The sequence below is a fragment of the Lontra canadensis genome, unplaced genomic scaffold, assembly GCF_010015895.1.
Source record: "Lontra canadensis isolate GAN:19392208 unplaced genomic scaffold, GSC_riverotter_1.0 scaffold18, whole genome shotgun sequence".
NCBI classification, from domain to species: domain Eukaryota; kingdom Metazoa; phylum Chordata; class Mammalia; order Carnivora; family Mustelidae; genus Lontra; species Lontra canadensis.
This window is the reverse complement of record NW_022631012.1, coordinates 17091261-17150298: the sequence shown is the minus strand read 5'-3', so window position 1 is coordinate 17150298 and position 59038 is coordinate 17091261. Positions and strand designations below refer to the sequence as shown.

At 39.4% G+C, this 59038-nt stretch overlaps 2 protein-coding genes across 2 annotated transcripts; both read right to left on the bottom strand.

The window, feature by feature from the left end:
• Positions 1-12900: 12900 nt before the first annotated feature.
• GTF3C3 (general transcription factor IIIC subunit 3) lies at positions 12901-48777 on the bottom strand. Its single transcript, XM_032860178.1, has 18 exons — positions 48578-48777; positions 47421-47532; positions 44704-44894; positions 43436-43559; positions 37307-37498; positions 36642-36807; positions 32823-32970; positions 32199-32268; positions 30034-30137; positions 28731-28902; positions 26562-26764; positions 25506-25607; positions 23911-24046; positions 21867-22104; positions 21100-21290; positions 18994-19118; positions 15514-15666; positions 12901-13930 (listed from the first exon to the last, which is right to left on the bottom strand). The coding sequence occupies exons 1-18, from the start codon at positions 48677-48679 to the stop codon at positions 13808-13810; spliced, it is 2652 nt and encodes an 883-aa protein (XP_032716069.1). The 5' UTR covers positions 48680-48777; the 3' UTR covers positions 12901-13807.
• A 4585-nt stretch (positions 48778-53362) lies between these two features.
• CUNH2orf66 (chromosome unknown C2orf66 homolog) lies at positions 53363-58261 on the bottom strand. The gene is made up of 3 exons (XM_032860282.1): positions 58121-58261; positions 55886-56084; positions 53363-53616 (listed from the first exon to the last, which is right to left on the bottom strand). Exons 1-2 carry the CDS (start codon positions 58238-58240, stop codon positions 55905-55907), a joined length of 300 nt encoding a protein of 99 aa, XP_032716173.1. The 5' UTR covers positions 58241-58261; the 3' UTR covers positions 53363-53616; positions 55886-55904.
• Between the last annotated feature and the right edge of the window lie 777 nt (positions 58262-59038).

Genomic DNA, 59038 nt, shown 5'->3' with positions numbered 1-59038 from the left:
TTAAAACAAAGACTGTAATAAGAGACAAAAGCATTACAAAATACAGGGTCAAGCTACCCCTGCAAAAAAGATATAACGTGGAAATATTTATGCACCTCATCTAGGAGCACTAACTATACAAAGCAAATATCAAGAGCCAGCACCTGGGTGGCTCACTTGGTTAAGCATCTGCCTTTGGCTCAGGTCAGGACCCCAGAGTCCTGGGATGGAGCCCCACACTGGGCCCCCTGCTCAGCAGGGAGCCTGCTTCTCCCTCTCTCTCTACTGTTCCCCATCCTTGTGCCCTCTCGCTCTGTCAAGTAAATACATAAAAATCTTTAAAAAACAAAACTAGTTTTTAAAAACTGCCAAGGAGGACACCTGGGTGTCTCAGTTGGTTAAGAAGCTGCCTTCAGCTCAGGTCATGATCCCCAGGGTCCTAGGATTGAGCCCCGTGTCAGACTCCCTGTTCATCAAGGAGCCTGCTTCTCCTGCTCCCTCTGCTATTTCCCCTGCTTGTGCACTCTCTCTCTGTCAAATAAATAAAATCTTTAAAAATATATTAAGAGACCAAAAGGAATTGACTACAGTAATAGTAGGGGACTTTACTATGCCACTTAAATCAACAGATGTCAGGAACTATCAGGAAATCAGGAAATACTGGCCTCAAATGACATATTAAACCAAATGAACTTGATATTTATAGAACATTCCAAGCAAAAGCTACAAAATATACATTTTTCTAAAGTGCACATGGAACATTCTCCAGAATAGACCACAGAAACAGGTCTTAATTTATTTAAGAGGATTGATACCATATCAAGCAGGTTTTGACCAAACAGTATACTAGAAGTCATTACAAGAAGGAAACTGGAAAACTCACAAATACATAGAGATTAGTCAACATACTATAGAACAATGAGTCAACATAGAAATCAATAGAAATAAAATACCTTGAGAAAAATGAAAATAAAAATATAACACACCAGAATTTATGGGATGCAGCAAAAGCAGTTCTAAAAAGGAAGTTCACAACAAATGCTTACCTGATGAAACAATCTCAAAAGAATATTATACTTCAAAAAGCTTTTTCTAGCTCATTGCATTGACATGGATGGCACTGGAGTGGATTAGGCTAACTGAAATAAGTCAAGCAGAGAAAGACAATTATCATATGGTTTCACTCATATGTGGAACATAAGGAACAGCACAGAGGACCATAGGGGAAAAGAGGGAAAACAGAGTAGGAAGAAATCAGAGAGGGAGACAGACCATGAGAGACTCTGGACTCTGGGAAACAAAATGAGGGTTACAGAAGGGAGGGGGATTAGGGGAATAGGGTTACCAGGTGAAGGGTATTAAATGAGTTCTGGGTGTTATATGCAACAAAGGAATTGTTGAACACTACATCAAAAACTAATTTTAATGTTAACTCATTGAACATAATAAAAAATATTTAAATAAATTTAAAAAAAGAATTAGTAAAAGGAGAACAAACCAAACCCAAAGTTCATAGAAGGAAGAAAATATATAAAAAATCAGAGCAAAAATAAATGAAACAGATTTTTAAAAGGACCAATGAAAAAGATCAATGAAACTAAGAGCTGGTTTTTTGAAAAGATAGAGAAGACTTAAAAAAATAATTTCAGAAATGAAAGCGGAGCTGATACCACAAATACAAAAGATCCCAAGCAACTACTATGAATAATTAAATGCCAACAAATTAGAAAATCTAAAAGAAATTAATAAATTCCAGGAACATACAACCTACCAAACCTAAATCATAAATAAAAAAATCTGAGTAGGTCAATACTAGTAAGGAGATTGAATCCGTAATTGAGTCCCTTTCAACAAAGAGAAGTCCAGGGTCAGATGGCTTCACTGGTGAATTCTACCAAACATTCAAAATATTAGTACTAATTCTTCTTAAACTCCTAAAAAAAAAAAAAAAAAAAAAAAAAAAAAAAAAAAGAAGAGGAAGGAACTCTCCCAAACTCATTTTGCAGGGCCAGCATTACTCTGATACCAAACCAGACAAGGATGCCACCAGAAAATTACAGGCCAGTATCCCCACTGATCAAAGGTACAAAAATCCTCAACAAAATATTAGCAAATTGAATTCAACAATACACTAAAGGGATCATATGCCAGGATCAAGTGGGATCCATTCCAGGGATGCAAGGATGGTTCAATATCTGCAAATAAGTCAGTGTGATACATCACATTGAGAAATTAAGGATAAAAATCTTATGATCATCTAAAAACATGCAGAAAAAAATTTTGACAAAATTCAACTTTCACTTATGATTAAAAAAACTCTCAACAAGAAGGTATAGAGGGAATGCATCTCAACACAGTAAAGGCCGCATATGACAAGTCCACAACTAACATACTCAACAGCAAAAAGTTGAAAGTTTTTCCTTAATATAAGATCAGGAACAGACAAGGATACCTATTTTTGCTACTTTTGATCAACATAATATTAGAAGTCCTAGCCAGAGCCATAGGCAAGAAAAAAGGTTTCCAAATTTGAAAGGAAGGGGTAATGCTCACTATTTGGAGATGACATGCTATTATATAGAGAGACCCTGAAGAGTCCACTAGAAATCATTAGAACTAACAAACACATTCTCTCAAGTTGGATTAAAAAATTAATTTATAAATATCAGGAAGAGAAATTAAGAAAATGATCCTGTTTACATGTGCATCAAAAATAATAAAATACCTAGGAATAAACTTAACCAAGGAAGTGAAAGCCCTGTATACTAAAAACCGTAAGATGCTGATGAAAGAAATTAAGAGAGCACAAACAAATGGAAAGATATTTCATGTCCACAGATTAGAAGAATCAATACTGTTAAATTGTCCCTACTACCCAAAGCAATCTACAGACCCAATGCAATCCCTCTCAAATTCCAATGGCATTTTTCACAGAAAGACATATAATACTAAAATTTGCATGGAACCACAAAAGACCTCTAATAGCCAAAGCAATCTTGAGAAAGAAAAGCAAAGCTGGGGGCATCATGGTCCCTGATTTCAAACTAGATTACAAAGCTAGACTAATTAAACAGTATGGTGTTGCCATAAAACCAGATCTAGAGATCAATGGAACGGAATGCAGAGTCCAGAAATAAACCCAGGCATATATGGTTATTTTACAGAGGTGACAAGAATGTACAATGTGGAAAACACAGTCTCTTCAATAATTAGTGCTGGGAAAATTAAACGGCCACATGCAAAAGAATGAAACTGGACTTTACACCATACACAAAAATTAACACTTGCATGTAAGACCTGAAACCATAAAATTTCTGGAAGAAAACAGAGGGAGTAAGCTCCTTGATATCAGTCTCTTGGTGATGATTTTTTTCAATCTGACACCAGAAGCAAAGGCAACAAAAGCAAAAATAAACAAGTGGGATTATGTCAAACTAAAGAGCCTGGGTGGCTCAGTTGGTTAAACATCAGACTCTTGATGTTCCATGCTCTGGTCATGATCTCAGGGTTCTGGCATTGAGCCCTGCATCAGATTCCACACTCAGCATGGAGTCTGCTTAAGATTCTCTCTCTCCCTCTGCCCCGCCACCGCTTACTCACTCTATCAAAAAGAAAAAAAAGTTTCTGTACAGCCAAGGAAACCATCAACAGAATGAAAAGGCGACCTACAGAATGTTTGCAAATCATATATCTGAGAAAGGATTAATATGCAAAATATAAAAAGAACTGAGAACTCAATAGTAAAAAAAAAAAAAAAAAAAAAAAAAAAAAAAACCTCATTAAAAAATGGGCAGAAGCTCTGAATAGACATTTTTCCAAAGAAGACAGATAGATGGCGAATAGGTAAATGAAGAAATGCTTAACAATCCACTAAGTGTCAGGAAAATGCAAATCAAAACCACCATGAGCTATCACACCTGTCAGATGACTAGAATCAAAAAGAAATAACAAATGTTGGTGAGGATGTAGGGAAAGGGAAACCCTTGTGCACTGTCGGTGGGAATGCAAAGTGGTGCAGCCACTACGGAAAACGGTATGGAGGTTCCTCAAAAAATTAAAAATAGAAATACCATATGATCCAGGAATTCCACTTCTGCATATTTACCTAAAGAAAACAAGAACACGAATTTGAAAACATATACACCCCTATATTTATTGAGGCATTATTTACAATAGCCAAGATATGGAAACAACCTCAGTGTCCATCAATACATGTTTAAAGAAAACATGATATATGTACACATACAAAAACATTATTCAGCCATCAAAAAGATTAAGAGCTTGCCTTTGGCGATGATAGACCTTGAAGGCATTATGCTAAGTGAAGTAAGACAGACAGAAAAAGATAAACACTATATGATTTCTCCCACCTGTGGAATCTAAAAAACAAAACAAAGAGCAGATTTTTGGTTTCCAGGGGCAGTATTAACAGATTTTTGGTTTCCAGAGGGTGGGCAAAATTAGTTAACTGTCTGGGGGGGGAGGGGGGTTTGAAAAAAACTGGTTGTTCTAATTAATTGAGTAAAAAACAAAAACACACAGGAGAACACCAGCATGATCTGGAGGTAAGCAAAGATTACAGAAACAGGACACAAGAACCACTAACAAAGCTCGGTGTTTGAAATAATACGTGTAATTTTTAAAGATTTTATTTTTAAGTAATCGACACACCCAATGAGGGGCTCGAACTCACAATGCCAAGATGGAGTTGCATGCTCTACCATTTGAGCCAGCGAGGCGCCCCTGAAATAATAATAATAATAATAATAATATTATTATTATTATTTCTTAATGAAAAATAGTTTCTTGGGCCTCCTGAGAGACCGAAGCTGGCCCACAGCTGCCAGTACTTACTCACCGCCCCCCCCACCCCCGCACTGCCTTCCGCAACACCGAGCTTCCCAACTGGCCCTACAGGCGGCTTCCGGCCTCGCGGTGAAACTAGGATCACGTGTGCCGCACGGCCAAGCCGGAAGTCTGCGTGAAGGCGCCAGGGAGTCGAGCACACGGAGCAGTGCCCTCTCTGTCCCCGCACCTGGTGTCAAAGGAGAGCCCCGTAAATCCTTCAGAATCCGCCTGAGCCTGCTGGTGTCCGAGAGGTCCAGCCACACCTTCACAGCCGCTTCTGCGCTCCCAGAACTCGTTAGCGTCCCACCCAGACCACCTGACGCGTCCTGCTCTCTGTTCCCGACTCTCTGTCAGTCCAGACGGAGACGGGGCCGGTCTGCCTTCCCCTGTGATCGTCCTAAGAACCCCTGGGTTTTCCAGATCTTTCTTACTTTCCTAAATACTTCCTTCTGAAGTTTCGCATCGGCCAAGAAAGAAAACCGAGTTTTACAAAAAGACACCATAAAAACGGTGAAAACACAAGTGACAAAGACGTACTTCCAGATTAAATGAGGGGTGCCTACAATTCAGTAAGAAAAACAGGGCCCAGTATTTTTTAATACGGGAAACAAAAGCAATTCGAAGAAGGAAAAGCTCGGAAAGGTCTGTAAGCACCGGCAGAGGCAGGTTTCAACCTCCCAAGTTGGCAAATGCAGCAACCACTTCCCACCTCGCAGCTGGGGAAGGAACAGGTCTGGATGGGGCACAGGGACACGGCGTCCCCGCGCGGCCGGTAAGCCACCTGCGGGAGCACCGGCGCTCCGACTCCAGGCCGACAGGCCGGCGCAGAGCTCGTTTTCCCCGCAGGGGTGACAGCAGACCCTACGCGTCCCTCGCACCTTCGGGCAAACCTGACGTCCTTCCACGTGAATCACCCACAAGACGAACGGACTAGTTGTCAGTAGTGACGGACCCGACGGGACTTCAACACGGCTCAGCCGAGCGGGTCTCCTGCGGTCCGAGGCTCGCCAGAAGCCCCCTAGGAAACGGGGGAGGGAAGAGAAGCGCGAGACGAGAAAACCCCATCCTGCTAACGCCGCTGCGGTGCTCAGGGTACTTTGAGGTTTTGAGCATCTCCGGAAAGAGTCGGTGTGAACCGTCCCTCACGCGCCCGAAGCCGGCTTGAATCTGCGCCCCGAGAGCGACTCCGCGGCGCGTGCCTGGGGCGTGCGTCGGGCGCGCCTCCGGCGTGGGCGCTCGGAGGAAACGGCCCTTACGTAGGGTTGGGGTTAGGGGGCGCCGGTGTGCTTGGACGCTCTGGCCAGCGTCTGCTCGCGGAGGCGGGTGTGGCCTCCTGGAAGCCGCGGCATCGGAACTGCCGCCCCGGCCCCTTGCAGGCAGCTGCGGTCGCCGAGCCGAGGAACCCGCGTCTGGGCGTCCTCTCTCCGCTGCACGTGTTTGAACTCCTGCAGAGCGCGACACCGGACTCTCCTGAAGTGGCAAGCGGTGCTGCTAGTCCCCTTCCTAAGCCTGTTCCCGTGAGCCCGCAAGCAGGGAGACGTCGGGCACGGCCTTTCGGTGGCGTTGGAGACTCTGCGCGTGACGGCGTTACCCCGACATCTGCCGGACGTGTTTTGGCTCGAGGCGCGAGAATGCGCGGTGAGCAGCACACGCTGGGGCTCCACTGTCCTCCCATGTGACCGAGGGCAGGCAGAGGGACAGAGTTTCGGCGGTGACTGCCAAAACTTAGAGGAGATTGACTTTCTCTCCAAGTAAAAGATAGAAGCTTTTTGGAGGAAAATGGTAGAAGCTGGCATAGCTGTAAAGACAATGAAGTGATGACGTCTGCTTCTACATTTATAGAAATGCACCGTCCTCGACAGCATGTTCCGAAGTCACTGCAGGGCCGCCGGCGGCCCCGGTGGATAGAGCGTCCAGCTTTGGATCTCGGGGTTCAGCTGGAGACCCACACTGGGCATAGAGCCTCCTGAAAAAAGTCAAAACTAAAACTGTGGAAAAAAAAAATGATTGCAAGTGTTTGTTCCTCTTGCTAGAATTACTTACAACCAAGCAAACACCTCGAAATATAAATGAATTTATAAGCTATGGTAAGTGCCACAAAGAACTTCTAAATGACTGTTTTGTAGCCTTTAATTTCTTCATCTGAAGTTTTTTCATGTCTTAAATTTTCCATTTTTTTCTTTTTAAAATTCAATTTTCCCAACCTTTCCATTGGATTAATTTCAGCAGTTACATGTTTGCTGTCATAAGGCTCTTAATTTTCAATATTTCTTGTTACACGTTCTGCTTTCCACTATACAATATTTTCTCACCTGGGGTATTAATTACATTTTCTTCTGTTCTCCGCTTCTGCGTAAGGATCTCTGTCCTTGGGCTTCTTCCGATGCCGGCTGCTCCGAGCGGTCGGCTCCGCTGAGCGCAGGGGCCCGGCCCGCTGCCGGGGGCTCGGAGCGGGTGGCTGGGTTTGCCCGTTGGCAGGCCCCCCTGCGCCGGGACAGGCTGCTCCCCGGGGACCTCCAGCTGTCGGTCTCTGGGGGGTGGGCTTCCGGGGGCCCCCCCCCCCCCCCCCCCCCCCGGGAGGAGCCCTCTCGCCCCCCGCTGGGAGGATGTCGCTTGGCCACTGGTGCCCGGGAATTGGATGGGAGGCTAAGACCCTCCGCTTCCAGAGTCCCACCGCCCTTGGCGCGCCGGGGGCTCCTGAGTCCGGAGCCCCCGATGAAGCCGCTCCCGACTGCTCGCAGGGCGGTCGGTCGGGAAGGTGGTGACGGGGTCACGTGCTCTAGAGGACGAGGGTAACTGCGAAGACCTCGCCCCTTTCTTAGCCGACTTTCCTCTGCCTGTGGAGGGACCCGCCGTGTCTCTCACGCGGAAGCTTCTCGGGCTGGAACCGGCTTCCCGCGGCCTCCACCGCCTGCGGGCTCTGAGCTTTCATTCTCTGGTTTACTAAGTTACTTGCTAATTGCCCACTTGCTTTTGAGCTTCTAGAATTATTTTGTCATCTGCCTCCCGTCTCTGCTTTATTTGGGGGTTTGGGCAGATTTTTGGTCTTGAAACCTCTGCAGTGTCTCTGTACACCGGGATGTGGCTAGTTCGCGGCCTTCAGCTGTTCGCAGCGGTAAGCTACGCCTCAGCTTCGAGCCAGGCCGGAGCCCAGTCTGGGCCGCCGGGGCCGCCAGCGGGGGACTCTGGCCGCCGCAGTCTTTGCGCCACCGCGGATGGACCAGCGTGTTTCTCCGTTTAATCCACAGGCGTACCCCAGAGGCTCCCTCAGGTCGTCCGCTGAAATGCAGACAACGCTGACCCCGGAGGAGTCCCCTGGCTGCCAGGTCCCCTTCCAAGGCAAGCAGTGGGTCTCCGAAGGAACAGCCCTTCACCGTGCACGAGTCAACCAGAACCGTGTCGGGAACATCACACTCAAGTGGTTCCCAGAAGCCACTTTTCCCCAAGTCAGATACTCAGTTCATGTGGTCATTCTCTTCTTTAGGATGCCTCAAAAATTGTCATTTGCACTTTCAGAACATCAATTGGATTTGAGACTCTGGACCCGGAGATGAAACATTTACAGTTCTCCCTTACCACAGCCTCAGGATTCAATTCCTCCTTTTCCAGGCTTTCTGCCTGGTTCTGTTCGAGTTCTGCTGCTTGTGCTGTTGACTGCCACATGCCTTGTAACTGGACAATGCTATGGTCTTAGTGTCGACTTTACCCCACCAGACAGTAGGCACATTCCTACTGTTCTTGCTCTGAAGTTTTTAAAAGCCCTTTTATCATGGATTGGACTTGACACTACTGAAAACTCTGGGACATTGTCCTTGTTTGCTCTCTGCCCCTTCCTTCTTGGGAAAATAACCAAAAGGCATGAAGGCTAAATGAAAACAAAAATGGAATGACCGTGTATCAGGACTGTTTTTGGTGCAAATAACAGAAAAACTCCAGCTAGTATGATTTTAAAGTGGAATTATAGAATTGGGCATATCTTTTTTTTTTATTTTTTATAAACATATATTTTTTTCCCCAGGGGTACAGGTCTGTGAATCGCCAGGTTTACACACTTCACAGCACTCACCATAGCACATACCCTCCCCAATGTCCATAATAACCCCACCCGCCCTCTCCCAACCCCCTCCCCCCAGCAACCCTCAGTTTGTTTTGTGAGATTAAGAGTCACTTATGGTTTATCTCCCTCCCAATCCCATCTTGCTTCATTTACTCTTCTCCTACCCCCTTAACCCCCATGTTGCATCTCCTCTCCCTCATATCAGGGAGATCATATGATAGTTGTCTTTCTCCGATTGACTTATTTCGCTAAGCATGATACCCTCTAGTTCTATCCACGTCATCGCAAATGGCAAAATTTCATTTCTTTTGATGGCTGCATAGTATTCCATTGTGTATATATACCACCTCTTCTTTATCCATTCGTCTGTTGATGGACATCTAGGTTCTTTCCATAGTTTGGCTATTGTAGACATTGCTGCTATAAACATTCGGGTGCACGTGCCCCTTCGGATCACTACGTTTGTATCTTTTGGGTAAATACCCAGCAGTGCAATTGCTGGGTCATAGGGTAGTTCTATTTTCAACATTTTGAGGAACCTCCATGCTGTTTTCCAGAGTGGTTGCACCAGCTTGCATTCCCACCAACAGTGTAGGAGGGTTCCCCTTTCTCCGCATCCTCGCCAGCATCTGTCATTTCCGGACTTGTTAATTTTAGCCATTCTGACTGGTGTGAGGTGGTATCTCATTGTGGTTTTGATTTGTATTTCCCTGATGCCGAGTGATATGGAGCACTTTTTCATGTGTCTGTTGGCCATCTGGATGTCTTCTTTGCAGAAATGTCTGTTCATGTCTTTTGCCCATTTCTTGATTGGATTATTTGTTCTTTGGGTGTTGAGTTTGCTAAGTCCTTTATAGATTCTGGACACTAGCCCTTTATCTGATATGTCGTTTGCAAATATCTTCTCCCATTCTGTCAGTTGTCTTTTGGTTTTGTTAACTGTTTCCTTTGCTGTGCAAAAGCTTTTGATCTTGATAAAATCCCAATAGTTCATTTTTGCCCTTGCTTCCCTTGCCTTTGGCGATGTTCCTAGGAAGATGTTGCTGCGGCTGAGGTCGAAGAGGTTGCTGCCTGTGTTCTCCTCAAGGATTTGGATGGATTCCTTTCTCACATTGAGGTCCTTCATCCATTTTGAGTCTATTTTCGTGTGTGGTGTAAGGAAATGATCCAATTTCATTTTTCTGCATGTGGCTATCCAATTTTCCCAACACCATTTATTGAAGAGGCTGTCTTTTTTCCATTGGACATTCTTTCCTGCTTAGTCGAAGATTAGTTGACCATAGAGTTGAGGGTCTATTTCTGGGCTCTCTATTCTGTTCCGTTATCACCACTGCTATTCAACATAGTACTAGAAGTCCTAGCCTCAGCAATCAGACAACAAAAAGAAATTAAAGGCATCCAAATCGGCAAAGAAGAAGTCAAACTATCACTCTTCGCAGATGATATGATACTATATGTGGAAAATCCCAAAGACTCCACTCCAAAACTGCTGGAACTGGTACAGAAATTCAGTAAAGTGTCAGGATATAAAATCAATGCACAGAAATCAGTTGCATTTCTCTACACCAACAACAAGACAGAAGAAAGAGCAATTAAGGAGTCAATCCCATTTACAATTGCACCCAAAACTATAAGATACCTAGGAATAAACCTAACCAAAGAGACTAAGAATCTATACACAGAAAACTATAAAGTACTCATGAAAGAAATTGAGGAAGACACAAAGAAATGGAAAAATATTCCATGCTCCTGGATTGGAAGAATAAATATTGTGAAAATGTCTATGCTACCTAAAGCAATCTACACATTTAATGCAATTCCTATCAAAGTATCATCCATTTTTTTCAAAGAAATGGAACAAATAATCCTAAAATTTATATGGAACCAGAAAAGACCTCGAATAGCCAAAGGAATATTGAAGAAGAAAGCCAAAGTTGGTGGCATCACAATTCCAGACTTCAAGCTCTACTACAAAGCTGTCATCATCAAGACAGCATGGTACTGGCACAAAAACAGACACATAGATCAATGGAATTGGGCATATCTTATACAAAGAATACAAAGGTAAGAAAACAGCTTTAGAAAGGATGGGAATGGAAACTGGAAAAATCTCTAGAACCACTGAGTGTCCTCTCCATCTCATTTCTGCTTTATGCATCGGTTCTATTTTTCTTGCTCAACAGAAGGGGTTAACTGCTAGTTGGCCCACAGGGAAAGCAGTAATTGTCCTTATGTTCCAAAGCTACAGAAAAACTCCATCTCAATTCTAAAATTCCCAGGGAAGGACCGAGAAAGCTCTTGATTGGTCCAGCTTGGTTTAGGAGACACTCAGCTGAATCAACAGAGACCAGTAGAAAAAGATCTTACTGTATAAAGTGGCTGTCAGGATCCCATGGCTGGAGTGAGGATGCCTGCTAACAAGTATCCGCTTTTTATTTGACCGAGAGAGATCACAAGTAGGCAGAGAGGCAGGCAGAGAGAGGAGGAAGCAGGCTCCCAGTCGGGCAGAAAGCCAGATGTAGGGCTCAATCCCAGGACCCTGGGATCATGACCTGAGCTGATTTAACTCACTGAGCCACCCCAGGCATCCCGAGTATCGGCTTTTTAAAAGACACCTCCAAAAATGTTTACTACAGGGGCTTTTTAAATAGGCTGATGGCCTAGAGAACAGAATAAATACAGCCATTCTTTTTTCTTTCTAAAATAAACTTACGCTTAACTTCTATGTTGTTGTTACTCTGAATTGGAATAAGTATGTTCCTGTGAACGAACTTGCCAGTGATCTTGAAAATGACATTTCTCATACATAAGATGGAGATGATCAGCAGTAACACCTACCTTGCAGGTGATTCTCTAAGAGGAGCAGAAATAAGGTATCTAGAGTATCCAGCACTGTACTTAGCATACAGTAGCATAGTAAACACTCAGGAAGTGGTAGCTTTGATTTTTAAATGCTAAACAAATTCATGCAATGTCAACATTTTTTCTTAAAAGACTGCTAGAGAGGGATGCCTGGGTGGCTCAGTCAGTTGGGCACCTGCCTTCGGCTCAGGTCAGGATCCCAGGGTCCTGGATTCAAGTCCTACATCGGGCTCCTTGCTCAGTGGGGAAGCCTACTTCTCTTGCTGTCTCTGCCCCTCCACCTGCTTGGAGTGTCTCACAAATCAATAAAGTCTTTAAAAAAAATGAAAGATCAAGTTTCAATCAACATTTATTTAAAAAAAAAAATACTGCTAGGGAGATTTATTGTTTCCTACAAGGCTGTTAAGCACTTCAACTGGAATCATAGCCCAGTGAGTTTATTTTTATTTTTTGAAGGTTTCATTTGAGAGACAGAGATAGCCAAGACAGAGGGAGAGCATAAGCAGGAGAGAGAGGGAGAAACAGGCTCCCTGCTGAACAGGGAGCCCCACATGGGGCTTGATCCCAGGACCCTGGGATCATGACCTGAGCTGAAGGCACACACCCAATCGACTGAGCCACCCAGGCGCCCCAATAGCCCACTAAGTTTAATTCAAAAGAAAAACTCAGAACATAGAATACCCAATTCCATAGGATTCAAAGATAATAACTCTAACTTACAAACTATCAGTTAGCTTTATTATTACCTGCAAATGGCAGGAAATAAAATATATAAGCATGTGAAAGAATTAATTTTTAATTATAAAAATAGAATTTATTTAAAGTATATATACATTTAAATACACACATGCAGAGTGCATGATACATTTACTTAATATATACAAATTTTGATTTTTAACTACAAAGTTGTATATACAGGATAAAGAGCAGTTAAGAATTCCTAAAAAGCCCTCACTGTATTTCTTTGATCCTAAGTCTACTGTTTCCATCCCACAATTAGACTAGGTCTTATAATCCATATACACATTTATTACATCTTTCCCCTAAAAAGAAAGGAGCGGTTAGTAATCCTGTAGTGTATCTTAAAAGTATTGTTATCTTAGATTCAAAAACATACCATATTTAATAAAAAAAAATTAATCTAGTTCTTGTAGTATCACAGCAATACTTTATTCCATACATATAATTCCCTAGTCTTCCTACATTCCTAGTGATCTTGAAATGCAAACTAGGTCACATTATTGAACTCTGTCCTCTCTTTCCTATTTTTTGGTCTGAAAACCACCAACACTGGTAATGCATATTTTTCATCTGCCTCGGAACAGGATGTTTTGAATTATGCCAATCTCCCAGGTCTCGATCTATACAACTAAGATACATGCAGGTGACAAGTAAAAGATTAACTCAATTATGTGTCTTCCTACTACATAACCATTTCAAATCATTTTCATAGGAGCCAAGTGAATCACACAACTGTGTTGATATGAGAAAGAGTCCCAATTGGTCTTTCCTTAATAAGCAACATCCTTTTCCATTGTATTTGAGAAACTGCCCGTGCAATAGCAGCAGAGCACAAATAAGAGGACGACTCAACAATGAGAATATCGGCGGAAAATGCAGCAAACATCTCTTTCAAATGAACGTATACTCAAGTTCTGTAGTTAAAGAACCGTACTGAGAGGTCACGTCTGCCCTACTATTGTATTCCAAGGACCCATCACAGGGCCTGGTACACAGGTGTTTAATATATAGTACTGAACACACAGATGAATAAATGGTATAAGTAAAAAATCAGCACAGTCAACCCCAAGCTGGCTTAAAGGCTAACATTCTCCATTTCACCTTTGGGGACAATTTTACTAAAAAGAAAATGACAGAAGAATGTACAAATTCTTAAAGGAATGATAATTTTTGCATATCAAAAGATCATTATCACATATTAAAAGTTAAATACACGGATAATTCTGAAATTGTCATTTCCAGTTGGGGGTTAATCCTAAGCCCTTAGAGAACAGTGGTCCACACACAGAGCACCGATGATTCCCTCTCAGTTGAGGTACTTTATACACAGCAATAGGTATACAAAAGCTTTTGAGCCATTCCAATATTCCCGCTGCTCTGATAAATGAGAGACAAATTGTAGGCAATATCTCTTCGTAAGTCTAACTGGTCAACTTCTATACCCTAGGAGGAAAAATACATGAATGAGTTATATTTCAAACTGACAGCCAGGACAATTTTATGGCAAATAACAGTATTTAAATACTAAAATTCATGTTACTATAAAAAACATATAAAACTAGGCATATACCTTGGATCTAAATTTTTATTAGGTAATGCTGATTCAGTTAATCGCTGTAATAACTATATTATTAAATAATTTAAAATGTATATCCAATAAGTTAAAGAAAAAAGTTTCACCCAGAAACAATAGCAGAATAAACTCCAGATGAATTAAGAATCTAAGATTAAGAAAATGAAACCATAAAAGAAAAAAATTATGGCTAAATAATATAATAATATAATCTTGGGCAGGAAAGGCCCTTCTAAGTATAATAGCAAAAGTAGAAACTATAAAGGAAAAGCTTAATAGATATGAATTCATTAAAAACATAAAACTTATTCATTTAAAAAAGAAAATATTATAACACAAATGACTAGATGGAGAAAAAATACCTGTACTATATAACAGAAAGGCAGTTAAAGGATAGGTATAAAAAGACATATACCAATTTAATAATAATAATTACCCTAGGGGTGTTATTACCTTTTTTTCTACTTAAATAGCAAAGCAATTAACTCAATGGAGTAGGTTAGATCTATGTTTCTAAATCTTCCCCAATACAAAATTTTGGGGTCAACTGTAAAAATACCTACAACAATGAAAAATGATACCTATAAAGCTTAAGGAGCGATACCTAAAGGTATTTATGAAATAAAGAACACAAAAGTGTATGTATCACATCAGCATAACTATAAAAGTATGTATTCATTTGCTTAATGACTAACATTGAACAAGGGTAATACAAAACAGTTGTGAAGGCATGTGAGGATGAAAACAGTATTTTTCTTCAGAAATTTAAATAGGAATGAGACTTTAAACACAGATTATCGTCGTACTAGCAACACTTTACCCTGTATTACCTTATCTTAAACAAAACTATATTTATACTGGTCTTCCTTCTCTATAAAGAAATACTTTAGTTATATTTGAACTTGAAAATGAACAATGGCTATATTACTCAATACTCGGGCTTTTTGTCTACCAGCTCATACCTGTAAACCACAGGGGCTACCTTAAAGGAACGGAGATGGTCATAACCACAAGCTGTGTATACCCACATGGTTGCTGATCAGGTCACAAGGCCAGAACGATGAAGAGCTACTTGTTGCTGAACACAATTACATAAATGCATTCAATAAAGAAAAAATGCATTCTAATACACAATTTATTTCACTGTCTGGACTATGACATGAGCTAACTGTACTCATTGATAGATGAAGTGAAGTGACTCATCAGTTTTTAAAATTAATCATACGGGGCCTCTGGGTGGCTCAACTGGTTAAGCACCAACTCTTGATTTTGGCTCAGGTCATGATCTCAGGGTCATGAGATCAGGCCCCACATCAGACTCTGTGCTTAGCAAGAAGTCTGCTTGAGATTCTCCCCCTTCTTTTCCCTCACTCCCCCTGCTCGTGAGCTCTCTCTAATAAATGAATAAAATCTTAAAAAAAAAAAAAAAAGGCAGAAGTAAATCATAAAATACCTCTACCACAAGTGGAGGGAGTTCCAGGGCCTTCTGGTAATAGTGGATTGCAAGATGAATCAGCCCCAGTTGGTGAAGACCACGGCCCAAATTGTAGAATGATTCCTGGCAAGGTCCACGTATACTGAGGTATCGATTAAGAAAAGAAAAGCCCTACCAAAAAGATAAATAATTCAGTATTGTAATCACTGGACAAATATGTATTTGAACCAATATATGTGCCAGGTATACTCTGTACAAAATACAATAAAAAAAGAGTCCCATCCTCCAAGAACATAGGTCTGTAGTGTAGTTCCATATCACACTATAGTCAAGAGCTCTTCTGAAGGTATAAAAGATTTTTTTTTTAAGCTAAGGATAAAATATTCACAGAAAACAAAGTCAAATGTCACAACTGTCAAAGATCCATAATCTCTAATAAGACGGGATTTTTTTTTTTTTTTTGAAGATTCCAAGTTGGCTTTTGTGACGTTAGAGGCCAATAAGCTTTTTGATTCAAGATGTCTAAAACCTTAAGCAAAATATAAAATCTGAGCCCTTAAAATAATTTTAGAAAGGTTTCTTCTCAGGGAGAAGCAGCTTTCTGGGTAAATAGTATCTTTTTGTAAATTGCCTCTCTTACTAACTTCTTAACCAAAAAAAAATGTCATTTTTTCCCCCTGAAAGCTTCTGACTCAGACTTTACGGAAAAACAGGTTATTTCAGAGTGCAGCTATAATAATGCAGACTCCATGTGTGTTACAGTGTCCAAAAGCAACTTGCTTCTTTACCTCTTCCTGTATTAATTTCCACCTTTCATGTAGCTTCCAGTTACCAGCCACAGAAAGTTACAAACTGCAAAAGTACAAGCGTCCTATGTTAAGTAATTAAACAAATATATTATCTGTGAATACAGAATATAAAATGCAACTATTCCCTGGGTGATCTGCTTTCAAATAAATGATCACAAATTTTTCTTCATAAAGAAATAATAAAAATTAATGAATTCTTTAAAATTAAAGCATTTTAGGGATAAAAATAATTACGTTCACTAAAAAAAATCACTTTCTGAATAACAAAAGAACCTACTTATGTATATGAATATGACCTCTATGATACTGAAAATTATGGTTCTTAGTTAAGTAAAGCAGACAAACTATTAGTCTCAAATATCAAATCTTATTTTAAAGTAATAAATTGCAAAAATCTGAGGAAGAATAGTAAATAATCCCAAAAGAACTGCTGCAATGTAAATAAACTTGCAAGGCTTTTGATACAATAATAGGATTTGAGTTACCTGCTACATTTTAAGAATTTTTTAACAAATTTAGGAGACCCCTGAAACACTCAATAAGTAAGTAGTGATTTAAAAATTAGGTAATGGGGATAGACACTTTATCTCTTAGGTACTATGAATCATCAAATACAAAAACTACAAAAATATGACAAAAAATTTTAATGAAATAGAAACAAAAGAGTTTTAACATTAAGTATGTTACATTTCAAACATTTTTATCACATTTTTCACTAAAGGGCCCAAGTATACACTGTCTATAAAATATACAGATAGAAGAAATCACAAAAGATTTTAGTAAAACATATGAAATTAGTTTTTTTTTAAGTACTCTAAAGGGAAACAAACTGGTCACACAGCATGAAGAAACAGATTCATGAGAAATTAAAACAATTTAAGAATCATGGTATTTACGATAAAACTTGTTTTTGGAAACTTTTTTAATGGAAATGTTTAAAACACACAAAAGTACAAAGATTAGGACAAAAAACTCCCATAAGCCCATCTCTTATTGCTTGATCTCTATCCCCAACAAATTAAAAACTGCTGTTTAACGATAAGAGTGCTTTGAAATTTAGCTTCTAAATTACTTTGAAGTATATAAAATTTTTTCCTTACCAGGCCAAAAAACTACATATTTTAACTATTTAATAATGAGTCAATCCATAAAAATTTCCTATCAGGATTTACCAGAACATAAGCTTCATAAGGGCAAGGAATTTCGGCCTGTACACTCACTGCCACCTGCCCATCTCCAGCACACTGCACCTTCATTACATATTTAATTTATACACAATCCTACATACTTCATACAGCAAAAGTATCCGTTAAGAGAGAAAAAAAGCACAGAGCAACAAGTGGACGAGTATCACAAATAAATACCCAAGAAAAGGAAAATTTCTGGGCTTTCGTTTTTACTTTTTATTATGAAAATTTTCGAATATACAAAAGTAAAGAGAACATTATAACAGACCCCAATACCCAGCTTCAACAGTTATCATCTTTCGAATTTAGGCTTTCTTTTAACCATTTTACTTTTGAAAAACAAAACAAAAAATCCTTACTCAATCCTCCTACTCCATTCAAGCCAACAAATTCTTTCCTTCCACACTACTTTAAAAAAAGTCTTTAAAATGCATCAAACATATATAACCCTCTCTGCAAATAAATACATCCAGTGGTGAAAAGAAAATAAGTAAATAAATAAAATGCATCAAACATACAAACATAAAAACAACACAAAAGTTTTAAAGATACAGTGGTGAACAAAACAGATGACTCCCTCATCTTTTGGAATTTATACTTTTTTTTTTTTTTTTTTTTGGGCGAAAGAACATGCACTTTGTGGAAGAGGGCAGAGGGAGAGAGAATCTTAAGCAGGCTCCACTCCACTTCTCCAAGATCATGACCTGAGCTGAAATCAAGAGTCGGATGCTTAACCAACTGAGCCACACAGGCATCCCTGGAATTTATATTCTTATTAGAGAACACGAGCTATATAAAAAAGTGAACAAGAATATGAAAAGACTAATTTCAAATTTCTGTTAAGAACCAGAAAGCCTGGGGCACCTGAGTGGCTCAGTGGGTTAAAGCCTCTGCCTTAGGATCCCAGGGTCCTGGGATCAAGCCCCGCATCGGGCTCTCTGCTCCGCAGGGAGCCTGCTTCCTCCTCTCTCTCTGCCTGCCTCTCTGCCTACTTGTCATCTCTGTCTGTCAGATAAATAAATAAAATAAAATCTTTTAAAAAATATTAAAAAAAAAGAGAGAATCAGAAAGCTTTAAAAGAGCTATCTGTTGGTGATGATGTAAGGAAACAGTACACTCACGTTATTGTATATATTTTTATACATGTATTTTAAATGGATTTACAATAAATCAGTCTTCAGGACCTAGAAGGCTGGAGGCCTCAGGGGCTCTAGAGTATAGGGAACCCTCCAGATTCTGCTGTTGTCTTTCTGTATGATCTGGCTGTAAATGCATTCTACATGGCTACTTAAGTCTTAGCCAGGAGCACCACCACATGTTAAGTCCATGAGTGCTGAACACAGGGACAGGTGTTGGGAACTTTCATCATGTACACTAAGCAGGTATTACTTTTTTTTTTTTTTTTAAGCAGGTATTACTTTTAAAGCAGGACAATAAAAGCATTAAGTATATTCATTTTTAAAGAATGTAAAACCAAGAAATGAGAAAGCCAAATGAATTACCTGCACAGTGAGAGCATGTCTCCTTAAGACATACTTCTGAGACGCCATGTGAATAAATGTCAGGCCTATACAGAGGCTGTAGAGAGGTTCATGGGGATGGGTGCGAAAGGCTTGCACATATTGTCCTGAAAAAAGAACAGTGATGTCAAATGGTGTGACACGAGGATGGTTCCTTGTTTCTTCACTTATTCAAATGTATTTTATGGCTAAACAGTACTGATTTTTAACATATGCAAGGTATGTTTTCTAAAATATCAACCAGATGCACATTAGTTTGGATTTTAAAACAATGCATAAAATATAATAACATTTGGAGGATTTACATCTATAAATGTATCTTGACTACAAAGATTAAATGTAAGCAACTAAAAGTAACTTTCTTCTAGGCACAGCTAGACACTTCCATGTAGAATAATATTTCCAAAATAAACAATTTATTACTTATGAACATAAACCTACTTTATGATCTTAAATCTATTTTAAAAGAAACAAGAGAAGGCGTCTTTTGGCAAATTCGTCTGTAAAATTAATTGATCTGTTTTTTATGAATTCAAATATAACGGATCATGGAGGTGAGAAAAAGAAAAATAGTTCTGTTTTGTTTTTTAGATTATGGGTGTTGTTTCCTGAAAAAAAGATGTTTTCCGTGTTTCCATGGATTCTATATATGCAATTATTTCATGTCAAAAGCTTAACCATATGAGATAGGGGAAGTGAAGAAAATTTTTAAGCAGACTTTTCTTCTAAAGGGATGATCTAGAATTTGTCATACATAAGTAAAAACCTCCATTCTCTCCAGCTTCTATGCCAGAAGGTTCTGCACCCCAGAACCTCTTTAGCAGCACAGATGGTGGACTGCCATTGCACTTTCTATTTTTACCCCAGTAAAAGGTCCTAAATATAAGACAACAATATAACTCTCTATTTTATATGTCTTAACATTAAACAAACAATTCCCCACACAATAGACGAATTTCAACATCTGATGTGCAAGGTTACTGGCTGAACGATTATAAAAATACCGGCTATACATGAAGAAACACTGAAAGTATTAAACGGTCAACATCCCAGTTTATCCAGAAGTGAACCTGGCAGGCAACATTAGCTTTTAGCCAGCAAGAGACACATGCCTCATTTTAAGTTTAAACATTTGGCCAAATATTTTTCTACTTACTTGCTTCTGATTCATTATTATAGAAGATTTCAAGTGATTAATTTTCCCTGAGTTTAATTAGAATTAGCAGGCACCATGTAAATAAATCTTGACAAAAAGACTCGTCTCTTCAAGGAACTATCAGCAAATCTTAAATCCTTTTTTGTACTACAGCAAATTAAAACTAGGTGGCAAGGAATCCATAATTAATGAAAATTATTTTAAAAACAACCTGGGGCACCTGGGCAGCTCGGTTGGTTAAGCTTCTGTTTCTTGACTTTGGCTCAGGTCATGAGACAGAGCCCTGTGTTGGGCTCCATGCTGGGTGTGGAGCCTTTGGAAGATTCTCCTGCCTTCTCCTCCCCTCCCTCACTTGTACATGCTCCCTCTCTTAAAAATAAAAGGAGGAGGGGCACCTGGGTGGCTTGGTCAGTTAAGTGTCTGCCTTTGGCTCAGATCATGATCCTTGGGTCCCGGGATTGACCCCCACATTGCGTTATCTGCTCTGCAGGGAGCCTGCCTCTCCCTCTCCCTGCCGCTCCCCTTGCTTGTGTGCACTCTCTCTCTAATAAATTTTTTTTTTAAATCTTCAAAATTAAAAAAAAAAAAAAATCAAGCCTCAGCAGGGGAACTGTTGACCTTTAAAATGAATTATGACTTACTTCAGCCTTTTGAAACCAAAGCTTCATAAGGAAAATAAGTATTAATATTATCATTGTTGCTAACAGCTACTTAGTATATGGGCCAGGCATTAAAAAAATATATTAACACATTTAATTTTCACAATAATTTATAAGGTAGAATATAATAATATAAATATAATATAAATATTACCTTCATTTCAGAGATAAAGAAACTGAGTGCAATTTAAACACAGGTAGTTCCACTCCAGAGGCCTACCTGTTAACCACCACTTCGTCCACACTTGACAAAGTCCTGTCGAGGACACTTACCAAGCGCATGCTTAAAACTACCAGATACAAATGCATTGTGTCCATTTAAAACACACAGGGCATGATTATCTGGGTTTTTCAGCATTAGACGAAGACAGAAGCGATGATGTCGTACTTCTTGGGAGTGCATGGTAACCTGATTGAAAATGTTCCAGAGCTGAGGTTTATTGACATTTTCCATTACCATTACCCTAAAATTGCAGAAAGACGGTGAGGGTAAAAAACTGTAAAAGAAAAACTTCTATTTCTAAGAATGAACTCCTTCAGTGCAGCAACATCTTCCAAGAAAAAGCACATTGTCTCAATGTATTTAAGCAGAAACATTTACACAAAGATTTTTTCCCAGAAAATGCTGCTTAAGTTAGTATTTCTACATCATTTGTTCTTTTCAACACAATAATAAAAAATCAAGTAGTTTAAGTTTCACCGTTTCTCCCCCTGCCCCTAGAGCTGCAGCACAATGAACAGGGAATAATAGTTAATAATAATGTGTGCCAGACATTGTTAAAAGGCCTTATATATAATAAACCACTTAACCCTCACAATAATCCTACCAGGTGGTAGTATTATGATATCATTTTATAAATGGGGAGATTAAGGCACAAGAGGCTATATGAGGGGATGACCCTGAGAATCACCAATGACCTGAACTAACCAGTGAGCAACGAGAGTTAAAACAACTTATTAATTCTTGAGCATAAGAGACTAAGCCAAAGTGAATACACATACTCTTTCAACTAATCTAAAATAAACTATTAGAAAATTACCTGATATAGTTGTATGCCTTTCTGAAATTTTTGTCCAGTATTGCAGCAGAAAGACCAAAGTATTCTAGTTCTTTGCGTTTCTGCTTGTCATCATAAAATGAGTAATATTCCAATGAAGAATCCACAAGTAGCTCAGCCTCCTGAAATCGGGATAGGTCACACAAGCAATATATGGCCTTCAATAGAAGGTTCCACCAGTCATCTTTTGTCAAGACACTCGTGAGTACAGCAAATATTGCTAAAATGATACCAGTGAAAATCAGTTAGGACACTGTACTTAAGGAAATAGCAGTATTAGAAAATTTCATATGATCAGTTTTAAGGTTAAATTTAATAACCACAATCCTATGGGCCTGAATTCTTGCCAACACTCTTGTGATAATATGATAAGTGGATAGTTGCTCATTTATACTACTTCAACACCACCCTTTCTGCTCTGCTTAACAATCGGCAATCCCAGATTATTCTTATTTTGGATTTGTCCTCTACAAAGTCCAGCTACCTCATTTATATCTCGGTGCTAGCTAGGATACATGGTCCTACAGGGCAGAACGAGCGTGTATTCCATGACTGAGGTGAGATACAGGATTCTACACATACAAAGCATTCAAATGTGTGTTTAACAAAGCACTTGAAATTCATAATTTGAGATTCAGATTGTTCTTGATCTTGTTATAATCTTAATTTTTTCTCTGCCTCAAAATTTCCTTCCTTAAAAACCTTGCCTTCTTTGTCTGTAAGAAGCCCCTTTTTATAAATTTGTAATTCTTGAGAAATACTGAAAGCCACAAAATTTTTTAGTCTTTAACCCAGAATTCTGAGACTCTATCCTATACAAGTAGTCAAAAATATGGATATGGGCATGACAATGTTCACTGCAGTACCATCTATAAAAGAAAATTATCAGAAGCAACCATATATCAAAAAATAAGGGAATAATTAAAATATGGAACTATCAATGGAATATTACACATTCCTTAATGGTAACAGCTATGAAGAAAAGAGCAACATGAGAAAACATCCGTGAGAAAATGCTGAGTGAAAAAATCAGGATACAAAGATGCATGTAATGTCAAGAGGCCTTGCATCCTATCCTGGTACACAGGAAATGTAGGAGGAAATGAACTAACAAAAAAACCCTTATGACCCTAAGAAAAACAAACAATAGATCTGAAAGGAGAAAATACTGAAAGAGAAAACCAGGAAGGATCACATATATAGAAAAATATACCTTAAGGAAATAGTCTTAAATACATGAAGCAGAGTCTACCTTTGGGTGGACTGCTGAGACAGCAGGGTTCTGAGGCATTTATGACTAGATTACGAGCAGCTGACCGCCATTCGTCTCCTGACTCTCCCCCCCATGCAAAACCTTGCTTAATGTTAGGTCCTTATAATGTGCTTATAGCGATTTAGCTCTTCTGGATTCTAAATCCTATCCCATGGCACACTGCCATGCCTGTAACAATTATTTAACAGGGTCTACTGACTTAATTAACAATGAAATAATTTTCTGACAGACCGATTAATTCCAATTTAAACTTTTTTCAAGTTTTCTGAGTAATAACCTCACCCAAACGTACTTGATGCATTACCAGCTAAAAACAGATGCCTTTTAAAGTCGTATTACTTGAGACTGGGTCAAAGCAATTTATTTTCAGAGTTTCTATGACTACATTTGTCAAAAATGAATTTAACAGAGAATGAAACATGTAACTGAAGTCACTGGACAAATACAGTAATTTATACTGCCATATCATCTTCACAGATTTCTTAAAATAAGGTATATTTTCTTCTTAAAAAGTCAAAAGTTCCATCTAGTTTTTTCACAGGAAGATCCAAGCAGATGTTTTCCTTTCAATTTTCAAAAGTTAAAGTATTTACATAACCTTCCTTTTCTTTCTCAACATCAAATGAGTTTATTATACTTAAGGAATCTGGATTAGAAATTTTTATTTTATTTGAAAAGGTATATTTTCAATTAGATTACTATCAGGTGATACTTCAGGAGTATTTTATGTAATAAAGCAAATGAAAGAATTACCTTTTGCATCACAATTTGCTGTCTCTTGGTCACTGTTGTCTGATATTTTGTCTCTTGACACTTTAATAAGGTAGAGATGCCTCTCTCCAGATTTGGAACTAGAGATCAAACAAACTTGGGCTCTATTCATTGCTACCTGAATTAAAGATAATAATTTGAGATTTTTTAGTCATATTATTTCTTTTTAATATTTTATTTCTAAGTAATCTCCATACCTAATGCAGGGCTCAAACTCACAACTCCAAGATCAAGAGTTCAAGCTCTAGCAACTGAGCCAGCCAGGAGCTCAGGTCATATAACTTTTTAAAGAAAATCTATTGTGGGGGTGGTGTGACTGGGTGGCTCAGCCAGTTAAGCGTCCTACTTTGGCTCTGGTCATGATCTCAGTCCTGGAACTGAGCCCCACACTGAGCGTGTCCTCAGTGCGGAGTCTCTCTTCCTCTGTTCACACAATCGCTTTTTCTCTCTTTGAAATAAATAAGATCTTAAAAGGAAATAAAGGAAAGAAAAAGAAAATCTGTTGGGACACAAGTATTGCAGGTGTGCCTGTAATCTTTAGTAGGGAAAAAAAAAGGCCAAATTATTGTGCATTTAAACACCTAAAAGAGAATGAATAGATTTATTTTTTTCTTCCTACCAGAGGAATGTAGATCACATCTTAGTAGGGAAAAAGAAGTTACATAAATTCTTACACACAAACACACACACAAACTACTTCCCAACAAAAACACTAGACTCAGAAATGTCACACGTGGAAAACATTTTTGCAAAGCAAATAATTCTGGCACATTGTGGTGTCTAGAAAGCCAATATCTGATTATTCTATGGTTCTCACTTTTCTAGATAGGTACTAGCAAAGATTTTATTTCACTTACTCCACAGTTAAGTTTACACTTTCATGTAGAAGTTTCAATTATAGTCGACCCTTGAACAACACAGGTTTGAACTGCACTGATTCATTTATACATGAATTTTTTATAGTATAGTACTATAAATGTATTTTCTCTTCCTCCTAATTTTCTTAACATTTTTTAACATTTTTTCTCCAGCTTCCTTTATTGTATGTATATATAATAAATACACTACAAAATATATGTTAATCAACTGTTCACGTTATCAGTAAGGCTTCCATTTAACTGTAGGCTATCAGTAGTTAAGTTTTTAAGAAGTCAAAAGTTATACATGGATTTCCAAGTGTGTTAGGCTTGGTCTCCCTAATTCCCATGTTGTTCAAAGGTTAACTGTACATACAATTAAGCTTTAAGTCTTCTGTCTATATCTGACTTTCATTTTCAAAAGTTTAACAGCTATATTGGGGCACCTGGGTGGCTCAGTGGGTTAAGCCTCTGCCTTTGGCTCGGGTCATGATCTCAGGGTCCTGGGATCGAGCCCCACGTCAGGCTCTCTGCTCAGCAGGGAGCCTGCTTCCTCCCTCTCTCTTTGCCTGCCTCTCTGCCTACTTGTGATCTCTGTCTGTCAAGTAAATAAAATCTTAAAAAAAAAAAAAAAGTTTAACAGCTATAACCTATGTTTAAATCAAATTTGAAACATTTAAAAAGTCAACAGTGCTAATGTACAGAAAGACCATTACCCACCTTTAAAAGCATGGCTAACATGGTAAGTAAGGTGTCCACATAACCACACATTTTGCCTTGAGAAAACAGGAGAGTAGAACGATGAAGCAGTAACTTCAGTTCCTAAATAAATGAGCACATGATAATGAATGTGACAAGATTCCTTTCTGCAAGTTGTTTTCTTTGCACAGAAAAATTTTAGAAATCAAACCTTAAGAACATTTGCTTTATGATCTTTCACAACTTAAAAATCCAGTATTTTAGGGGCACCTGGGTGGCTCAGTGGGTTAAGCCTCTGCCTTCGGCTCAAGTCATGATCTCAGGATCCTGGGATCGAGCCCCACATCCGGCTCTCTGCTCAGCAGCGAGCTTGCTTCCCATTCTCTCTCTCTCTCTGCCTGCCTCTGCCTACTTGTGATCTCTCTCTCTGTCAAATAAATAAATAAAATCTTAAAAAAAAAAATCCAGTATTTTAGATACTGTAATTTATAATGTCTAACAAGAGGCTGAAACTTGGGGCGCCTGGGTGGCTCAGTGGGTTAAAGCCTCTGCCTTCGGCTCAGGTCATGATCCCAGGGTCCTGGGATCGAGCCCCGCATCAGGCTCTCTGCTCAGCAGGGAGCCTGCTTCCTCCTCTCTCTCTGCCTGCCTCTCTGCCTGCTTGTAATCTCTATCTGTCAAATGAATAAATAAAATCTTTAAAAAAAAAAAAAAGAGGTTGAAACTTAAGATTCAAAATCACTTTTCAAAAATGCTAAGGGGTGCCTGGGTGGCTCAGCTGTTAGACATCTGCCTTCAGCTTTGGTCGTGATCCCAGGGTCCTAGGATCGAGCCCCGAATCAGGCTCCCAGCTCAGCTGGAGGCCTGCTTCTCCCTCTCTCACTTCCCCTGCTTGTGTTCCCTCTCTCCCTGTGTCTCTCTCTGTCAAATAAATAAATAAAATCTTAAAAAAAATGCTGAGTTTAATATACTAAGGTAAATTTTTTGGATATATGCTGTAGAGACATCTTTAATGGAGGAGAAAGTTCAAAAATATAATCTACCAAGAAAAACTTCCTTTTATGTGACAGAACCTACCTGCTGTGCAGCATTTGCATCTTGTGCTAAAGTATCTGGATCATACATGGGTTCCAGAGCTTCCAGAGCTTTCTCAGGACGACCCAGCTGCTGCTGAAGGGTGGAAAGTGAAATTCTTGCATCCAAATGAAGGGGGGCCAGATCAACGACTTTGCCATAGCTTTCTGCAGCACGTTCCATATAGCCTAAGGCCTTTAAACATTCTAAGATGATGTTAAAATAAAGCATAAATATGATCTACAGATCTGTAAGATTGCCAAGATTATTTTTCCATTAAAAAAACTTTACAGCAGTAAAAAAATAATTGTAACAAAAATGAAGTGCTTATTTCTAGTACTTTAAAACAACTAACCCGTCTAATCTCCATCTACTGACTGATCAATCTATCGATTTCTCCAACTAAATCCAAATAGCTACAAGAATACAAACAACATAGATACACACTTTGGAGTTCTGCTTTACTCACTTAGCATTATGCTTTCAACACTTCCCACGTCTTCCTTACCATTCTGAATGTTTATAACATTCAACTGATTATTTATTTTACCATATTATCCGATATTTGGGTTACTTCCAAATGTTTACTTTAATAAATAACACTGCAGTAAACATTTTCATGTATATAAGCCGTAGTTTAAAAACTGGCAAGCCAATCTAGCCCACAGATCTGTTTTTTAAGCCATAGCGCTGTTAAAAACAATACACCGTCTACGTTTTTTAGAACTGGGATTTTTATGAACTCCCAAGTTACGGGATTCTTTTGAAAATACGGATCTGAGAAACAGCAGCAGCATCCTTCAGAGAGGATCTCCAGTTCTCCCCACTACCTTGAGTCTCTTTACTTGCCTACTTCACTCACTCTGTTACTTGCCAGGTTCCTAGGTTCCATGACCCCCAATATAAACTACCTCCTGTCATACTCAATTATTTCCTCAGGGTAAGTTCTCAGAAGGGGATTATTGGGCTCTATTCCTCAAATTTTATGTCAATTAATCATTAAGTCCCATCAGTTGAACTCGCCACTGTAATAGTGATAACACTAATCTAGGACTTTTGTATCTCATTCCTTTTTCACTGCAATTACCTCCTAAAATGGTACTTTTGCCTCCAATTGCTTTCTTAAATCTCCAATTTCTCAACTCTTTGCTGAGTATCATCCTCAGGTTAAACTTTGATAACAGGCAATAAAAACTCCAACTCCTCATTCATGTCTTCAAAATTCAAATACCACAAATACTGTAGTTTTTATGATGGTATCACATCTGTATTCATGTTCAGTCATCCAAACGGTAAAGAGTTATCTTTAAGCGTTTTCTGCAATTTCCTGTCTGTGATATGTCTCAAAATAACCCAGAATGTCAATCAATGCTTCTCTAGCTATAGAGTACCTTCAACCATTATGTAATATTTTAAGAACTATTAGAACTTTCTGCCATCAGGTAGTATTCTAGACAAAGACTACTCAAATTTTAATGCATCTTTTATGTGGATTCAATATAAAATCCTATTAGAGTATTTTTTGGCTTTCGTACATTTAAGAAATTTAATTGTTTTTCTTAAGTAATTTTTTCTACTTTATTTTGGATTATTATAAATTTAGATGCAATAAAATTAAGATACATAAAACCCAATCTTGAGCATATCTGAAGCTCAAAGAACACTCAAAATACATTAACTTTTTCCTCAAAATAACATATTTAATATAAATTCATTAAAGCTCTTGAAAATTAGACTGCACCCCAAGTCTGACAACCTATTACTAGAAATTGGAGCCTATAGTTAAGATAGGTAAAAGACACGTACAAGGTATTTTTTAACACAGACATGTTAGTCCTACTTCATGCTGGTACCATTAAATGAATCACTCTTCCAAAGCATTAGTGTGGGGGAAATCAGGTAGTGGCATACCAAGACAACTGACAATACGGACATTCATAGGATTACTGAGTCACTACGCTGCACACCTGAATCTAACATAACACTGTATGTCAACTATACTCAAAAAATAAGCAAAACAAGAAAAACCTGACTTTCAGAAACTGCCCTGAAACCAGAAACTTTCACTTTCACCAAGACATTAATATTTTAAAATAATTATTACCATCTTGGGAAAGTAAGTTCTTGCCTGGTTATATGATTAAACTTCTCCCTCTCACAAAAAATTATTACCTGCATGCCGGAGCCAAACTACGGCAAGGTTGTATCTTTCGGAGCAAACCAGTGCACTAAGGAGGGGAAGTGCAGAACTATATTCACCGACATCCAAAAACGCTTCAGCAACATCTAGATAGAGGTCTCCCATATCTTCAGGATTCTGTTCCACTAGTGTTGTCAAGAGAGGCTACATCCCAAAATAAAAGGCTGAAGTCAAACTTTGTTTACAAATACCTGTATCTATGTATATTTCTCTTTTTACATACCTATCAGTTACCCAGGGTAAGCCTAAAAGGAGCAAGGCTTCATAAAAACAGCTTTAAATAATCATTTTCCTATTCATTTCTGTATCTCTATTAAAAAGACCTCATACTGCCATCATTCACTCATTTAACACATTACTTCTGAAGCCTGTTATAAGCAGGCACAGTAGGAGCTAAGCTAACACTGACCTACTGTGCTCTTCCTCTGCCAAGTTAAACACGCCCAAGCCTCAGGGCCTCTGTGTTTGCTGATACTCCTGTCATTAATCAAATGTTACCTTTCCAGAGAGGCCTTTCCTGACCACCCTATTGACAACTGCAACTCCTCCTACCCCAATATTCCCTCTCTTCTGTTTGATTTTCTTCCAGAGTATTTATCTCCAACTCACATCCCTTATTTTACATACTTATTTTATGATCTATTTCATCCCATTAGAACAAAAGCTCCATGACAGCAGGGATCTGTATACTGTTTTCAATACCTTATCCTAAGGTCTGCCAAGTAAATGCCCAATAGCTTTTTTTATTCAATGAAATACTTAGTCCAAAGTTGGCAGAAGAGAAGAGCTATCAGAACTTACCAACTGTCTAAAAGGCCCAATCTCAAATTCTGATCTCTGGATTGGTCTCCTTTTTAAAAAGAATAATTACTGCATGCCCCATTCAGCTTTGTTTTTTGTTTTTTTTTAAAGATTTTACTTACTTATTTGACACAGAGAGATCACAAGTAGGCAGAGAGGCAGGCAGAGAGAGAGGAGGAAGCAGGCTTCCTGCCAAGCAGGGAGCCCGATGTGGGGCTCGATCCCAGAACCATGGGATCATGACCCGAGCCAAAGGCAGAGGCTTTAATCCACTGAGCCACCCGGGTGCCCCCCCGTTCAGCTTTTATAAGATATTCACACACAAATGATTTACGCTTATGGTGACTTCCTGGTTATTGAAAAACATGAAATTTGGGGTAGACTTACAATTCCTTACAATTTCCTGTAAAAGAAAATAATGCAGATTTGATCTGAAGTACCTGAAGTGCAGATCTTAATGTTAATGTTACTTACATTAAGTGGTTCGAGGATGTTGAGATGTACGAGGCAGACCATCAACTTCACGGTGATGTCTATGGGCACACCGTCAGGAATGCTGCAGCTAACATTCTCACCAGCTTTGGATTAGACAGACAAAAAGTAGTTCCTATATGCAAGTTTAGGAAGTAGGACAAATGAAGCGACTACACCTTCTATGTAAGATCTCAATTACTTCATTCAAGACAAAGGATTCCATAGTCAATTCTAATTTGACCAATTCTATTTTTATAGAGGTTTTTGTTTTTGTTTTTAAAGATTTTATTTATTTATTTGACAGAGAGAGATCACAAGTAGGCAGAGAAGCAGGCAGAGAGAGAGGGGGAAGCAGGCTCCCTGTTGAGCAGAGAGCAGATGCAGGGCTCAATCCCAGGACCCTGAGATCATGACCTGAGCCTAAGGCAGAGGCTTAACCCACTGAGCCACCCAGGCGCCCCTATAAAGGTTTTTTATAGAGGTTTTTATACTTCTTTCAGTCTGTCAGTAAGGAAAGAAGGAAGGAGGGGTGGATCAATGAAACACAGCAAAATATATTAAACAACAAAATGACCAATATATCTGTAATTAAAACCTGAATGTAACTTTTTCCTTAACATTTTCAAAACAATGGACAGCAATAATTTTCAACAGGAATATAACTTTTGGGACGAAAGATCCTAAACAGAAAACACATCTGCAAAACAATTTGAGACTTGGCTCTAGGTTAGATCAGGTCCAAGAAAACTATCAAGACTGGCAATTTTTCAGATGCCCTAACTCCTGCTTTCATGGCATTTCAATTTCTACTCCGCTGCACTAGAGCTGTACTCCGATCTACTCATTCACAACCCCCGTAACACTCAAGATCCGCAGCCAAAGCACCCTATCTAATCCTATTTGTACCAAGTAGTGCTCTCACACCCGTAACCTCTCAGTCTGCAATGCACCTCCGCCCGGGGGGGTTTACTTAAATTATGCTTTTAGAAACCTTCTCCGATCTTTAGTATATTGCTCTTCTCTATTTTCCCATAATGTCAGGTTTATTACAGAAATTATCACACTACTCCTCCTATAATTAAACTGTATATACTTCACTTGAACCCCACTTGCCCTCCCTGTGGGGAGGAAGTATATTTTCACATGCATATTCCCCAAACACCTAGCATAGGACCTTATAAGAAACTCTTTTCAAAAACTGGGCTTTTTGTTCTCCAACAATCTTCCTCTTCAATATTTGTCTGTCCCATGTCTCATCTTGGGCTTTGCTCTCTATGAATTAGCACAGCAACTGATTTGTAAAAATGAATTACTACTTTCCATTAGGATGGATCATTTAAATAAAAGGCTTTTTGATTTTGCATACTTATGCCTTAACCGAAAGGATTATATGATGATGGAATTTGTAGGCACCATGACAGGCCAGGGAGGGAGCTATTCTGAAGTGGGCAGTACTCAAGTAACAAGCGCCTCCCCCCTTTCCCCAACCACCAAAAGCCTCATGGGGTAGAGGCAGAAGGAAGGTATTACACAGGAATTTTCATACAAGAACAGGGAAGTCTACTCTGCCCACAGAGTTCAATTTTGCTACAACCTTGGATCGGGTCTTGCATACTAGTATTTTCACAGGACAGTTAATGGGTGTGATACAAAGAAAAGAGCAGGGATGAGGAAGAGAACTGAAGACGACACTGCAAGCCACACCTCAGGTATGACTCCCCAACGAGACCCCTAACTGCGTATTTTAAGTTTTCAATGGACAGCAATCATATCAGTTTCTACTTTTTATATGAATATTTAAGTTTGAAGTAGAAATTTTTTAATGAGAGTATTTTGCCTCTTTTGAAAATTAAATTGCTTTAGATCTAAAGGTTTCTGATATGCTGTTCGGTAATCCATTCTTTTTTCATGTCACTAAAAAGGCCCCAGAAAATGAGAAATGCCATGTTCAAATGGATGTACTGAGAAATAAAAAGGGACTGAAAAGAATTTTTCAAGCAGGTTTCTTGTGAGTAAATATTCACAAGAAAAAGATACGAAATCTCTATGAGGAAAAAATGCTTCCGGGAAAACCTGCTATGAGAACATCAACTACCAGTTTCAAAATGCCACATTATAAACCAGAGAGGATTATGTGCACTACCCTATGCAGAGAAAACTACAACCTTTATTCTCCTCGGAAGGTCCTTCTTCTGTATTTTTTTCCAGCACAATTCCAGAAAAATCTGTAATTACCTAAAAGAATACAGGAAAAAAGGAAATGATGCAAGTTACACACAGAAAACCTTTTCACAATGCAAAGGTTCGTATAGTTAGTTCAAATAATCCTTATAACATATAAATGGACTACAAAAAGCAACAGTAGTCTCTTTAAAATAAGGAACCACTGTGATATATTAACATTTTTATATCATACAAACTAATGCTTAAATAAAGATACAGAATTCATCCATATCAAATCGAACTACTTTTCCCAACAGCTTGGGAACTGAATCATAGCAATTCGTCTGGCTGCTGAGTCCTGCTACCCTCAAGTACAGACATATCTGGCATCTGGGATAACGGTGAGAGATTTTATCTCTCATATATATATAAAATATATAACTATATGTTACATTTCATTTGGAATTACCACAGAATCTAGAAATCTGTTTCAATACAGACTTTAAATAATTTAGTATGTAAGTAGCTTAATGTATATAACTAAAGTGAGGAATTGTCAATTTGTAGAATTTCTAAAATGCAGAAATGTGTCCAAAATCCAAGAAAAACCTATTACATTTTCCTACCTCCAAAGCTTTGTCATAATGCTTGCTAGAAATGTATAGTTCGGCTGCTATGTTAATATCTTCCATGGAGACAAGACCCTGATGTTTTGAGAAAGCTTCTTCAATTATGTTAATAGCTGAAGTAACATCATTGGCTTCATAGTAACTCCTAAAAAAATAAATGACAAAATGGATGAATATTTATTTCATTCAGGTTATAAAACTCTTATCTTTGCTTAGACCATCTATTACCTATGATTTTCATTTTCTTAAAATTAGGGAAGAGAAAAACTTTTCTTTAAAATCATAATCACAGCCGATGCAGAAAAAAACGGCAAACACCAGTATGACGATGTCATCATGCCAAGCATCTCACTCTCCAAAAGCTACCTGGTGTCATTCCAGCTCATTCCCCCATCACCTTAGTCCAAGAGCTCTTCTTTTTTTTTTTTTTTAAAATATTTTATTTATTTATTTATTTGAGAGAGAGAGAGAGAGACAGTGAGAGAGAGCATGAGCAAGAAGAAGGTCAGAGGGAGAAGCAGACTCCCCGTGGAGCTGGGAGCCCGATGCGGGACTAGATCCCGGGACTCCAGGATCATGACCTGAGCTGAAGGCAGTCGCCCAGCCAACTGAGCCACCCAGGCACCCTCCAAGAGCTCTTCTACCTCAGTGGAATCTACAAAGCACTCGTCTAACTGTTCCACTGTCCTGCTGCTTCCTGCCCTCACTTTCCTCCTCCTCCACAGACCAACATTATAAATACTCCCTTCATTATAATCTCCTCACTTCTCCTGCCCCTCCCTCCCTTCTAATAAAATCATTTGATAAAACCCCAATCCCTGTTAACTCAAATATGCCTGCTCTGCACCACCGCCTCTCCAGCCGACCACGCCTACTACACTCACTCTGAATTAACAACCAGAAGCCTCAAGCAGGCCCACGGTGCTGGTCAGCAATGTTACCAGTTACCTTGCCCAGTACTCTGCAAATCTGAACATGCATGCAAAGTAAGTGGGGGTCTTGTCCAAAGGCATATTCTGATGCAGGAGAGCTGGGATACAGCTGAGATTCTACATTTACAACAAGCTCCCAGGAGATGCAAATGTTGCAGCAAGGCTCCAAGGACTCGACAACTACCTCTCATCTTCTCACCTTTCTCTTCAAACCTCCAAAACGCTCTGATCCACACTCTCAGCTGACAACCTTGCTTTTTAGTTTTCAAAGAGAACCAGATCATAACATCTCACATATTCTCAACCTGTCGTCCTACTTACACACACCCAGGGCCATATCTTTTACCTTCTCCACTTACAAGGGCAAACCCCCACTAGACCCACTCCCTCCAACCTACTCAAGGACTTCACTCAAGCAATCGTCCCTTCTCTTATTAATCTTCAATGTGTTTCTCAACTGCGGATTATACCAACGGAACACAAATACACCATAATTTTTCCCAACTTAAAAGTTATCTCTTACCCCTACAACCTATACCAATTACCTCCCCATTCCTCTGCTCCTCTTATAAACTTCTCCAAAGAGCTGCCTATCCCCCAGGAACTCCCACCCCACCTCCAATGTCAACATTCAGTCCTCATTTCACACACTCTACCTTGACTACTTCACAAAGATGATCATCTTTCCTCCTGGAAGTGCTTTCTTCAATATTTCTAGAATATCATGCTCTCTTCATTTCCTTCAACTTCACTGTCCATTTCCTTTCAGTCTCCCTGCTGTTTCCTCCTCATCTTCCTGACTTTTAAACACTGCAGGACCTCAGGGTTTAGTCCTCAGAATGCTTCCCTTATCTGTCTGTCTGTGTCGGTCTCTCTCTCTCACTCCAACCCATACAAAAACACCATTTCATATCAGAAAATCCTGAAAGCTCAGCCTTCAAAATACATCTAGAATCTGAATACTTCTCACCACCTCCCGTACTTTTATCCTGGACCAAACAACTATCATCCCTTTCATAGACTGTTGCAATAATTTCCTAACTGGTCTCTCTGCTTCTGCCCTTACCACTCCTCACACTATCCTCAAAATAACAGAACTGATTTAAAAGGTTTTCTGGTTTTGTTTTGTTTTTTAATTTTATTTATTTAACTGACAGAGAGAGAGACAGAAACAGAGACAGCGGGAGAGGGAACACAAGCAGGGGAAGTAGAAGAGGGAGAAGCAGGCTTCCTGCTGAGCAGGCAGCCCAAGCAGAGCTCAGTCCCACATGACCTGAGCCAAAGGAAGATGCTTAATGGCTGAGACACCCAGTTGCCCCCTGATTTAAAGTTTAAGTCAAATTACACCCACTCTTCTCAAAACCTTCCAAATGACTTCCAAACTCATTCAGGGTAAAACCCAAAGCACTTACAATGGTCTGAAAGAGCCAAGTGACCTCCTGATGCCTCTCTGATCTCAGCTCCTGCTATGTTCCCTTAAACCTTCAGCTTGTTCCCAGAGCACACTTCTGCACTTGCCACCTACTTTGCCTGTGACACTCTTCCCTAAATATCTGTTCCCATACTTCCTTTAGTTTACTTTCAGGTCATTACGATCATAACATAGGGAACGGAGTCCTTCTCTAACCATCCTATTTAAAATAACATACCCCTATACACCAGCTTCCTATCCCTTTTCTGCTTCATTTTTCTTCATATCCCTTATCAACATCTGACATATTATATATTTGGTTGTTTTTGTTTATTGTCTCCCGCAACTAAAATGTAAACTCCACAGGGAGAGGAAAATTAAAACGCATTCAAAACTGGATCTCCTGGTGTTTTATACACTGCCCAGCATTTAATAAATATTTCTGAAAGAAAAGTGGCATCTGAGAGAAATCCTAATAAGCTGAAGTTATGGTAACGTAATTCCATGTAGGAAGGACCTCTACGGCAGTGGCGAAACTATTCATCCTCACCCTTTCCCCCCAAAATATTATAAATAATATAAATGGAAAACAAATTTACTATCACAGATCAAGTAATAGTTCATAAAATAGAGGCTTAGTGGGCTAATTACATGACAGCTAGAGATGGGACTAATAGCATATAACCTGAAAAGTTCCTCAATGCTCATTACATACATCAGAGGATCAACTTAGGGTTGCCCTGCTTCAACACATTACTTAAAAATGCTTCTAGTATTCTTACATAACCCATCCTTGTGATAACAGGGAGTGATTTCACAGCTAAGCATCTTCATGACAATGGCCACAAGGTTAACAGGGTTAACCCCAAAACACCCAGACGAAGATGGTTGATCCTAGGCTTAAATACTATAAAATGGATATCCTTAGATAGAGAGCTTATGACAAGATATTATTTAGCCAAATGGTTCTTGCTCTGCTTTGATGTATAGCATATTGGAGAAGTAAAGGCAGCAGTACACAATATTTTAGAATAAAATATATACCACAGCCAGTAGCATGTGTCAACTACAAGGAACATTTTTTTGTCTTAAAATGTTATTCTAGTACTGACTAAAGATAAATGATTATTTTAAAAAAACCCGTATCACAAACATTTCATTAGCACATTTACAACGATTTAAAATAATATAACCGCAAATGTACATAACTTCAACTAAGTTACGGAAAACTGGCAACCTAATCATCCTTTTAGAACATGCCCCATTATTAAGCTTCTGAACACGTGAAGGCAACTGTATATACAAATTTTTCTAAGTAACCACACAGCTGACTTGAAAACAGAAGAGTACAAAAATGTATTAAAACACTTCTTTGAACCTCAATTAAAAATAAAATGTATTTACTTCAAATATGTGTTCTGATTTGTAAAATAAGATGATTAATAGGAGAATCTAAATATACTCCAAACTTACTTTGCCATATCTCTAGCCAACTGCATAAAACGTTCTCCATCAGACGGAGATAAAAGATTTAAAATGCGCCTATAACCATCCATTGCCATCTTATGGTCTCCCATCTGCTCGTAAAGGCTTGATCGCTCCCACAGATAACGGACATTAGTAGGTTCATATTTAAGAGCTAAAAAGAAAAAAATGAATTACAGATTTACTACAAAAAGGGGTTCATGATACCTAGGTATGACCAATCCCCTTTTCAGAAAATTTAATACACTCTAATTCTCTAATAGACCCAAGGGGGTTATTCTGGAACAAATCTACTTTCACAGGAACTCTCAACTAGGTTTAGTCTAAGACCAGACAGAATCTGAATCTCTATATTAATCTTCATTTGGTCACTCTAATGTGATGTTAACCCTTAAGGAACAGCTTAGAACCAACAACGATCTCAGCAGGAAATCAAAAGTACTGTTCTTCTACCAACTTCTGTGCTGTATTAGATCACAGCATAAAGTTGCTGATAAACATGAAAGCAGAGAGACCCCAAATACTTACCTCTGGGATGCCAGAATATAAGGAATAACTATACTTCAGCTAACATCACCCTAGAGTAGTAAGTACAATTATGAAAATACCTATTATATAACATTATATCAAACAAAATAAGAATTTTTTTTTACCTTTTGTGTAGCAAAAAATAGCCTGCTTAATATTGTCTTGCTCCAGAGACATTTCTGCCAATCTAACCCATTCTTCAGTGTCACTAGGATTTAAATGTGCAGCAATCAACTCAAACTGAAGAGATTTTTCCATGTCACCTTGGTCCTCATATATCATAGCAAGAGTAGAAAATGGTTCATAAGCCAGAGGAGCTATAATGAATTAAAGAAAAACAAATTCTAGTGGCTGAAGAAAGAGGCATGAGATGACATCAATCCCATATTCAAGCTACGGATCTTTTTTTAATGTTTATTCTTTAAAACACTCTAGCAGAATTATACAAACTACTTAACAGATTTAAGAATAAACATTAGATTAAATTTGCTTTACTTCATGTTCATACATGATTAGTATTTTGGCATTACTGTCTCTGAGCAAAGTGTAACTTCATGAAAAACTCTACTCTCCACCATGCATCCCTTGTGAAAATCCTCATTTGCTAAGGTTAAACGCAGCTCAGTAACTCAACTCAGCAAGTTCATCCCAAAGAACACCATCACATCCGTGTTTATTTAATCTTCGTGACCCAACAACCATAGGCATACGGATGAATGGACTAAGGATAGCTAACCTGCACCTAAACGGAGGATATCAAAGTGAATAGTTAATCTACATTTCTGAAATGTTTCTGAAATGAAGTTCGAAGATCACAAGGGCTTAAAATCAAAGATAATTGTTAAAAATAAACAATTACAAACTGGAATAAAGGAACAGGTAATATTGGAAAGTAGGAACCAAACAAAATATCCTCAAGGAAAAGTTTGGCTAAGCTTGTTTCTGATGGAGTAGAAAAGAAAAAGCAGTGACCTCAAATTATCCTAATGAGTAATCTAAGAAAAAAAAATTTTTTTAAAGTAAGCTCTACACCCTACATAGGGCTTGAACTCATGACTCCAACATCGAGAGTTGCATGCTCTACCAACTGAGCTGGCCAAGTGCCAAAGGATAGCATTAAAGAAAGCCAACAAACCATGAAAGAGAGCAAAAGAAAGGATCAGAGCAAATCTACAGAAACAACCACAAAACAAGTAACAAAACAGCAAGAAATACATACCTATCAATAATTATTTTGAATGTAAATAGACTAAATGCTCTAATCAAAAGACAAGAGGATGACAGATGGATAAAAAAAATAAGACCATCTATATGCTCACTGTAAGAGACTCATTTCAGATTGAAAGACACCTGAAGATTCAAAGTGAGGAGATGGAAAAACATTTATCATGCAAATGGATAACAGAAGAAAGCCAGGAGAGCAATACTTATATTGGACAAACACACTTTAAAACACTGACTGTGGAGGGACGCCTGGGTGGTACAGTCAGTTAAATGTCCAACTCTTGGTTTCAGCTCAGGTCATGATCTCAGGGTTGTGAGATCAAGCCCCACGTGAGACTCTGTGCTGAGCAGGGAGTCTGCTTAAGACTGTCTCTCCCTCTGTCTCTGCCCCTCCCCTCCATGCAGGCTCTCCCTCTCTCTAAATATAAAACAAAGAAACAAAGACAGTGAGGCACCTGACTCAGTCGGTAGAGCCTGCAACTCATAATCTTGGGGTTTTAAGTTCAAGGTTCAAATTGGGTACAAGTATTACTTTAAAAAACAAAATCTTTAAAAAAAAATAAAATAAAATAAAAATATAAATAAAAACCAAAATCTTTAAAAAAATAAAAATAAAATAATATAAAATAAAACAAAGATTGTAATAAGAGACAAAGAGGACACTATATAATAATAAAGGGCCCCCAATCCAACAAGAGAAAAAAACAATTGTAAATATTTATGCGCCTAACATGGGAGAACCCAAATACACAAAACAGTTAATAACAAACATAAAGAAGTAACAGTAATACAATAATAGTAGAGGACTTTAACACTCCACTTACATCAATGGACAGATCATCCAAACAGAAAATCTACAAATAAAGAGTGGTTTTGAATGACACCCTGAACCAGATGGATTAAAAAGACATATTCAGTACATTCCACACTAAAACAGAATACGCATTCTTTTTGAGTGCACATGGAACATTCTCCAGAACAGATCAGATATTGGGCCACAAAACAAGTCTCAACAAATTCAAAAAAATCAAAGTCATACCACCCTGCTTTTCTGACCACAATGCTATGAAACTAGAAATCAACCATAAGAAAAAATCTGGAAAGAGTATAAATACACAAGGTTAATTAACATGCTACTAAACAATGAATGGATCAATAAAGAAATCAAAGAATAAATAAAAAACTACATGGAAACAAATGAAAATAAACTACAGTGGTCCAAAATCTTTGGGATGCAGCAAAAGTGGTTTTAAGAGGGAAGTTTATAGCAATACAGGCCAGCCTTTCAGAAGCAGGAAAAATCTCAAATAAAAACCTAATCTTATACCTAAGAGAGCCAAAAAAGAACAAAAGGAAGGAAATAATAAAGATTAGAACAGAGGAACGCCTGGCTGGCTCAGTGGGTAGAGCATGCAATTACCGACCTCAGGGTTGTGAGTTCCAGCTCCACAGTGGGTACAGAGATTATTTAACAATAAAGTCTTTTAAAAAAGATTAGAGCAGAAATAAATGATAGAAACTAAAAAAAAAAAAAACAAAAAACAAAAAACAATGGAACAGATAAATAGTTCAGAATAGAAGCTAGTTCTTTAAAAGGATCAATAAAATTGATAAACCTTTAGTAAGGTTCATCAAAAAAAAAAGAGGACGCAAATAAAGTCATAAATGAAAGAGGAGAAGTAACAACCAACACCACAGAAATACAAACAACTGTAACAGAATATTAGAAAACCTATATGCCAACAAACTGGACAACTTAGAGGAAATGGATAAATTCCTTGAAACATACAACCTACCAAAACTGAAGCAGGAAGAAACAGAAAATCTGAACAGACCAATTAGCAGCAATGAAATTGAAGCAGTAACCAAAAACTCCAAAAAAACAAAAGTCAAGGACCAGACAGCCTCACAGGCAAATTCTATCAAACACTTAAAGAAGAGTTAACACCTATTCTTCTCAAACCACTCCAAAACAAAAAAGAGAAAGGAAAACTTCCAAATCCACTCTATGAGGTATAACCCTGATGCCAAAACCAGATAAAGACACCCCCACCCCCCCACACACACACAAAACCACAGCCCTGTATCTCTCACAAATATAGATGCAAAAATCCTCAACAACGTATTAGCAAACCGAATCCGACAACACATTAAAAAACATACACCAGGATCTAGTGGCATTATCCCCAGGTTGCAAGGATGGCTCTCTATTTGCAAAACAATCAACAAGATATGTTATATCGACAAGATAAAGGATGAAAAGAAAGGGAAAAAAAGAAAATAAAAAAAAGATAAAGAATGAAAACTACATGATCATTTCAATAAATGCAGAAAAAGCATTTGACAAAGTACAACATCAACTCCTGATTTTAAAAAAACCCTCTGCAAAGTAGGTCTAGAGAACACATTCCTCAACATAATAAAGGCCTTATAAGAAAAACCCACAGCTAAAGCATACTCAATGGTGAAAAACTGAGAGCTTTTCCCTTAAGGTCAGAAACAAGATAACAATGTCCACTCTCATCACTTTCAGTCAATACAGTACTAGAAGTCCTAGCCACAGCAATCAGACAACATAATGAAATAAAATGCATCCAAATTGGTAGAGAAGAAGTAAAACTCTCATTATCTGCAAATGATATGATACTATATACAGAAAACCCTAAAGACTCTACCAAAGAATTACTAGAATTGGTGAGTTCAGTAAAGTCACAGGATACAAAATCAATGTACAGCAATCTGTTGCATTCCTATACACTACTAATGAAGCAGCAGAAAGTGAAATTAAGAAAACCATACAAGGGGCACACGGCTGGCTGGCTTAGTTGGTAAAGCATGCAGCTCCAGATCTGAGTCATGAGTTCAAGCCTGATGCTGGGTGTAGAGCTTACTAGAAAGAAAGAAAGAAAGAAAGAAAGAAAGAAAGAAAGAAAGAAAGAAAGGAAGGATGGATGGATGGATGAAGGGATGATGGAAGGAAGGAAGGAAACAAGGAAACAAAAGAATCCCATTTACAATTACAATAAAAACAATAAAATATTTAGGAATAAACTTAATCAAAGAGGTGAAAGACCTGTATTGTGAAAACTATAAAACACTGATGAAAGAAATTCAAGACATTCCAAAGAAATGAAAAGATACTCCATGCTCACGGATTGGAAGAAATAATGTTGTTAAAATGTCTATGCTACCTGGGCGCCTGGGTGGCTCCGTCAGTCAAGCATCCATCTTTGGCTCAGGTCATGATCCCAGGGTCCCAGGACTGAGTCCTGCATTGGGCTCCCTGCTCAGAGGGGAGTCTGCCCCTTCCCCCCGCTCATGCACTCACTCACTCTCTCAAATAAATCTTTTAAAAAAATGTCTCTGACATCAGTTGTAACATTTTTCTAGATATGTCTCCTAAGGCAAGAAAATAACAGTAAAAACAAACTACTGGAACTACATCAAAATAAAAAGTTTCTGCACTGCGAAAGAAACAACAAAACTAAATAAAAGGCAACCTAGTGAACGGGAGAAGATATTTGCAAATGACATATCCAGTAAAGGGTTAGTATCTGAAACATACAGAGAACTGATAACAACTCAATACCAAAAAAAAAATAATCCAATTTAAAAATGGGCAGAAGGCACAAATAGACATTTCTCCAAATTAGACTTCCAGATGGCCACAGACACATAAAAAGATGCTCAACATCGCTCATCATCAGGGAAATAGAAAGCAAAAAACTCAATGAGGTATCACCTCACACCTGTCAGAATGGCTAAAATCGGAAACACAAGAAATAAGTGTTGGCAAGGTTGTGGAGAAAAAGGAACCCTCATGTACTGTTGGTGGGTATGCAAACTGATGCAGTCACTAGGGAAGACAGTATGGGGAAGACAGTTTAACATAAAAAAATAAAAAATACAACTACCCTATGGCCCAGTAATTGTACTACTGGGTATTTACCCCAAAATTACAAAAACATCCCAATGTTTATAGCAGCATTATTTTTACTACCCAAACTAAAGAAGCAACCCAAGTGTCCATTGCTGGGTGAATAGATAAAGAAGACATAAGATAAATATATAATGGAATATTATTCAGCCATAAAAAAGAATGAAATCTTGCCATTTGCAACATGGATAGAGCAAGAGAGTATAATGCTAAGCGAATAAAGTCAGAGAAAGATAAATACACTTATGATTTCATTCATATGTTGAATTTAAGAAACAAACAAAACAAAACATAAGCAAAGAAAGAAAAGAGAGAGACAAACCAAGAACAGACTCTTAACTGTAGAAAACAAACATGGCTGCCACAGGAGAGGTAGGTGGAGGGATGGGGGAAACAGGGGACGGGGATTAAAGAGTACAATTACCATGATGAGAAAAATAAAATTAACAAAGGGAAAAAAGACCTAAAAGGACCCTTATCCAGATAAAAGAAATGCCAAAATATTGAAAAGATAAATTAAGAGTTTACTGTATTACAACTTCCTAAGTCACTATGTAGGGCATTATTTGGCAACACATCAGGAAACCAAAATAATAAATTTAATTGATTAGTCAGAAAGTCACTTATGAAGATATCCTTCAATATGCCCAAGATTTGCAGATTAAAGAAAGATGTTAAGTATAAATTGTATCTTTTACCAAAAAGTAGATTAAAATAATCTAGCTCTGCCTAATCTGGAAAGTGGAAGAAAAAAAAGAACACTTTTTAAGGGGTTTTAACATGGGCTTGCCATATTTAAAAAAGACTAATGCCACAGAAGTCTAAAACCCCAAAATGGAACATTAAAAAACAAACAAAAACAAAAAAGAAGCCTGGTAGAGTTCAATAAATATTAATATTTCATTGAGTCATAATCAGGTTTTCATTTTCTTGGTAACGACTTCTACTCAATGGAAAGTGGCATACTGCTGGTACAACAATCACCTCCAAGCTTCTGAATATATTTTCCAAGCAGTACAGTGAAATGGTCCTCCATTTGTTTTAAAAGTCACACTATTAAACTGCTATTATCAATAATCCCCACAAAAACCACCTTGTCTTATGATTTCCATGCACATCAATATCGCCTCCTCACGTTCTCCTCGAGCAAAGCGAATGTTGGCTTCACCCATAAGACCCCTCAGAGCTCTGGGAAGTTTACTTCGAGGCCTTTTCTCCTGTAAAAAAAATAAACAACATTTAGCTAAAATATAGTAATATTTTAGATTTCAATTCCAACCAAATTAATAAATGCAGAAGATAATGAAAATGAAATTTCCCTTTAAAACTTCTCAACATTCTAGGGGTGCCTGGGTGGCTCAGTGGGTTAAGCCTCTGCCTTTGGCTCAGGTCATGGTCTCAGGGTCCTGGGATCAAGCCCCACATCGGACTCTCTGCTCAGCGGGGAGCCTGCTTCCTCCTCTCTCTCTCTGCCTGCCTCTCTGCCTACTTGTGATCTCTCTCTGTCAAGTAAATAAATAAAATCTTAAAAAAAAAACAAAAACAAAAACTTCTCAACATTCTAAATTGGAAACTAAGGAATAAATGACTACAATATTGACTCATTAACATCAAAGTCTGCACTTTAGGAAGAAGTCTAAAATTAATCTCAGGAAATTAGTCTAAAATATTCTTCAAAAAGGAATAATTCAGAAAACTAAAACAAAAAACAAAAACAAACTTCCTATAGTAGAAAGTTCAAAGCACAGTAAAAATATATGAAAAAAGCAAAAATCAATGTGGTCAGGAATCACTAATTACTAATTAGAATAATAACAAATGTAGAACCTGATGCAGCAAAACGGGTTTATGTGCCAGGAAGCTTCTTTTCTTAACATAACCTACTGAAGATCCTCCTTCCTTCAAATTTATCTACTTAGAATAAACTCGGTTAAGAAAATATCAAGTTATATTGGGGTACCTGGATGGCTAAGTCAGTTAAGTGTCTGACTCTTACTTTTGGCTCAGTTCATGTTCTCAGGGCTGGTCATGAGAGGGAGCCCTGTGGGGGGCTCTGTGCCCAGTGAGGAGTCAGCTCGGATCCTCTCCCTCCCCACTACCCCACCCCTGCTCTTGAGCAAGCACACGCTCTAATAAATACATCTTTAAAAACTATATATCAAGTTACAATATGACCTTTTAATAGCAAAACCACAGTACAAAATCTCTAAGATTAAACATAAGAAACCAGGAAAAGTTGTCTCGTTATTTCCTTCCTCACAGTTTAAATTCTTTCTAGATATATGTATGATTTAAAGATTTCTTTTTCAGTTACTATGTCACATTTTCATTCCATTTATCAATACTGAAGGAAGCATTTACTTTCATCATCTTCTTGGTCTCACGATTGAGGACCATCTCCAGCACAAACACGTCGCCCGCAGTGGGTTGCTCAGGTGTTTCTTCTTCCTCCTCCTCCTCTTCTTCCTCTTCCTCCTCGTCATCTTCATTCTCTCCAAGCATGGACGCAAAGACCTTGTGAACTGACTTACTGACTCCATCTGACATTTCTCCTGAAGAAAGACGTTAAGGATGTTGGATAAATGTGACAGTTAATGTTTAAGGGAAGACAAAATTATTAAAAAAAAAAAAACCATATTCTGAGCAACAGCCATTCTCATGAAATCATAAAAATCATCTTAAGAATTCTGAAAATCCAAAATAAATATACAAAGAAATGTACGTTATAACACTGCCAATCGATAAAATTTATTCCAGTTAACAGAAAGGAAAAAAAAAATCACAGGATAGTCTTCTAAGGAGAAGCATCTGATAAAATCTAATACTCATTCCTAATAAAAATTCTTAGTCAACTAGATTTGGAAGGGAATATCTTTAGTTTGATAAACAATATCTACAAAAAACTTTTCACAAACACAGCTAATGGTGCCTTATTTAGTTACTAGAAATGAGACAAGGATGCCATCACCACTCCTTTCAACGTTTTGCTGGAGGTCCTGAATAACTTAAAATGAAGAGAAAAGGCAAAAGATGGGAAGGAAGAAATGAAACTGTCATTATTCACAAATGAAGTGATTAGGACATAGAAGATCTAAAAGAATGTACGTACAAACTGCCAGAACACAGCAGTTAAGTCAGGTTCTTGGATTCAAGGTTAATACACAAAAATTAACTGTAGTTTCTCTATCAGCAATCATGAACTGAAAATGAAATTAAAAGAAGGCCCTATCTGCATGGTGTGTAGGAAAGCTACTCAAGAGCAAGAATTTAACAGCGATATTCAGTAACGTACAGGAGAAAAAAAGACAATTAATTCCAGGGGCCAAATATTCCAATTAGCAGACTTTGTCAAACTTGTTCAAAACTGACACTTCTTTTATTCTGAATGTATGTTCACACTCACCAAGGGTCCTGATAGAGCTCTGGGATGATTCCTTCCTGGGGAATGGGGAGCTTTATATCTTGAAAGGACGGATGGGATTATCTGAGCTGAGGAAATCTAATACACGTATGCCTACTGCTCCTGATGAGCAATAACTGACTCAATTTATCACTTTTCTTAGAGCAGGCCTCATGGCCACTGCTCAGGGGCAGCGTTAGTCAACCAGGACTGGGAGGCAGGCAATGGTGCCTGCCACTACAGTTACATATCAAAGACCAGATGTTGGAAGAGCTATTCCTCCCCTCAGCAGATAAAGGGAAAGACCCAGAAGTTATTAGAACAACTTCAGTCCTCTTTCCCACCCCACTTGCCTGACAAGGTAAGAAACTGTAACCCCAATTTGCTCTTCTTTCTGCCGTTCTTCTCCACTTGGGCCAAAGGAGGCAGGAATAAAGCTTGTTTTCTTTCTATCCTAATAGTATGTATTCTCTGTGGAAAGAAGGTCGTTTACAGGAAAAAAAAAAAAAAAAGGAAAAAAAGCCTCTACTTCTACTCCCTAGAACAAGAAAGTTCACTGTAGTTAGTTCTCCATCAGACACTACACACAAAGCTACATTATAACATACTTCAGTATCACACATAACTTGTCAAGGGTAGATGGATACTGTGAACTGTCATCAGTATTCTGATCACTAGGAAGGTGTATGAATCACTGGAAATTAATGAATTTGCATACTAATTCATCAGTTAGACTCTGATGGCTTTAATTAGTTTGGGACTAACCAAATCTAGTATCTGGCCATGCAGAGCTGAGGACTGGATCTTAGAATGAGGCAGCACACCAAGACACCGACACTGTGTGTGAGGACCCAGCTGGGCAGCCAACAGGACTTCCACTGGATTTCTATCTCATCTCCTACAACTAAAGCAGTAGTTTGGAAGCCACTTTATATAGAAGTACAACAATCTGGGGGAGTATAGTCTGGAAGTAATTAGTAACTGAAAGAGCTAATATAAAAAACAGTTACTCTAAAAAGGCTCCCAAATACTGACGCCAATTTGAAACACTTTTGCACAAGGCACCTGTGTGGCTCAGCCGGTTAAGCAACTGACTCTTGATTTTGGCTCAGGTCAAGATTTCAGGGTCCTGGGTTGGGTGGCATGGAACTCTGTGCTCAGTGGGGAATCTGCCTGAGGATTCTCTCTCTTTCCTTCTGTCCCTCCCCCTGACTGACATGCCCCCAGGCTTGCTCTAAAATAAATATATCTTGGGGCACCTGGGTGGCTCAGTGGGTTAAGCCTCTGCCTTCAGCTCTGGTTGTGATCTCAGGATCCTGGGATCAAGCCCCACATCTCACTCTCTGCTCAGCGGGGAGCCTGCTTCCCCCCACTCCTCTTTCTGCCTGCCTCTCTGCCTCCTTGTGATCCCAGTCAAATAAAATCTTAAAAAAATAAAACAAAATAAATAAATCTTAAAAAAATAAACACTTTTCTACAAAAATAACCCACAAAACTAGCCATCACCATATTCAGTAACTCCACAAATCTTTATTGAGCATGTTATTACACAACATGCACTATGCTACTGAAAAACAAGGTCATCAACAGAATACCACTGCAACGAAAAAGCACTGTTTTTATTAAATTGTTAGGTACCCTCAATATTTAATGCAGGTGACAGATGATTTTAACACACCTTCATTGACATCTTTGTCCCGCGATTTGGTGGAGTCAATTCCTGATGATGATGGAACTTCAGAGTCATTTGGATTTTCTTCGGCTGGTAACTTTCCTTTTTCCTGAAGACTCTGTGATTGAAAATTAAAAAAAAAAAAAAAAAAAAAAAAAATGCAGGTTTAGTTCTCTCCAGTTGGGAATAGGGCATTTCCCTCATTTCCTTTTTTATAAAACTCGAGCTCTACAAACACATACAGTATGTGGAATTCACATTTGAATAGTCAAAGCATTTCAGAGTACCTCGATCTCATCCCCCATGACTGTCTGCATCAGTCACTTATAAAAATAATCTAAGAGACGCCTGGGTGGCTCAGGGGGTTGAGCGTCTGCCTTTGGCTCAGGTCATGATCCCAGGGTCCTGGGACTGAGTTCCGCCTCGGATCCTGGGGTTCAGCAGTGAGCCTGCTTCCTCCTCTGCCACTCCCCCTGCTTGTGCTCTCGCTCTCTCTCTGACAAATAAATAAATAAAAATCTTTTTAAAATAACTTAAAATACCTTGATGATTTCACGAATCTACCCATTGTATCCCAGCTTTTTAAATTAAAAGACATGGATCACTATTAGCTGCATGAATTGGGAGAGAACCCACCGGTCCATTTCAAAGGGTGCGATCATTTTTATCTCCCTTCGGACTTCCTATAAGTGAGAAGATAAGGGAAGTTCAGATATTCTCAAGTATGAAAAATTATAAATTTTGGTACCAGACAAGAAAACTCGTTTTATGGAAGATGACATCACACCCGTGCGAGACGCCTCGGAAACCGGGCGTCGGCTGAATGACCGCAGCCTCCGGAAGGCGGTGAGGTGCTCACCCCAACACACAAGAAACACCCGGTGGCAAAGCTGGGACCAGAGTCAGAATGTGACGGGGTGAGGGAGGAGGGGCCGGGGAAAGGAGGGGCGAGAGAGACGAGGTTACTACAAAGACAAGACTTTGGCGGGGGAAATCTTTAGGGGAGCGCAGCACAAGGATGAGAGGCGAGAATCAGGGTTTGGGTAAGAAGCCGCGGACGTCCCGGCCGCCCCATCCCGGCGAACCAGGCACGGGGGCCCTCACATCTGGGTGTACCACGGCGACAAGACAGAGAGAAGAATCCTGGCCTAGCGGCGCCTCACTTTCTTCTCGCGGGTTTTCCTCTCTTCTCTCCGCCTCTCGAACTCCTCGAAGGAGATCTTCCCTTCCAGGTAGTCGATGAGCTCCGGGCTGAAACCCGACATGGCTCCGGGGTGCGGATACACAACACCAAACACCGGGCCAGAGAACCGGAAGAGCAGGCTTTTATCCCGCTCCGGGGCGCCGAGAGCGGTGACCCGGAGTTCTCCGGGGAAACGGGCCCGGCCGGCGCTGCAGCCGCTGCGCGCTGGTTCCGCGGGCGCATCTGGTCCGGCTTCCTTCCGGGCGGCGGGAGCGGATCTTCTGGGCGGAGCCCGGTGCGGGGGACCTCGGCGGCTGTGCGGGCTTAGGCCTCGTATTTGAGATGATTGGGGAGGTTTTGTTTTATTTTGTTTTGTTTTGTTTTGTTTTGTTTTGTTTTTAAAGGAAAAGAAAGGAGACAAAAAAAGTGCTTAAAGAAATTTTCCTTAATCTAGGTTGTTTCCCTTAATTCTTCATTAGGATTCCTACTTCTAATTCTGAATGCTTGTTCCTTAAATTAATTTGAACTTTGCTGTAGTGATTATTTTCCTAATGTAACCGTCTGCACTGCCACATGCATGTTTCACTTTCCTGTGTCTCCTGCCACAGAAGGCGAAAGTCCCCTCCCGATGTGAGCTCTAAATCTCACGTCCTCCACCAGCGGTACCATCGGTTCCGTCTTCATGGATCCTCAAACCCTCCCTTCCCTCGGGGGTCCTTCCCTCCCAGTCCGTACACAAGTTTATCAGGACTCCTTGTCCCACCGATCACTCCTACCCAAGTTTTCTTCTTTTCTTAAACTTTTAGAAAGAATCAAACGCTTGCTGTAATTACCATCCACTCTTGCTCGTTGACTCCAGGACCGGCACTGGCTTATGCAGATTATTACACGCATGGCCCAAAGTAGTCCTTAAAAATGGATGCTGCTATTCTCAAAGCCAAAGTCTTACGTCTAATAAGTAGCAGAGCCAGGATGTGAACCCAGGTCTATGTGACCCCAAATCCCCTGTGCGGAATCAATATAGCACATGGCCTTCCCTCCATGGAACTGTTCTTCACCTGCTGAACACTCCTGTGATCTGTATTTTACCTTGTATCCTAACGATTTCTCTGCTAGAGACACTGTCAGCATCTTGAGAACAGTACTACCCGATGCATCTTTGTGAACTCTAGTAATCTGTGCTTAAAACACACTTACGAATTAAATTGGATGGAATTGAAAGTGTGTTGGAAATGGGCAAGAGCGTTGAGGTATGGGGAATGCATCTTGACATAAAGCTAAGTTTAAAGACAAGTTACAAGGAGCCTGTCACTTACCCATTAGTACCTCTTTGTTACAATCTGGATGAGGATAAGAAACGGTAGGATGGCAGAATGAGAACCACGACCCCAAGACTTCTAGTTGAGAGAAAAATACCTCACAGCTAGACGTCACCCCCTTTCTCATGATGAAGAATCCTCAGGACTCTGCGTGGGTGTAAAATATGGAGGATCGCAGGGTAGGTTGGATAAGGTTCTCAACAGAAATCATTTACAGGGAAATTCTCCCCTAAATTTCTTCAGGCAGTCAGGGAACTGCATCCAAGAGGAAGTCAAGGGTTTGGTTCTAACTCTCCTGGGGGAAAAGAAGGGAATCAAGGGCAGGAAAGATGTTCACCTCATAAGAACTCTCGACTAAGACCCAGATCGCTTAGACCAACTTGTCTCATCATTAGTTCCCTGGAATATGGAATAACAATTGTGAATCTGTAGATTCACCTTGGAGAGAATAGAGAACAGGGAGCAGCAGTGGAAGGACAGCTTTTATGCTGTTGACAAAGAGACAACAGATCCAAAATGGAATCACTTGTGCTAAACCCACATCACAAAACCAAGACTTAATACCTAACTTAGTTACAGTTTGAACCCCTCTCAGGAGTGGAATCTTAAGCCGGTCCATCTGTAATTACCTGGTCAGCACTAGCAAGGTGACCTCACTGCATGATAGACCTCTGCTATCCCTAAGAGGAGGTGATCTTGCCACAAACAGTCCACTCTTTGCTGGTAACTTCCTTGCCCCACCTTCTTCTAGCTACAAAAGTCTTTCACTGTGTACAGCTCTTTGGAGCTCCTATTTTTTAGATGATGTTCAATTCATGGTTCACTGAATAAAGCCAATAAGATCTTTAAAATTTATTCTCAAGTTGAATTTGGTTTTAAACATGGAACAACTTGTGGATGTGAGAGTTACAACCCAGATTCTAGCAACATATCTTATAAAATTGTAATCTTTGTTTTTCTTTTCTCCATTTCCTGGTAAGTGATTTCTCCCCTGGTGAGTCAGAGGCATCTTCATTACCTTGAGATGAAGTGGAATTGTTCCAGAAGTAATGAAAATAGTAAGAAGAAACCTTTCAGACATTCTTACTGCTTTTGGGAGTCAAATGAAATGTCTGTAGAAAGAACATTGAATTTGTGCCAGGACAATAGAATTAAGAGTATACAGGGAGAAGGTGACTCCATCCTTTCTCCTCGTCAAGGGGAGGAAACAGAATGGGGTGTGACCCTTTTGGGGAGACAATTTTTCCATAATTCTCTCACTATTCTGCAAAAGCTTGTGACAATGTTCAATCTGGGCTATATTTTCAAAGATGTCTATAGAGCAATCAACCTTGAAAGACAGAGAAATTATCTTTCTCTGGGGCAGAGGACAGATTTGTTATGTGACCAGTACCATAAATAGTTTCTCTTGGGGCAAAGTTTGGGCATGTTGTGAGTAGCCCCTTGTAAGAGTGGGATTTCAAAGTTTGGGGTTCCTCAGCTGGGGCACAAGTGCAATATACTTGAACACACCTCTGTGTGGCTCCTGTGATACTTGGGGGATAAGGAGCGCCGACGTGGATGTAAAATCATGCTGTCTGCCGAGCCATGAGTAATAAAGTCTCTTGCCTCAGCCCAAGAGGCTCACATGTCTGACAGCATCTGTGAAACTGTAGAAGGATGGTGTGTGACTTACAAGTAGAGCAGAACTTCACGCCCTAGTTCTTGACTCCCCTAGATCTGGGATAAGGGACAACTGGACATGTCCAGAGAATGGAGTACTCCTCAAAGAGGAACGGAGTCATGGTTGAAAGGCTGTCAGAGACCTATGTAAAGAATTACCATGGGCCCCTTGGGAACCTGGATCACGTGCAAAACATTAATTTTCGTTGGAGGAAACGTGACACTTCTGCTGTTTTCCTAGCAACGGCTCTCAGCCAAGAAGAAAATCACTTACCCAGTGAACTTCTAGCAACGGGTGTAGGGACGTTTGGGTTTTCAGGATAATAGGGCAGGTGTGGGGAAATGACTGATATACAGTGCCTGAGGACCAGGTGTGCTAAACGGTCATACAAGTGGAGACTTGCCCTTTCCCAGCAGCCAACAGTACCACCATCCAGAAACTCTGGTCAGGACGGAGTCAGGCCTTCCATCAACAGCTGCCTTACAACAGCGAGTTTTCCAGCAGAAGACTGTGTGCTCCTGCCCTGAGACTGTGTAGACAGCAGGCAGAGCAGGCAGAGGGAGAAGCTGGCTCCCTGCGGAGCAAGGAGCCCGATGCGAGACTCGATCCCAGGACCCTAGAATCAAGACCTGAGCTGAAGGCAGCCGCTTAACCGACGGAGCCACCCAGGCATCCCTCAAGACATGTTTATTGAACATTTGCTACCTGCACGGCACTGTGCTAGGTCCTGGAGAAATAAAAATGGCTTGGGTATGATCTCTGCTCACAAAGACATCACAACAGTCCAGGGAAAACAGGCACATATACAGCTACTTAAAACAGAACAAATTAGGGCCGCCTGGGTGGCTCAGTGGATTAAGTGTCTGCCTTTACCTCAGGTCATATCCTGGGGTCCTGGGATCATGCCCTGCACTGGGCTCCTGCTCAGGGGGAGTTAACTCTTCCCTCTCCTTCTGGTTTGCCCTCCTGCTGGTGTGCACTCTCTCTCTCTCTCTCTCTCTCTCTCTCTCCCTCCCTCAGTGAAGAAATAAAATCTTAAAAACAGGACAAATTAAACCAGATGCAGAAATCTATTTTTGCATAAATATTTTATTATTGATATTGAGTATCAGTGAGCCACGAAAAATCTCCAGAAGACTATTGTGGAATATACAGACTAATGTTACTAGGACCCCGGTGTTTGCCAGGTAGTACAATGCTCTTTTTGTAGGAATCACAGAGAAAATGATGCAGCTCTCCATAATCATACAAGAAAAGTAGCTATCCCAAATGAAAATCTGAGAAGCAGAGTGATTCAGCCTGCACTGGTAGGGAGAGAAGATTGGTTGTAAAGGAAGGGAATTCCACCCATTTCTACTCTCCCGTCTTAAGGATGTGTGTGGAGAAAAACTAGAGCTAGAGTGTGGCTAGGATATTCGTGTAGCACAGTGTCCCGCGCTGAATATAGTGGGGGGTGGTATCTCCTGGAGGCCCCAGCAACTCCTAGAATCCCAAGTGTTTTTCCTCTCCATTTCCGCTGACCTGTGGATATTTATCACCTCTTCTCCCTTGGTATCAAACTGCGAGGTCTCTCAATAACGTAGGCTGAAAGTGGGGATGCATCTTCTTTTCAGGAAAAAGACAGATTGTAAGCCCAAATCTCCATTACATAGAATGAACTATAGTAAAAATGAGCAGAGTCTCTTTCAGATAATTTATTGATAAAAGGTAATTCTTATACATGTTTTAAAGAGAAGCTTAAAAGAAATGTAATTTAGAAGATCCCCATCTCTTCTGCCTGCGGTGTTCTTCTAACTCTTACAAGTAAGAGCTCTACGTCGGGGTTTGTGGTTCACAGAACAGAAAAAAAGTCTCCAAAAATATGCACATAAGTCACATATGTCCCAAAGGTCAATCTATTTATATGTAAATCTGGAAATGTAGAATAAAATCACTATTAATTGACAAATGAGTGGAGGGGGGGAAAGGTTGAGCCATGACCATGATTGAATTTTTCTAAAGAGAAGCTTCATCTGTAGTTTTAAAATTGCCAGACACCTGAAAGAACAAGAAAATGTTATCACGAAATAGAAAGTGAAGATTATGCAAGCAATACAATGACCCTCTTGTTTTTCTTTCTTTTCCTTTTCCTTTCTTTCTTTTTTTTTTAAAGATTTATTTATTTGAGAGAGAGAGAGAGAGAGACAGAGTGCAGTGGGAGGGTCAGAGGGAGACATAAAGAGACTCTTTGCTGAGTGCAGAGCTCAGCCTGGGGCTTGATCCCATGCCCCTGAGATCTGAGCCAAAACCAAGAGTCGGCTGCTCAACCGACTGAGCCAGCCAGGCACCCCTGTATTTCTTTTCTAATTGGAGATGTTAGGACGGGAGCACATGTAATTATGAACTATTCTCCAAATAGAAGCTTAGCTTCTCTTACAAAGTTGAACAATTCCTATTACATTACGATACGACGAACTGGGTGCTTTCTCTGTTTCCTGCCCCTAAACATTACCCCATTCCGTGCTCACATGATGTTATTTATTTGATACTTTCTCTGACACTATCTGTGAGTTAGAGATCAGTTTCTGCAATTTATAAATGAAGAAACCAAGGCTTCCAACCAACTCGTATGTAATTCTGTCTCATGCTGAAGCAGGCACTGCGGTATTAACAACTGTTCTGTTTTAGTGTCTAATAGCCTAGGGCCTCAGTGGGGATAATAACCAAGGGAACCTTTCATTAACATCCTCCTGTTTATTCTGATTAATTTCTCATTGTGGGAGCTGTCGAGTGCATATGCCACATGGTAAATTGCATTTTCCTGTTAGAATAGCCATCATTATTTTAAAAAAGCATCACATTTAAAAAGGAAATAATAATCAAAACCCTTTCACATGCACAATAAAGTGCAACATGGTATGCTTCCCCACAATTTCATCTCTACCTTGTGGAAGAATGGGAGTAGATTTTATTTATTTTTTAATTTTTTAAAGATGTATTTATTTATTTATTCGCGAAAGAGAGCAAGAAAGCAACAAGCAGGGGGAGCAGCAGGGGGGGGGAGAGAAGTTGAGCAGGGAGCATGATCCGGGGCTCCAACCCAGGACCTGGGTTCATGATCTGAGCTGAAGGCAGAGGCTTAACTGACTGAGCCACCCAGGTGCCCCTGGGAGTAGATTTTAATTATGATTTAATTCCCTTTTTTATTCAGTCAAATGAAAAGCTAATAGACTCGAATCACAACGTATTTACTTGGAATGCACCATACCTGGGTTTTTGTAAATGGTAAATATTTATTTGACAGGAATGTTAAGGTAATATGAACATCAAAACTCAAATCTTAACCATAAATAAATTTCTGGGGTTTTTTTCTATGAGGAAAATGCCATCTTTACTAGTATTTTACTCCCCCTAACCCACCCCGGGTGAGGAAGTACAATTTCAAGTACATGTTTATTACTTTTTTCTAAGAAGAACCATTTTTTTAAACTTTTCTATTAAATCCAACTGCACTGTTTAACATTTTACTTTATATGTGATTTCCCACATAACTTAGCTATATGATCTGGTATGAAAAAGATAGGTAAAAGTGTATAGTATTACACTGTATTTACAGTAATAATTCAAGGGAAGACTGTCCGGCTCATTTGGTAGAGCCGGTAACTCTCAACATCAGGGATGTGAGTTCAAGTCCTATGTCGAGCACAGAGATTCCTTTAAAGAAAAAAAAAAGTGATAATTTTTTCAATATAGCTCTTCCCAGAAAACTGTGCTTAAAAAATCATAAGCTGTCATTTCTTTCTTTTTTTTAAGTTTTGTATTTTTTTAAACATTTTTTAAAAGATTTTATTTATTTATTTGACAGACAGAGATCACAAGTAGGCAGAGAGGCAGGCAGAGAGAGAGGGGGAAGCAGGCTCCCTGCTAAGCAGAGAGCCCGATGTGGGGCTTGATCCCAGGACCCTGGGATCATGACCTGAGTTGAAGGCAGAAGCTCAGCCCACTGAGCCACCCAGGTGCCCCTCTTTTTTTTTTTTTTTAAAGTCCCAACATGAGGCTTGAATTCATGACCCTGAGATCAAGACCTGAGCTGAGATCAAGAGACATCTAACCGAGTCACTCAGGCACCTCAACTATTATTCATTTTTAAAACCAGACCATGAAATACATGAACCAAATCCAAATATTAATAATGATGATTATCATCAGAACTGAGAACATATTCCTTTGAGAAAATAAAAATCATTTTCTAAATAAATACTTTCAAAATCTCCTTTTGACTGAGTTGTATAATTGGACAGATTCTAGGGATAAAGGGATAACTTACCTGTGTTCAGCGGAAACACTCAGCCTTTGACGTAATTAGGAAAGGAGTTTTTCTGCTCTTCATAATCTGCAAATGCAGAAGCAAGAAGTTCTGATTGGAAAGAGAGAGGTCTAGGATTCCCATTCATGGAGAAAGTGTTTGGAAACCTCCCAAGATCAAGACCTCTTCCCTTAAAATATGCCTGGAGGGTTCTGAAAAACTGAAGAAAGAAAGAAAGTGTTCAGTGCCATATGTAAATGAAACATCAAAAATACTCAGAGACAGATATTTTTTCCCTCTCTTTTTCCCCTCTGTGAATTGACTTGAGGGCTAATCTAGGACTCAGGAGGTGGAACACCCGGAAATAGAAATACACACTTTGGCTACTTCTCCTCCTTCCCTTCTGATGTGGAAATCAAAGGCAGAAGAAAAATTATTAAATTTCCTTACTACTTACAGCCCATTGACAAGTCCTTGAAACAGGCAGAGGGACATTCCTCTAGGGAATCAACTGCCTCAATGTTGATATTCTGCTAAGGGCAAAAGGCAATCTTAGCCCAACGCCCATAATTCTGTAAATTACTTTAACATATGAGAATTCCTTTGGAAACTTCCTTTATCTCTACCCCCCAAGATACCTCTTGGCAATCATTCCCCAGGTATATGACCCACCCATACACATCTGAAGGGTCTCATGACTCAGGTTGTATTGGACAGTAATAAATGACCTTTTCCCAATAACAGCTAGCCCTCTCAAGATCCTGGAAACCTTGCTTACAAAGTTTCTTAGAGACTGATGCTGTCCCTAACCCCCTCCCACCTTGAAAGTATATAATGGGCCACTCCTCATGACCCCGGTGCAGCTCTTTCTGCCCATGGGTCCTGTCCCCGTGCTTTAATAAAATTACCTTTTTGCACCAAAAACATATCAAGAATTCTTGGCTGTTGGCTTCAAACCCTGACATTCCTTCCTACATCACCCTCCACTGTCCTTTACCTGCCTTCTTTCTGATATTTCAACGCTAAACAAGATAATTCAACATTCTTGGTAGAGATTGAGAGGAATATCATTTTTTTAACAGCATCATAGATAGAGGGTTTATTGTAAACCACCTCTGAAACACTTAAGTCAGGGATTAAACTGAATTTCACAGTGATCAGAGCTCCATGCCTCCTCTCTGACTGAAGGTGAGATCCCAGGCATTGTTTTCTATGCTAGAACTGTAAGACGTGCATTTTCCAGCTTTCCTTTAGGAAAGGGATACACAGAAGGTTGCAAAGGGCTACTTGGTTGTTTTAACCTTACACTGTCATATTTCACATCAGTTTCCTTATGGAAACTGTATTTTGAAATAGTAAAGTTAGCATGTTTATTGCATTTGGCATATTTTTTTAAGGATTTTATTTATTTATTTGACAGAGAGAGAGAGAGATCACAAGTAGGCAGAGCAGCAGACAGGAGAGCGGGAAGCAGGCTCCCTGCTGAGCAGAGAGCCCGATAGGGGGCTTGATCCCAGGACTCTGAGATCTTGACCAGAGCCGAAGGCAGAGGCTTTAACCCACTGAGCCATCCAGGTGCCCATATTTGGTATATTTTTAAAAGAGAATTTTTGCTAGTGTTTTGAATTCTTTTTCCTAGATAACTTTTATTGAAAATAATGTGGGGAGGGGGGCTCCTGGCTGGCTCAGTTAGTGGAAAGTGCAACTCTTGGTCTTGGGGTTGTGGGTTCAAGCCCCACATTGGATGTAGAGATTACTTAAAAATAAATCTTTAATAAAAGAAAGAAAATAATGCCTGGTAAATCGATAAGAATGCAGATCAATTTTCAGTTTTTCCAATTGAGCTTTGCATGTGTTGGTCATATGAGACTGTTTTTTCATCAGTTCAATCTGAACTGTGCAAAAATCAGTTCCCTGCTATGTTCTTGATTTTGTATATCTATGACAAATCCAGGCTATAAGGTCAATGCGTATGTGAGATCATTTACAAATGTAATGTGCTGTATTAGTATAAAATCATCTCTGAATATAAATTTGTTTCTCCTTACAGAAACAGATGTAAATTGGCCAAAGGAACAATAGGGTACCAGCCACTAGGCTAGCAAAGCCCTTGACCAGTCCTGTTAAGGAACCGTCAGCAGCCTCCTCTCCACTGAGCTCCAGCAGACTGCAGCTCCAGCAGACTGCAGCATGCATACGTCCAAAGACGTGCCAATTTCACCCTGTAGCCCAGCAGGTCCCAGTGCATGCTCTTACCAGATCTCGGTTTCTGGGGTTGTTGAGTGACTTCCATTTCTCTTTGTTTCTCAACGTGGCTCCATGCACAAGCCCAAGTAGCACCAGGGCAACACACAGCAGCAGGAAGGCTTTGGGCATGGTGGAATGCAGCTGAGAAGAAGGAAGGACCAGGGAGATGTCAATGGTTAGAGAGAGAAGACAGAAAGAGAAAGAAACGAAAAAGGAGGAGGAGAGAGAAGAAGAAGGTAAAAGAAGGGAGGGGAGGAGAGAAGGGAGGGCAAAAGTGGAAAAGAAAAAGAGAAAGTATTTTTAAAGAGAGACAAGAAGGAAGAAATGGTATATTTGTTCCCCTGAATTTTGCAGCCCTCTTTTTTTTCTATGTTGATTTGCAGATGAAGAGCCCCCCCCCAATTCAATTGATTACCTCAAAGGAGTCCATGATGATGAGAATATTATACAGTGATAAGCAAAGCAATTATGATACAACCTAGAAAGTCTGAGTATGCCTTTTCATCTTTGGAAATAAATGCACTTTTTCGTCTCCAGAGAAAGCACAATTCTTAAAAAGCAAAAAGAAAAAACCTTGAATTACTTAAGTGTTAAGATAGCAGTCTTGAAAAGTGAAGGAGGAGGAGGAGGAAGAGAAGAAAGAAAAGAAAAATATGAAATATTTTAAATATGAAAAAAATGAAGAAGGAGGAGGAAGAAGAGAAGAAAGAAAAGAAAAAATATACCCCAAACTGAGAAAATACTGTACACACAAGTCTGGGACAGACACATAGCACACAGGCATAACCACAGATTTTTTTCCCACCCCAGTGTGTGAAATGGAAATAAACACACAGGAAAGGCTGATGAAACTTACCCGGAGTTGGGTTTTGGCTGGCCCTGGTTGGCTACCCTGTTTACAATCTGCAAAGCAACTCATGGCTACTT

Coding starts and splice junctions, on each gene's coding strand:
- GTF3C3 (XM_032860178.1), bottom strand. CDS start 48,679: ATGTCGGGTTTCAGCCCGGAGCTCATCGACTACCTGGAAGGGAAGATC. Junction 36,808..37,306: donor TATTTTTTGCTACACAAAAG/GTAAAAAAAAAT, acceptor TTTTCTTTTTAG/CTCTTAAATATGAACCTACT. Junction 21,291..21,866: donor AAGGCATACAACTATATCAG/GTAATTTTCTAA, acceptor CTGCAATTTTAG/GGTAATGGTAATGGAAAATG.
- CUNH2orf66 (XM_032860282.1), bottom strand. CDS start 58,240: ATGCCCAAAGCCTTCCTGCTGCTGTGTGTTGCCCTGGTGCTACTTGGG. Junction 56,085..58,120: donor ACCCCAGAAACCGAGATCTG/GTAAGAGCATGC, acceptor TTCTTTCTTCAG/TTTTTCAGAACCCTCCAGGC.